This window comes from Ochotona curzoniae, unplaced genomic scaffold, assembly GCF_017591425.1.
Source record: "Ochotona curzoniae isolate NIBS_2020 unplaced genomic scaffold, NIBS_Ocur_1.0 contig_3498, whole genome shotgun sequence".
In the NCBI taxonomy this organism is placed as follows: Eukaryota; Metazoa; Chordata; class Mammalia; order Lagomorpha; family Ochotonidae; genus Ochotona; species Ochotona curzoniae.
The window spans coordinates 40,035,650-40,107,370 of NW_024465885.1; the positions used below are offsets into that span (position 1 = coordinate 40,035,650).

At 42.5% G+C, this 71,721-nt stretch overlaps 1 protein-coding gene across 5 annotated transcripts; it reads left to right on the plus strand.

The window, feature by feature from the left end:
* The first annotated feature begins 7,469 nt into the window (after positions 1-7,469).
* On the plus strand, positions 7,470-57,688 carry BACH1 (BTB domain and CNC homolog 1). 5 transcript variants are annotated; one of them, XM_040980705.1, is made up of 5 exons: positions 7,470-7,544; positions 28,492-28,785; positions 32,374-33,714; positions 36,769-36,975; positions 46,604-49,932. In XM_040980705.1, exons 2-5 carry the CDS (start codon positions 28,552-28,554, stop codon positions 47,042-47,044), a joined length of 2,223 nt encoding a protein of 740 aa, XP_040836639.1. In that variant the 5' UTR covers positions 7,470-7,544; positions 28,492-28,551; the 3' UTR covers positions 47,045-49,932. The 5 variants fall into 5 exon arrangements, with proteins under 5 accessions (XP_040836639.1, XP_040836640.1, XP_040836637.1 ...); XM_040980706.1 differs by lacking the exon at positions 7,470-7,544 and adding an exon at positions 16,364-16,382; XM_040980703.1 differs by lacking the exon at positions 7,470-7,544 and adding an exon at positions 21,035-22,715 and having other exon boundaries at positions 28,490-28,785.
* Positions 57,689-71,721: the final 14,033 nt, after the last annotated feature.

Here is a 71,721-nt window from a genome sequence, read left to right on the forward strand (position 1 = left end):
AGATCCATCCCACCCATTGATTCATTTCCCAAATGGCAGCAACAGTTGGCTGGAGTTGAGCTGATTTGATGCTGGGAGCCAGGAGCTTCTTCCAGTTCTTCCATGTCAGTGCTGCGACCCAAGGCTCTTTTTCTTTCCAAGATCAGGGAAAAGCAGGGAGTTGGATCAGAAATGGAGCAGCTGGGACATAAACCAGAGCCTATATGAGATGCCAATGTTGCAGGCAGAGGATTAGCCTGCTATGCCCAATGCCAGCCCCTCTCTGGGTTTTCTTTATAAGGCATTAATTATACATGAGGGTTCTATCCTCATGATCTAATCAATCATTTCCCAAAGACCCACCTCCTGACACCGTCATATTGATAGCAATGATGTCAGTATATGACCTTTGGGAAGATACAAGCATTCAACCTTTTGCACTGAGGATTTTCGTTACACTTTACTTCCACATCACCCAGGACACATGGCCTCAGTGTTCTCAACACATTTTTTTTTTTAACAGAATGAATGATATGAGAGACTTGAGAGTAAAGCTGGAGTTTAAAAAGTCATCGCAGTTGACATTGGCTTTGTCTTCAATGTAAGACGCTCAACTTTGGCAGCTTAACTGAACAGGGTTTCCTAAGAGTGAATCCTGCAACTAGGGTTGGTTGGTTGCTTAAGGAAGTCAGCAAGAATTGGGCTACTGCTTAACTTCCAACTCCACTATTGCTATCCTGTTGGTTGAAAATAAAAGAGTTTATTTTCTTTGGTCATCTGAGGGGCAAAGAGCAGGGAGCAAAAGTGCACACCAGGTGATCTGGTATTTTGTAGGAGCTTTCTGGCAAGTTCTGCTCAGTGTGGATTTGCTTGTTTGTATTTGATCTGAAGCAGCTCATATGGCTTAAGGGGTCTCAGAAGTGTTTTATGTGGGAACTTATTGCATATTTATTGCATTTTCCAAAAGAATAACTAATAACAGATCTGTTTTTTTAACTGATAGATTACTTGAATTGAAGAGGCAACATCTATATAAAGTGCCTAAAACAAATAAATGTATATTGAATTTGTGTCTATGGATGCAAAGTACAGTAAGGATACATTTCGAATCTCATTTAGTTATCAGTACTATGCCAAAAAGAAAGGGAAATGTATATTGTGTATATAACCAGCGGCACCTGTCACAGAAGAGTTTAAGGAAAGGGAAATAAAAGGCATTCCTGTCCCAAACTTCAGTTTTGAAGCCACTAATAAGGAACACACAGGGTATTTTTGTGATGTAGTGACTGCGTGGACCAGTGGACTGAGGTATTTACTTTGTCAAATTCACCAAAGGACTGAACTTGCTGATGTAGAAATTTGAGCTATAGCTATATTAGAGGTGATCTAGCTTTGGATGCATACTTACTAAACTTCAGAGACAAGAATAATAGAAATGTAATTAAACTTACAATGAGAAGGTAAATTTATCGAACGTGAGTGCTCAGTAACCAAACTATGTCTCTCTAGGTAAATCTACATTCCAAGTCATTAGAAAGACATTAGAGAACGATGTTAATGGAATGGCTTTGATACTTATGGTCTACTAGAACCAGTTGTAGTGTATGTTCCCATCTTCCTCATATTCTGTTGGCAACTGCAGATAAGGTAAAATACTATGCCCTTGACTATGTACCCTGCTATACTTTGAAATTAATATCAAAATCTCATGTAGGTAATGAAGTCCCAAAGTTATGCATTGCTAGCACTAAGATGGGGAACGCTTGGTCCAATTGTGGCATTTAGAAGCCGGTGTATCGGTCAGTGGGTGATGGTTCTTGTAAGATGGCTCTCATGAGTGTGTTGGTTATAAAGCTTGGGTCCAGTTCAGTTACTGTGCCTCCTGGCTCATCATGTGGCCCTTCCATCAGCTTCATTCTTTTAGTATCATACGCTGGCTTCACCGAATGGCAGAACCAGTAAAGCCCACATGATCTTGGATTGTATACCTCCAAAATTATGAGTTCAACTAAATGCTCTTCCTTTATTAGAGTTCTATGTAAGGTATTTCACAGTAGTCACAAAAAAATCTGACTAACATACATCGTTTTCATAGGCAGTGCAAGGAATGTGTTGCTCCTGTTGGTATCACTGGTTCTTCCTCTTCTTGCCTTCCGTCACCATTTTAAAATAATATTTATTTACCTATCTATCTATCTATCTATCTATCTATCTATCTATCTAAATTGGAAAGTCAGATACACAGAGAGGAAGAGAAAGATCTTCTGTCCGCTGGTTCATTCCCCAAGTGGCAGCAATGGCCGGAGCTGAGCTAATCCGAGCCAGGAGCCAGGAGCCTCTTCTGGGTCTCCCATGCGGGTCCAAGCAAAAAACTGGTTTGGAATCTGGGCAGCCAGGATTAGAATTAGCACCCATATGGGATCCTGGTATGTGCAAGGTGAGGACTTGAGCCACTAGATTAGTGCACCATGCCCTATCAGCTGCTTTATCTCTCCATGTTTTAAAGATAACAGTATCTTTTTTTCTCTGACCTACTAGATCTTACGACTTACTTTTTAACTCTGGGAGGTCATCTTCTTCCATTTCCAAATCACTTCACACTTAGGGTGCTTTAATTAACAGGCAGTGGGTCACAGCTTATACCTACGGTCTCCCTTCTCCAGGAGATCAAGGCTTCTTCCTAAAAAAGTGACCAGTCCAGTTTAACTCCAGTTCACTCTTGGTTGATTTGTCATTATCTTTTTCACTATCAGAAAGGTCCATTGCTGTTTTTTGTTTTTTGCCCAAATATGTATGCTTTGTCATGTGCATTTTTAAATCTCTTTTTCTGGCTCCATTTTCTTCCCTTTGCAGTTACTCCTTTCTTGATTTGCCTCATCTTTTCATTTACACACATACTTCTAATACTGCAGCATGAGTATGTGTCGACTTCTAATACTGCAGTATGGATAGGAGTATGTTTCTCAGCTCTCACACTGTTGACACTTAGTGCCACGTAATTATTTATTGTGAATGTGGAACAAGATGTTCTCATTAGTGAAATATTTTATCAGCAGGTACTGTCCATGGATTGTAGGATGTTTAGCAACATCTCTGGCTTCTATCCACCAGATGTAATTACCTCTCCCATATGCAAATACCGTCACTTAGTCCCAGTATCTCTTGGGGCCAGACAGGCCCCATTGAAGATGATTGACATAGATGAATAGAGGGGTTTATGCTTGTGTAAAGGAAAACTGAGTTTGAATCTCTATTGTGTCAGTTTTATTAAAAGTATTATTTGAGAAGATTTTATCAAAACAAATATGTGCTTTTGTAAGTTTTAGGCATAAAAGACCAAGATCTGCAGACCTCAATTCTTGGTGTAAACATTTACAAATTCATGTAATGGAAATATCAGGTTGGGTTTAAGATTTTTAAAATTTTTTTTCAGAAAGTCAGATATAGAGAGAGGAGAAGAGACAGAGAGAAAGATCTTCTGTCCGTTGATTTACTCCCCAAGCAGCCACAAAGGCTGGAAATGCACCGATCAGAAGCCAGGATGCTGGAGCCTCTCCCAGGTCTCCCACATGGGTGCAAGGTTCCAAGCCTTTGGGTCATCCTCCACTGCTTTCCCGGCCACAAGCAGGGAGCTGAACGGGAAGTGGGGCCACTGGGACACGAATCAGCACCTATATTGGATCCTGGTGCGTTCAAGGTGAGGCCCTTAGCTATAAGCTACTGCATCAGGCCCTCAGGCTGAGTTTTTCAGTCCTTTACAGATGCATGACAGAAGCTGAAAGTTCTGTGCATGCAGTCTCTGATTCTGCACGAAGCACAAACATACTGGCTTCACAAAGCTACTCACAACAAACTTGTTAAAGGACATTTCGGAAAGCTTGGGGGAATGCTTCCATCCAGCTTTTGTCATCTTTCAGGCTCCAGCTCTAGTCCTTCCCTTATCCTTCTGACTGGGCACACAGCAGTGAAACTACACCTAAGATCCCTCAGGATCTCACTTCCTACTTCTAAGCATTTATCACTTTCCATATAACAATATACAGCCCTGGCTTACGAGAGAAAGGCAAATTCTCTACTTCGTTGCTTTCTTAGTCCATTTTGTGTTGCTATAACCAAATACCTGGCATTGGATGATAAATGTAGAAGGTGTTTACCCAATGATTCTTGTTACTGGAAAGCCCAAGCAACATGGTACTGGCATCTTGCCAAGACCCGCTGGCTGTATCACAATATGGTGGACAAATGGAAGGGGAAGTGGGTCTATGTAAAACAGGCCCAGCAGCTGGGACAATGGGATGCTCTTGCTTTACAACAACCCACTCTTGTAGTACCTAACCTGTTCCCTCAAAACTTAACTCAGTCCTGTCAGAGGGACAGTCACGCCTTTAGTGGGGACAGTCACGCCTTTAGTGGTGTTGCCTCGTTAGCCTTAGTCACTTCCCACTAAGTCCCATATCTTAAAGATTCTAAAATTGTTCACCACAAATAGACTGAGGAATGAAGTCTCCACATGAATTTTGTGTGGACAAGCTGCAATTAAAGACAGCAATCATTTACGTAATTGAGTGTGAAAATTTAGAATCTCATTAGAAATGTAATTGAGTAAAATTCCAAGATTCATGTCAAATAAGGAGCTTGACACTGGCCATGAAATGAAAGGTTCTGTGCTCCAGGTCTTAATCAGGAGGGTTGAAGCTCCGCTGAGAAATTTGTTTGCATTTTGATGCTGTATTGCTCTATCATATTTTCTTTAAATTTCATTTTATCCAATGTCAGATAAAGCACCACATTGACACTTGACAGTTTATAACAGTAATTATAGATCTATGAGTCAACAGGGCTCAGTTGGAAGGCTCTGTTGTACAAACCCGACTAGGCCAGAGAACATCCAAGGTAGCTGGCTCACGTGCCTGGCATATGACGCTGCTGACTGCCAGCCAGGACTCTTGTGTGGGATGACTGCCTATGCCCATGTTGACTTCTCACAGCATGATGGCTTGTTCTAAGAGGGATTGTCCCAAGAGAACTAATTTCAAGAAAGAGGAAGTGGAAGTTGCCAGTCTCTTAGAAGACTAGACACAGCATTTCTTGTGCAGCGACAGGCCCAGATTCAGAAAGAAGGAAAGAAACAAACTTCCAACCTTGATGGAGAATGGATCTGGAGCCTTGCAGCTAAGAGACTGCATCCATCAGAGTGTGTGGGTTTGAGACAGCACTGCTGAGCTCAGCCTCCTGCTAATGGGGGGGGATGCTGGGGTCCGTGCGGTAGGTATGGATGGCACGAAGGTGTGAAGAGAACAGCTCCCCTGCTTGGCAGGGCCTGGGGCAGCTTCCAGCTGTTTGGCAGGGCCCGGTATATTTCTCTCTGACCACCCTGATGCTGTTTCACCCTCTGGCTGCATGGACACTCAAGCACCCCACTAAGAATTCTGTATTCTTTTGAGGCACGTCTGTGTCTGTGTCTGTGTCTTTCTTTATTGCCGACTCCACGCACCCTTCCCGAGCTCCGAACTCAGCTGCAGCTGGACTCCGGTTGGGGGGCACAGGATGGCTCCAGTGGCTGCATTTCCCGTGACACATGTGGAAGGCTGGTCCTGGTTCCTGGCTTCAGCGTGGTGCAGGCTTGGATGTTGTGGTCATTTGGGAAGCGAACTGGCAGGTGGGAGATTTGTTTTTCTCTGTCCTTCATATAAAGAAGCAAACAAACGAAGTGAATGCCAGTAAGGTACAGGTCTTTGGGTACCACCCGAGATCTGTGATACCCAAGACTTGAAGGCAGGGCCCCAGGACCTGTGTTTTAATGAGCACCTCAAATATTCTTCAGCATACAGAGGTTTCAGCGTTACTGCTAGTGGGTTTGATAGTCTCAAAACCTTGGCATACATCTGTGTAACTGCTGTCTAATGAAGTGAGAGTCTTCCAAAGAGGAGGGTGTGCTCCTTGCCTAGGAAAGGCTACCTAGGTGTGACAGGCTGAGTGGAATTCCACCGGCTCCAACTGGAAGGAAAGGGAAGTCCCAGAACATCTTACATGACTTATAAGAACTAAAATCCTCATCTCATGGTCTGCTTCCAAGAGTCCTTTCCTTGTGTCTTGTTGGATATCTCCACAACTGCCATGAGTTCCACTAGCTCAGGATGCCAGCTGCCTCCTGCTGCTGAGCGCTCCCTGGACAGCAGAGTCTGAGAGAGTCCAATTAAGATTTGTTGTTATTTCTTTGAAAGGCAATTACACACACACACAGAGAGAGAGAGAGAGAGAGAGAGAGAGAGAGAGAGAGAGAGAGAGAGAGAGGCTTCTATCTATTGGTTCACTTCCTAAATGGCTGGGCCAGGCCAGGGGCCCAAGCAGTAAGACTGTTATTTCCACTGGCTCCCCAGGAGCATTAGCAGGGAGCTGGATCGGAAGTGGAGCGGCTGGGACAGGCAGGGGCTTAACCTGCTTCAGCAGAGCACAGGCCTCAGCACAGCTGTTACTTCCTTGGGAACTCCTTCTCTGGTACCCACGTCACAGCACACTCCCGTTCCATTTCACTCATGCCATCTTCTCATGTATATATCAAATATAATGCTCTCTGAATTCCAGAAAGAAGTCCACACTCCGGAGCTGCTGCCGACAATCCAACGGCAAAATCCCTTCAGAGCAGTTATTTGCAGGCTGCTGGTCTCAAGGCGGATGCCACCCTCTCAGGAACTCTAATGGAGCTGGTTCCGCCTAGTTCCCTGTCTCCCCGAGCAGAGGAGCTTTGCCATGTGCTTTCTGCAGGGACCACACTTTCAACTCCAGAGGTGTTAAGTTTTAAAGGTGATAATTGGAGAACCACCACAAGAAGCAGTGAGGGATGAAAGTGCAACCAAGGGTTTGTGAGGGGCGAGGTGGCAGCTGGCTCCAAGTTTCCTGGCAGCCGCAGAGCAATGCCAACACCCGTGAGCCGGCAACCTTGCTCTCGTCCACACCGAAGCAGCCTTGTTGGAGGCCTTCCACAACAACCCGGACGCCCTGGCCACCCTGAGCGCCCGCCACCTCTAGCCACACAGCCCACGGGGCTTCCAGAACGTGAGCCCCGCGCCCCGCAGGTCCTGCTCCTGGGGCTGCATCAGGGGTCCTGGCCAGGGGACAAGGCGCCCCCTCTCCCTTCCCGTGGAACACTCAGGTAACGCCCACGGAGGTGGGGACAACCCCTGTCGTCCCCTCTCCCTGGGCCCACGGACATCCGCTCTCCTCACAGGAGCCCCCCACCCGCGTGGGCTTCCCTCCGCGGCTTTCGGGGTGAGCGCTGCCCCGGAGCCAAAGGGCGGGCCCGCAGCGTGGCCGGGCAGGGGCGTGGCCCGGCGGCCGAGGGGCGGGGCCTCGCGCGGCCCGGGGCGGGGCTTACGCGGCGGAGCCCGGCGCCCGAGGGGCGGGGCCCGGCTGGCGGGGCGTGGCCGGCGGCCGAGGGGGCGGGGAGGAGACGGGCCGGGAGGAGACGGGGCCGGCGGCCGCGCGGAGAGAGTGAGTCACCTGACCGCTGCCCGCGCTCGCTCGCTGCCGTCAGACGGGCCGCGCCGCGCCGCGCCCGGGCTCCGGTGAGTGAGCGGCTGCCGGCCCGGGAGGGTCGGGGGTCCGGCGATGGGGGGGTGGCCTCCGGCGGCGGTCCGGCTCGGTGGGTGCCCTCGCGGGGAGCGGCTGCGGCCCCGCGCCTGGAAGTGGCCGCGGCCGCCGGAAGGGGCGTCCGTGGGCGCCCGGGGCGGCTGTTGTTTACCGGCGCGCGGCTCCCCGAAGCCCCGTACCCCCGGGCTCCCCGGGCCCCGGGCTCGGACGCCCCCGGAGCCGCCCTCGCGGCCTGCCCAGCCGGCCGGGGTGGGAGTCGCTCGGGGAGGCGCGTCAGGAAGGCCGAGTCGTGTCCGGAGCGATCCTCAGCCCGGCTCCCCGGCCTAGCTGGCCCCGGAGAGGAGGTTCCCAGGGCTCCCTTTGTTGGCGTTTTGCCCACGCGTTGTAGTCGGGGCTCTGACAGCGTGTTGAGAGCGGGATGTGGATTGTAGGAGGCACCGGCTTTGTGCTGGGGTGATGCAACGCGGGTGAATGCGGGGGCTTTCTCATTCCGACCGGCTTGGCTCGTGTCGTTGGACACAATTGTGCAGAATGCGTTCCCGGCAGTGAGTCTGAGGCGTTCACCTCCAAGGTAAAGTGTACTAGTAATTGTGAAAGAACCTGTGTCGGGAAAAGCAAGCTAACCGTGTCGTCTTTGGGGGGAGGGTGGGACAAAGACTTTTATGGGGTAGTGATCATTTTGGGGGAGTTCTGCCGGGTGTTGGAAGTATAACCCATGGGAGATGCCACTGCTGGGTTCGTTGTTCATCTGTTGAACGTCTCTTACGTTCCACGGGCTGTGAGTTGGAGGCGATTTGGAAAAACAAAGGTCGGGATTCCAGCGGAGCGTTTGAGAGCTTCCCCGTGGCCAAGCAAAGACATGGGAAGAGCTGTCAGTTCGCTGCTTCCTGATGTTGCCACGATAGTGCAAAGGCTGGGCTGGGCTGGGCTGGGTTTGAAGGCACCTGTCACTTGTGCCTTTGGACATCTTAAAGGGAAACCTTTGGAAGCAAGGCCCCAGTGAGTCAGCGTGGGGTAGGGTGGCCTGGGGGTGGGTCGTGACAGCCTCGTGTTTGCTTGTTCAGTGTGTGGTTCTGTCAGTTGGTTTACCTTTGTTCAGCGGTCGGTTGGGTGACGGATGACTCTTTAAAAAAAAAAAGTCGTGTTGCTGAGTCATTCTCCCGAGCTTGGGAGGTAATTAGGAACAGCTGGCGCAGATGGGCGCATCACATGCCTCCACTCTGCTGGCCGCCCGGGGCTCGTTCTGAGGCAGGTGAGGGGAGGTGTGGGTGCGTGGGAACCCCGAGGAAGTGGCCAGGTCGCACTGAGGGGTTTACACACGGAACAGCCTCAAGATATCAGAGGAAATTTGCCCTGGAGTGTGCTAAAGTTGAGGGAGAAATTTGCAAGCAGTGGTAAACAAATACATGTGTGAACAGTGTGATAGAAATAAGCCCAGCTCCTACTGTACTTAGTAGTATTTTATCTCCCTTTTTCCGTTTTGTGGTCCTTACATTTCAAACATGAACTGAATTGGTGCTTCTGGAAAGTTTCTCAGTGCAAACCCAGAAGGGAGTCTTCTTCTTGTTCTCCCATGCCCTTGGGCTTTTCATGAGCCCAGCTGTAGGTTTTGGTGTTGGAGGGGAGAGTAAGTTGAGTTAGCAGGTCTGGTAGGGTCAAGGTTCGCAAGGTGGCTCATGGAAGCTCGCACTTGCATGGCTCATTCTCAGAGTAGATGCTGCTCGTGTCTGTTGTGTCCTTGCTTCTTGCTTAAAACTGACCACAGAACCCAAGCGTCCCTCTCCTCGCTGCAGACAGAGTTTAGCAATGGGAGGCCTCAGGTGAGGATCTCGCTCTTAGCCTCCTGCCATGGACCGGGAGGTTTTATTGTTGATCATTCATTTAAAGCAATTTGTATTAGGAGAAATGGTTAATTTTGTTTATGTTTCTGACTAGAGAAGATTAGAAATACAGTTTTTAGGTCTCTAGTGAAGAGTGCAGGATGATAAACTTAAGAAGCTATTAAGACTTCGTGTTTTAAAGCTTGTCTGTTACGTAAAATGAGGAAGCCGTTCCAGGTACAGATGAGCAATAGTGCTTGGGTGTTACATAGTGCGCGTACCTCATCTTCACTCTTTCCCGTTTCAGGAATGTAATAGAATTTGTTACCAGTTGCCAATAACGCTTTCTGAGCATTAGGCCATTTTTTGATAACTTCTTGATTTCTTCTTAAGCGCCACAATTTTTTGAAAATGTTCTTCATACTCCGTCTAGTTTTTACTTAAGATGTATATTGTGTTTTAAAATTAGAAGCTTGAGAGTAAATTTCTTATTACGTTGTTAAAGTTAGAGGTGGAACTAGAAGTATGAGCCAGTTGGAGTTGGTAAAATGGAATTGGAAACAAGCTTAGTGATTACTCTGTGAGATCTGAAGTGTAATAATAGCATATGAAAAGGTCAACGAGAACACTTGAAGATAATGTATACACTGGAGTGCAGTATTGGGAGGTGGCACTCTTCAACCTCTGTGTGCAGACTGGCTGAGGTTAGGATTTGGCATTCAGTTGATCTCAGATGCTGTATGGTTGCTATACACCTGTGCTGGGAGAAGGGCTGTGCGCAGTAACAGGTGCAACACCCTCTCAGTGGCTGGTTGTCACCTGTGCTGGGAGAAAGGCCGCATGGTAACAGGTGCCACACCCTCTCATTGGCCGATTGTCACTTGTTGGGAGAGGGCTGTGCGCGGTAACAGGTGCACCACCCTCTCAATGGCTGGTTGTCACCTGTGCTGGGAGAGGGCTGTGTGCGGTAACAGGTGCAACACCCTCTTAATGGCTGGTTGTCACCTGTGCTGGGAGAGGGCTGTGTGCAGTAACAGGTGCCACACCCTCTCAATGGCCAGTTGTCAGAGGTTGTCTTCATAGTGCTGCTGGTTACTTGGAGACCTGTGTTTTTGGAACTGCCTCCTGCCTCCAATTTTCTGACTGATGTTATTAGGAGAGTTACTTTATCCCTGAAAATTACATCTCTTGAGGATCACTTTTGAGATTATTTTGATTTTAAAAATTTATCAAATGAGATAACCAACTGATGTTCAGGTTATGGGTAATTTGAATGCTATGTGCCAGAACCTAAAGCACTCAGAAGGAGCAGACATTTTAGGAGTGTCGATAAAATATTGACGTACGCCGCTGTGAAACTTTGGCTTTCGGCATCCTCAGTGGAGAGCATTACTGGAGCTGTAGTCGTGCTGTGATCACAGTGTTGCTGACAAGAACAGCAGGAAGCAAAGTGTTGAGAATGGGAGCCACAGAGCCAGACTGCTTAAGTTCTGACTGTGACGTCCCCTCTGAAGCCTTGGGTAAGCTCTTCCCCCTGGTAGCTAGCTGTCTCCCATGCAATGCAGGAAATGGATCTAAGTCACAGAGCTCTTTGGGAGAATTAAATGTGTTAATACAGTTCAGGCTGTTTGCTGAGCATCAGCATTAGGTGTTGTCATCTATTGTCCAGAGTTTGGGAAGTGCTGTTACGTAGCCCTGTTTTGTAGCTGCTAAGAACTGAATTACAACCACTGATAGCAGGTGGGACTGCGCGTGAGACCGGTCATTCATTGCTATTGGGAAAATAGCTCCCTGAACACACACCATCAGTAACACCATCTTTCACACGCCCAACTCGGAGGGCAAGTGACGTGGGATAGCGCTGTTATTTAAAGGAATCTAAGAGGTCTCAGCAGAGCGCTTTAATGGCAGTCCCCGCCAGTTACTGAGATTGGTTTTTGAAGAATCAGAAACACTTGTCATTTTTCGTCTAGTCTTTCCAACGTTGTAGTTGAGATACCATGGCCTGGCAGGTTTAGTAACCTGTCTACTCCCTGCCTGCCTGCCTGCCTGCCTGCTTACTAATACCAGGATAGAACTTGTTCTCGGTTCTTACTGCTCTGCCCCATCCAGTTTGTTGGGAATATTTGGATGCATGTTTTTCCTGAAAGTTGGTTTTTTTTTTCTTTTAAATACTTAAATACTTTTTAAATGACATGCTATGAAGAAAATAAAAGACCAAAGAAGTAGTGACTGCCAGGGTCTTGGTTGTTTAATGCCTGCTGTGTGATTGCAGCAGACATGCAGTGAAGTTGGCTAGCTGCTGGTTTCTTTCTAAGTACTAGCAAAGTTTAGGCATTACTACCGTATGCACCTGAAGGTATGTGCAAATCATGTTTTTTATTTAAAATAAATTGGAATCATTTTTTTTTTCTTAGGAACTCATTGCTTGAAAGAGCATTTTTGTGATAAAAGTGATTCCGAGTTTCTGTTTGATAAAAATTATTACTATTATTACTAATTTGAAAGGCAGAATTACAGCGAGAGAAAGAACAGAGAGAGGAGATATTTTGCATCTACTGGTTCATTCCCCAAACAGCTACGACAGCTGAAGATGGGTGCACCTCAGTCTCCCACAGGATGCCAGAGGCCCAAGTACTTGGGCCATCCTCCAGCTGTTTTCCCAGGCCCTTAGTAGGGAGCAGGGTTGGAAGTAGAGCAACTGGGTCTTGAACTGGGGCCCATATAGGCAGTTGGCCCATAGGTGGATGCTTAACATGTTGCACTCCAGCATTGGCCCTGGTAAAGTTATGCTTACTTTGAGATTTGTTTGTTGTTTTGAAAGAGTGGCAGTGAGGATAAACAGGAAGAAGGGAGGGAGAGAGAGAGAATATGAATGAATAAATGAATGAATGGATGAATGAGAATATCTTTCCTGGGGAGATTCTGTTTGCATAAGGTCACATTGACTTGGGCTAGTCTAGGCCGAAGCCAGGAAATAGATCTTTTTGGGTCTCTTGCGTGTATGGCAGGAGCATGTGCAATTGCTTCATTCTTCACTTCTTTCCTAGGCATATTGGAGGGAGCTGGTGTCACAGCCAGGGTCATAGGTGGACACTTAATCTGCTGTGTGACAAATCTGGTCCTATTTTCACTTGTTTTTTTTTTTTTTTTTTGATTAGTATGAAGTTGATACAGAAGGTGAGAGAATCACAGGAGCACTGGTAGGGATAGAGTGAGCAGAGAAGGGAAGGCTGGGAGAGAGTGTGCCCCTCTCTGTTGCCTGGCTTCTCGTGAGCCTGAGAAACACAGTGGTGACATGTTGCCCTCCATGCCCAGGTGAGAGGGAGTACAAGGAAGAGGTCATTTGATTGACAGGTAGACAGACTGTATCATATAGGGCAGGGAAGGTATGGCTTCCGGTTTGTGAGTCTGAACTTTGTAATTGCCTGTCCCGTTTCCTTCCCTCCTGACATTTTGCACCCCTATTCTCAAGGGTTCCTGAAGGATGTAGTTTCATCCTCTGTAGCTACTTCCTGCTGATTAGGAATGCAGGCCTTACATGTCCTCAGTTTGGAAAGCTCGCTGTTTAATGGGTCCATCTCAGGAGCCATAGAAAGTGTAGCTGGTGCCAGTGGGTGTGTCCCCCGTAGTCGTGGCCAGCTCCTCTTCGTGTACACCTAGACGTGATCCTGCCCCCTGCAAGGATTCATTGTAGGAGGTGCCATAAAACACACTGAGTTTTGATGCCAGCATATGCAAGTGGGTATCTGATACCCGAGACCAGAGATCCTGTTGTTTCTGGGACTGACAAGACATGAAAGTCCAGGATTCTTAGCAGTGCCCGAGGTCATCAGTATGCTTTCTCCCCAGGACCCGGCCTCAGGCCCCTGGCCAAGCATGATTGCAACTGCCTAGAACCTTTCCCAGGCCAGCGCAGTGTCACACGGCCTCTCCAGATCCCCTCAAGTTCCTGGCCAAGCTCAGTGGTCCACTGCAGGAACAGCTTGAGTAGGGCTTCAGTGGCAGCCCCTGGTCTGCCCCTCCCAGACTGTCATTCTAGTATGTCGTGGGCGTGGCCTGCCTAGGACCCCCCAGGACTCCTGGCTTGCCCTTTTGGCTGGCCACAGGCTAGGCCTTTCTAGGATCTCAGCATCAGGCCCTGCCTGCCTCTCGCTGCATCATAAATGCTTTTACTAAGACCTGTTGGTTGTCTAGGACTATTTTAGTTGGAGTGTCTACACACTTAGGGACTTGCTGTCTAAGTTGGTCTGAAGTGTAAAACTGCCTGAATAGTCCAGTTTTTTTAAGATTAGGGTCATGTGATATGCCGAAATCCAATAGCAGCTTCCAGAGAGAATCTAAGAGAAGAGATAGGTTAAGCGTGTCTGCCTTAAAGTGACACAGCTTTAATACAGAGAAAGCAAAGGCTGTACTTAGCCTTCTAAAGACGTATTTAAGACTTTTGACTCCTTTGCTAGAGTAGACAGGCTTATCTCATGAGGCACAGCCCCAGCCCCAGGCCTGCTCTAAAGGGCTGGGCATCCAAGCTGGCCTGTGTGGCTCTGGCCTTGGGCTCCTTTAGGGACCACAGCCTGTGTGTTGGTGCTCCGGCTCCCTTGTTGTGTGTCTCCCAGGAGAGGAGAGGATCGGGCCCATTTTTTTTTTTTTCAGTTTCTTTAGATAAAATCGTCAACCCTTCAGCTAGAATGACATTAAAAGTGTTTAGCAAGGTCGTGTCATTTCATCCTGTATTGACTGCATATTAGCAATAGTTTGACACCAAGGCTGTAGATTAAAAAGTGTTTGATGAAGAAAAGGTTCTTTTTCCTAATCCCTGCCCCGTTTTTTCCTCTGTTATCTGTTTACAGATTGTCTCCCTTTGGGATGTCAGGTCTGAGGGTGCTTTAAATAGAAAAACAACAACAACAAAACCCATCTATTTGTTGCCTTCAGAAAACATATCTCACCAACAAAGATCAGCAGAAACTATATCTCGTGGATTTTTTTTTGTTAGTTTCATCTCTTCAAAACACTTAATTCTGATTAAATTCTTCAGTGGCTCATAGATCATAGAGTAGCAGCATTTTCTTCAAGAAGCTTCTTGATTTTCATTTCTTCAGTGACACATTAGTCATTCGGTAGCATATTAGTTAACTTCATGGCATTGTTCATTTCTTTTTTCTTCCTGTTGTTGATTTTGTTTTGTGACTTTTCATTTAAAGGGATGTACCGTAACTGTGTAATGGAGACCGTCATATCCAGATGTGAGGATACAGTGCAGTATGCATCTATAATACCAGACTAAAGATGGACTCCCAATGAAACTGTTTACTCTGTCTTGACAATAGGATGCTGGACTCTTTCATTGTCCATGTCTGCAGTGATGGACATATGACTGTATGAAGAACTGTACAATAATAATGATGTAGGGGAGCTCAGTGATGGGAGAGGGAATTGAGGAAGTGGTAAGGGAAATCCTAGGGCCTATGGGACTGTATTATAAAATGATAATAATAATAAGTAAAATTGAAAAAAAAAAAGGTAGACTGTGGGCCTAGCACAATAGCCTAGTGGCTAAATCCTTGCCTTGCATATGCCAGGATCCCATATGGGCACTAGTTCATGTCCCAGCTGCTCCACTTCCCTTGTAGCTCCCTGCTTTTGGCCTGGGAAAGCAGTGGAGGATGGCCCCGAGCCTTGGGATCCTACCACCCACATTGGGGACCCAAGGAAGCCTCCTGGCTCCTGTCTTTGGATTGTCTCAGTTCTGGCTGTTTTGGCTACTATGAGAGTGAGCCAGGGGATAGAAGATCTTTCTGTATCTCTTTCTCTGTGTATTTCAATAAAAATAAGGAAGAAGGTAAACTGTTCAGCGGTTTATTTAAGAACATGCAGTTTCCTTGCTTACTTGCATCTTCGTGTACTTAATGTTGGGTCCTTCTCCAAAATGTGCCATCATATTTCAGGAATCGGCTAGATTAGTATAGGGTTACTCAGCCGTAAGGTATGCTATACAATATGTTTAAAATACGTACCGAGTTAATACATCTGTCAGGCTGTGGTTCTCATGTCAGTGCTTTCGGAAAGATCAGCAGTTCAGTGTGTATGTTGTGTATAAACACTGCGTTTGGAACCATGACGTGGTCGTCAGGCTTGTGCGTTTGCACAGCGTCTGGGCTTCTCCAGCTCCTGTGGTCTTTCAAGGAGGGTGCTGGGCATGCACGTCGCTGGTGAAGTTCAAGAAGTAGGGCAGAAAGTGTCAGGCTTTTATGTTTTTTTTTTTTTTCATTTTATTTGCTTTTCCCATTTTAATTTTAGTTAAAATTTCACAATTAGATGCAATTCTAGGAACAATGGCATTCTCTCCTGCTTCTCCCTGTCTCTCTTTTAACTTTTGAGATAGCATGTTTTAGATTTACACCTCAGCAAAAGACTTGCACTGAATAAAAAGTTTAATAAATAAAATTCAGAAAGACCTTAGTTTGCGGACAAAAGCAGTAAACAATAATTGATAGAAAAATGGCCATGTTATCTATATATAGCAAATTTTAAAGTAATCACAGAATATAAAAACTATAAAGTATGTCATATACTGTTCTTTTAAAAAATTTTGTGTATTTGGAACACAGAATTACAGAGACTGAGAGGGAGAAATGAGAGCATCTTCCATCTGCTGACCCATTCTCCAAATGGCCTCAAAGGACAGAGCTGGGCTGATCCAAAGCTGGGAACCTGGAGCCTCTTCCGAGTCTCCCATGTGGGTGCAGAGGCCCAAGTACTTGGACCGTCTTCCACTGCTTACCCAGGCACGTTAGCTGGGAAATGGTACACATGTGGGATGCTGCTGCCACAGCTGGTCCCAGTATAATATTCTTAACCGTTGGTTTGCCAAAGGTACAGAACACTGTTTAAAGTAGAGAAGCATTTTTCTGGGTCTAAATGGAGTTCTTTGCTAACATGCTTTTGTTCCCAGGGTATCATCTGGGGAAATCAGAGGAAACGCCACTTAAGGTAAGTCTTGGCGAGTAACTGTTTTTCCCTTGAAATCGTCTCATTGTGATACGGGACTATTGCCAAGTACCAGTCAAACTTTAGTAGTATTTCTTTGGATGTTCTGTTTTGCCGTGAGGGTGTCACACCCCTTTGTCATTAGCCCAGTGTGTCTGTTCTAGAAGATTCTTCCCTGGAGCAGGTTGGTAACAGGGCTGATCAGTAGCAGAGGGGGGTCCGAGTGTTTCTCAGATGCTCTCCCTTTAGTTGAGTTTGCTTGGGACACAGGAAGACAGTAATCGCACTTCTACATGTTAAGAATCTTCGTTTTCTTTCTGTTTGTGCAGCTCGTATCTCAAAAGTCACATGTTGAGCTTAATCAACTACATTTGTATGTAACTTATCAGACTGAAATTGGTGTCATGTGTTCTACTTATTGGCAGTATGGAAGTTTTCCGAAGTTGTGATCTAATGTACAAGCACACCATCACTCTAGCGTGTGTGCTGTAAGGGATTCGGCCGACTTTGCGGCACGTGTTCTGGAGAATCCTGAAAGCATCAGTTATGATAGTGATGAATGCATGAGGAGTGGAGGAAACAACTTGTGTTAATAACTCTTTTGAGAACTTTAGTTGTGAGCATGGTAGAGAGAACTGGAAGTTAGTGGGAAGAAAAGGGTACATGTGTGCTGATTTATACGTCTTGTCAAAGGGGTAGGGATGTGACACAGCGCTTAAGATGCTTCCATTTCATGTTCGAATTCATGTGTCGAGCTCCTGGTTGACCTGACCTAGTTCTGGCTTTGCAGGCATTTGGGGAATGGACCAGTGGACAAAAGATGTCTCCTTCCCCCCTTCTCTCCCCTTGCCTTTCAGAGAACAATAGTGATAACAATAACAGATCCCATCAGTGGATTCTTTTAAAAAAAGATTTATTTTTTAATTTTTAAATTTATTTATTTTTATTGGCAAGGCAGACCAGATTTACAGAGAGAAAGAAAGTTGAAGAGAAAAATCTTCCACCTGCTGATTCACTGCCCAAGTGGCCTTCAGTAGCCAGAGCTGAGCCAACCTGAAGCCAGGAGCCAGGAGCCAGGAGCTTCTTCCAGTTCTCCCAGGCAGGTGCATGGTCCCAAAGCTTTGGGCCATCCTCGACAGCTTTCCCAGGCCACAAGCAGGGAGCTGGATGGGAAGTGGAGCAGCTGGGACATGAACCTGTGTCCGTATGATCCCAGGGCTTGCAAGGTGAGGATTTAGCTATTGAACAGTGGTGCTGTGCCTGAGATTGATTTATTTTTAACGGCATATTTACAGAGATTGGAGAGATGAAGAGAGGTCTTCCATCTATTGATCTCACTCCTCAGATGGTCATGATGGCCAGAGCTGAGCTGAACAAAAGCTGCAAGTCAGGAGCTTCTCCCCTGTCTCCCACTTGGGTGCAGGGTCCCCAGAACTTGAGTCGTTCTCTACTTTTCCCAGGCTTCAGAAAGTTGGATCAAGAGTCAAGCAGCCAGGATGTAAACCAGTGCCCCTTTGGGATGCTGGCTCTGGCAGGTGCCGGATGAGCATTCTGTCCACCATACTAGGCCTGATTGTTTTTGTTTTGACCTTGACTAGTTTCTCTTAACAGTTGACTGCAAGATGGATGCCAGGAATTCAGGGGTCTCAATTAAATCTATGTTTGTGGAAGAAAAAATACTCACTGTTTTTTTTTTCTGCATGTGTTAACAGAACAGTTTCTGCAGAAACCTCATAGTAGAAGCCACCTTTTCCCTCTTCTGTTAGTCAACATTACAGATAAACCTATACCACAATCCATCATACCAAGTGAAGTGTGACCTCCCCCCACCCATAATGATTGGCTTAAATAAATCATGAGTTATTTTGCTTTGGACTGGGGATCTGCTGTAGCAGAAGTGTGTAGTTGGAGTGCTGTCAGGAATTGCATAGAAAGTGAGGGGGTGAATTGTGCTGAGTGGTTCACAGCATCGTCTTTGCCCGTGACTACACAGGCACACATTTCTGAGTTTAAAAAAAAATGTGGTGGTTGTTTTAAAAATAGAAAATGCCTTTTCTGCCCAAAAACTATTCCTAGAAGAAATGTATTTCTTTCAGTACTCGTAGGAGTTCTGAACTCTTTCAGGGAAAGAGAACTGCAAAGAGAACTCCGCTTTACCTGAAGGGCATAACCCCTGTGATAGCCACCACTCACACGGAGTGTTGGGGCTAGCCTGGCTCTCATAGAAACTGGCTCACTCTCTGAGTGCATGGACTTGGAACCCAGAGTCCTAGAATGCAAACAGAAGCTCCGCCTCTCTGCATAGTCATTCCTGGACCATAAGTAGGGAGTTGGATGAGAAGCGAAGCAGCCATCACATGAGCCGGTGTCCGTATATGCTGCAGGTGCCAGAGGTGGAGGCTTGGTGCACTAAGCCGTGGTGCTGGGCAGCCCCTCTAGCCAGGTCTCTTTTCTTTAAGTTTTTTTTTTTAAACACATAAAATGTGTGTATTTTATGGTATGTCATGAGACTTTTGATAAATAGATACATTGTATAATGTTTAACAGGGTAATACATCTGTCTCTAAACATTTAATAGTTGGTTGTGGTCAAAACATTCGAAATCCTATTATCTGAGTATTTTGATAGTGAGAATTACTTTTTGAATATAAATTTTTGTCTGATATAAAATGTAATATATGAACCTTATTTTTCTACTCAGTTGTTCCTAGGTACATTTCAGTTGTATTTGTGGGTCCCAAATTATTGCTTTTTTGCACTGAATTTTGTGATTATCGTAAGTTATAAATGTAGTTATTGAGAACTCTAATGAAAAATTGTGGCTTGAAAATTCCTATTTTAGAAATGATTATTTGGACTCACAGATTGATAAAGGAGACAGTTCTTAGTTTTAACAGTGTATGTTGAGACACTGTAGGCCTATGGTAGCTGACCAGGGATAAATGAACCCATTATTATTATTATAGTATTATTTTAAAATACAGTATTTAAATTTAATACTCTATTTGAATTAAAAACCTTCACTTCATTGATTGACATGATGTATTAATTGCTTTGCTGTATTGCTGCCTAAGATTGTTACCAAAGATCCTTTTTACTCTTAATCTAATCTTTTAAAATTATGAGTTGGTGTGTAAGGAGTGGTTGAGAATTTGAATGGCACTTTATTTTTTGTTTGGCCTTTTTTCCTACCCCTCCCCCCCCCCGCCACTCCCCCCAGTTACTTTTGATTCTGTGTGTGTCAGCTCTTGGACCTACTAAGAGTTATTCTGACTTGGAACAAATTTTAAGCCTTCTCACTTACCTGTACATCTAACATGCACCTCAAGTGTGACAAGTCCAGAAATACGGGTTGTTAGCACCCCCCCCACACACACCTTAGCAGAATCCCTATCAAACTGTTAAAAACAATTATATTCAGATAATTTTTATTTTTGGTTTCTCATTCAAATCCTTAACCATCAACATATTACTTTATAGTAAGATGCTACTTGCCTTCATTAAGGTCAAAGTTCACATTTTAATTTTCTCGAAGCCTCCCAAAGAATGTAGGTAGGTGCTGCTTTCTCTGCCTTTATAATGAGTATTTCCCCAAAACATCCATTTTGATATTAAATAGAAAATTCATAGACAACTCTGAGACACAACAGTCTCCAATGCTATCTTCAACATAATTATTAAAAAACAAATGTTTCAAGAAACTAAGAATGGTGACATTGTAAAGAAAAAAACAGGCACTAATACAGGAAAGTACTAAGACCCAGCGCATCGGACGTGCAAATGCACTTCTCTGAAGCCAAGGTTGACACGAAGCATCCACAGGTGGCTTTGCCCAACTTGTCTCACAAAGCCTCAGAAAGGTATTAGGTGCTAAGCACACCGAATTATTAAAGCCAAAAGGAAATGGAGTTTCAGTTGACTTGAATACTTCCAGAGGCTAGAGATATAACTGAGGCAAGTCACACGAATCACCACTGGAGGACCAGGAGAACCACACCCATCTCGTCAGGACCAAATGCTTTAGTTCACTTAACAGCACAATGGATAATACAGCAGGCAAATCATATTTTATCATTATTGCCCTGATGATGTACAGATTGAAAGGAAAACCAACTGTTTATTTTACAACTGAAGAGTTTCAAGGACCAGTGCATGTACAAGTGGCTGCAACAGCTGGAGCTGAGCCAATCCGAAGCCAGGAACCAGGAGCTTGTTCCTGGCCTCCCACATAGGTGCAGCATCCCAAAGCTTTGGGTTGTCCTGGACTGCTTTCCCAAGCCACACACAGGGAAGGGGGGCCACCAGGATTAGAACCAGCACCCAAATGGGATCCTGAAGCGTTCAAGGCGAGGACTTTAGCCGCTATGCTATCACGCTGGGCCCCCATGGCAAGTAAAAAAAAAATTGTCTGACATATGAGTAGTGAGTCTTTAAACAGCTTATGCGGACTTTTCTGTTAGTTTCTATTAATTGGATCCAGTAAGTATAAATACGATTTTTAATATTAGGAAAACTAATTGGAAACGTCTAATTTACCCTGTATAAGACCTTGCATAGGTCTGTAATAATTGTGAACTTTAAAAATTGCTTTGATTTCTTAAAAAAATTTAGAAATTCTATTCTTAAGTTATATATAATTTTAACAGATTGAGATAATTTTCCCACTTAAAATCCTTAAAAAGTTGTGATTTTGCTGTTTCTATAAGTATCTCTGCTACTTACATCCATGCACTATTTCTTGTTTTACATTTTCATTCAGTTTTTAAAAATATTCCCATTTACATATCCTATTCCATCATGATTAAAATTTTTATTAAGGCTGAGAGGAAATGATTTTAGGAAATGAGGTGATCAGAGATGGATGGGGCAGTGGTGGTATACAGGGCATACTGGGAGAAGGGGTGTGGAAGAGGAGGTGGGAGTGCCCAGTCCCCTAGAACCGAGGGGGCAGCGCCTTTGCAGAACCCCAGGTGACGGATACTGCTGCTGTTCAAGGCTGCACAGTTGCCCGTATTTACTATTGCTAACTTAGGTCCGCCAGTCACCACTTAATGCCCTTCCTGCACACATGAACCCTAATGACTATTTTGTGAAACATATTTCTCATTAACTGAATATTATGGTTAAATGAAAATGGGCCAAAAAGTAGTTTTTATTGAAGACTTCATGATGAATACCTTTCAGAAGGTCTGCGTTCCTGTGTAAATTGATGTTGAAGATTATTCTTGTCTATTTCTTCTCTCTGAGGCATCATTTTCATTCCAGACGTACCTAGTTATGTTCTGAGTGTATGTAACTTGTAGAAAAGAATGTCTGGCATTGAGTCATGTTCATTGAAGCTGACAAGTGATGGCAGCCGTTTTGTTTTAAATGAATACTTGGTATTAGATGACTCGTTATACCTTTCCTATTAAGAATTAAAATACAACATAGTCTTTTGAGACTCGGGCTGAATGACATTTTATCTGCTTCACGTGTGTGAAACTTTATCCTCATACAAAGTTACCTTCTGAATTTTTGTCTTATAAAGATTATACGGATGACTGTGATCAAATATTCTTGAGATTTACAAGGCTTTCTTTAACAGGCAGATAATGGCGAAGCATTTTGTTTCCTTTTCTGTCTTTTGAAAGCAGATGCGTCACATTTTAGCTATGTTAGCACTACAGGTTGTGTATATTGGATGGAGAGCAGAAGTTATTTCTAAGTTGGGGTTCAGGAAGCTTAGGAAATGCCTATTCATACTTTATCAGCACTTGCGTGTGAGTCAGCAGTTTGCTAAGGCCTGCAAACATTTATTTGGAACTGTCTAGTTAGTATGTATTGCAAAAAGTGGGAGAAATTCTGGTGTAACAAAATTCTAAATTTGGTGCTCAAATTCATGATGGCTTTAGGCTGCATTGTTAATGCAAGGGAATTTCGCAGTCTTTATGGAAAGATAGAATTAAAAATCAAGTTTACTTTGGTACATTATTTTGAAAGCCACAGAAAATTTTTGTGATACTTTTCATAATCTGTTCAAGACAATTTGTATACTGTTTTTTTTTCATGTTGGAGAACTGTTGAAAGATATTTGATAGATATTGGAATAATGTGTTATTATCTGGTGTAATCATTACATAGTTATCAAGTGAAAATGGATTTGTTGACCACTGAGTTTTCAAGAATTAGAAAATTTGATTTTTATAACACTGTTCTGTATTGCCTATACTAATTAGAGTCAGGCTGTGTGTGTCTAAAGATACCAACTTGATCTTCCTTGGCCAGTTGTCTTTCAGGTATTTTTCTAGCTCCCAGTGGTAGGAGTGGGACCCTCTTCCCTTACAGCTCTGGAGAAGCTAAGAACTTGACTCAGAGTGCTTAGGTCAATGGTCGTGTTTCCATGTGCATTGTAATAGCCAACGGCTGTACTTGAAAGCAGATTTAAATCTGGGTTTGGAGCTTGTATTATAAATACCAAGTCATTCAGCATTGAATATCTGTTTTGGCTTATTATTGCATGCTTGAATTATGGCAGAAAACCAGTCAGGAAAAGTTGACATGTAAGTTGAGACCTAAGAGATGAGAAATCAGTATGCTAAACATTGGAAGCGCAGGCAGCAAACATAGCAGGTATGCAGGCCAAAGCAGTGAGAGCCGCGTGGTCCAGGGCGCAGGAAGGCACACTAAGGCTGGAGAGCAGCAAAGGGCGAGGCTGAGACGGACAAAACCTGAGCACAGTCGTCTTGAGGAAGTAGTTTGGGAGACATCATGGGATTTACATGGGAGGGGAGAGATCACTTAGTCTTTTGTTAATGTTTTCATTACCACTGGTTACTGCTTGTCCCAGTGAGATAGCAAGTGAATTAAGACAAAAAGCAGCTTGGCCTAGGTGGTGTGTAGCTACTGAGTGGCAGAGCTGGCATTGAACCCAAACAGTGTAAGATTCTAAATGCTGAGTGTTAGCAACTGCACTTGTATAGGATGAGGGTTCATTAGTAGGTCTTGGAATTGAATGGATTATAGCTCGTATTTATTTTAATAGAATAATTACAGTGCTGTGGATGTAATAAATATTTGTGAAATTTAGTTTTTCTTTTTGAAATACATTTGTATGATTTTTTAAAAAAGTTTATGGAAAATGAAATTTAAAGATATTTATTCTTTGTGCAAAAGAGTTTTGAAATCCATGCATAGTATTTTTTTAAAAGATTTATTTTTTTATTATGTTTTTATTGGAAAGGCGGATATACAGAGAGGAAGATCTTCCATCCCATGATTCACTCCCCAAGTGAGCGCAACGGCCGATGCTATGCCGATCCAAAGCCAGGAGCCTCTTCCGGGTCTCCCACACGGGTGCAGGGTCCCAAAGCTTTGGGCCGTCCTTGACTGCTTTCCCGGGCCACAGGCAGGGAGCTGGAAGGGAAGCGGGGCTGCTGGGATAGAACCGGCGCCCATTTGGGATCCTGGGCGTGCAAGGTGAGGACTTAACCACTTGTGCCGCCGCGCTGGGCCCCATGCATAGTATTTTTATAATACATATTTTCATACGGTTTTTGAAGACCCCTTGTATTCATGGATTCCAAATTTTTTTTTTAACTATTTATTTTCATTTCCTTGGAAGGCATAGTGACAGTGGAAGGGATGGAGGGAGGCAGAGAGGGAGAGAAGGATGGAGAGAGAGCGAGAGACAGTGGCAGGCAAGCAGTCAGACATGTAAAGATAGATTTGCTTTATTACCCAGATGCTCACAGCAGCCAGATCTGGGCGGGCTGAAGCTAGGAACCAAGGATTTCACGTAGGCCCTTCCTGTTGATGCAGGCTTAAACACTTGAGCATCTGTTATTTTCCTGGATGTGCATTAGTGGGAAGCTAGTTGGGGGATGGAGTAGCTGGTTTCAAACTAGCCATAGATAAGGAATGAGTGTGTTCTAAGTGGCGTCTTAACCCACTGCAATACAGAGCCTATCCCTAGATTGCAAGAAAAGAATTTTTTGCACCCTAATGACCATCATTTAATTTCACTTTTCCATGAACTTTTTTGAAATACCTCTCTGTTTTGTGTATTTATGAGCTTGAGATCCATTCCTAAAGGCTATACAGCATTTCTGTAGGCAGGAGCTGTAAATGGCCGGGGTTATGATTGTGGCAGTGCAGATGGGGAGAAGTGGACCTCAGTGTTAAAAGACAGAGGCGGCAGCCTCAGTAAAAAGTTACAGGGGTGCCCTAGTGAAGGAGCTATGAAGAATAAGTTCCAGCTTCCTGGAATGAGCAGCCCCAGTCATGCTCACTCCGTGCTGTACCTTCAAGGAGATTGACATTCTTAGAGGGGCCCGTTTGGGCGACTGCCATGCTGTGTTATTCTCCAGCTTCTCTAGGCTGCAGCCGACAGGAGTTGGGGTTGGCCTCTTTCCCAAGGACAGCAAATCCGTAAATTGGTCATGAACCCATGAGGTGATCTGTTACTGAACAGATGTGGCGAGCCAAGACTAATTCTCCCTGGATTTTGACGTGCATTGTGAGCCAACTGGTGGCAGGGTTGAGAAGCAGTTGCCACAGTTGCGCAAAGGTGAGACAGCAGCCTGCTGGAGTGAAGCGGTGGAGCTTCTGCTGTGTCTGTGTATTTTGAAGTATTGCACTGTCAATTGAAAACACTTTAAAAAAATGTTTTATTTATTTTTATTGCAAAATCAGATACACAGAGAGGAGGAGAGACTGAGAGGGAGATCTTCTGTCCGATGATTCACTCCCCAAGTAGTCAGCAATGGCTGGAGCTAAACTAATCTGAAGCCAACCTGAAGCCAGGAGCCAGGAGCCTCTTCTGGGTCTCCCACATGGGTGCAGGACAGGCTTTGGCCTGTCCTTGACTGCTTTCCCAGGCTGCAAGCAGGGAGCTTGCGTGGGAAGTGGAGCCGCCGTGATTAGAACTGGTGCCATATGGGATCCTGGTACATGCAAGGTGAAGATTTTAGCAACTAGGCCATTGCACCTGGTTCTAAAAAAACACTTTTAAAAGGTATTTTAGTGCCCAAATTTTGAAACTCATGTGGAGATTTTTTTTGTGTGTGTAATATGTGTTTTCATGAGCTTTTTGGGGGGGGGGTGGTTTGAAGATTTATTTATCTTAATTGGAAAGGCAGGTCAGATTTATGGAAAGAAAGCAAGATAGAAAGATCTTCCGTCTTCTGGTTCACTCCCCAAATGGCTGCAGTGTTAGAAACTGAATTGTTCTGAAGCCAGGAGTTTCTTCTGGGTCTCCCACGTGCTTGCAGGGTCCCAAGCCTTGGACACATCCTCCACTGCCCTTCCAGGTCATTGGCAGGGCGCTGAGTGGGAAGTGGAGCAGCTGGAACACAAACTGGTGCTCATGTGGGATTGCAGCATTCTGAAGGGGAGGGTTTAGCCAGTTGAGCTATTGGGGCGAAACCCTCTGTGAACTTTGTTGGAATATCGTTCATATTTGAGAAAGGATGCTGAGAGAATTATATCCTAGAGAAGCAGGATGGAATAGAATCAAGAGAATACATAATGGAGGAATTGTGTGTGTGTGTGTGTGTGTGTGTGTGTGTGTGTGTGTGTGTGTGTGTGTGTGTGTGAAATTGGATCCTAGTTATGGTGGTCTGTTGAGACACTGAGGACAAAGGTGGAGAGCTGTTACAGAGAGCAGGAGATAGAGTGTGCAGAGACTTGGCAAGCTGTGTTGAGATCCAGAGATTGCACACGTTTGCAATTTTCTTAGCTGTTCTATGTTCAAAAAAATTGATGAGATAAAAAGCAATGGTGTTTGCAAGCCAGACGTCAGGAAGAAAAGGGAGGCTGGGCTTGAATGGAGGGACACAGTGGAGCATGTGATTTGTTAGTGAGCCCTGCTTGGCTGAGGAAACTCCAGTGCTCCAGGGAGGGTGTGTGGCTTTGTAGGAGGAAGAAGGTGGTGGTGGTGGGGGCAGTGTTACACACAAAGGATACATAGTTTGTTTAAAAGATGGTTCCTTCCTACTTTTTCCAACACCTAAAGTATTAAGTCCACTTGCTGAAAGGTGGACTACTACTCTTTTATTTGAGTGTGCTCAAAAGTTGAGGTGCTTCTAGTATTGATTTTGAAATTACCAATGATTTCCTGTGGTGTGCTGGGTCTGTAGAGGATACCTGGTGGTCCTTAGCCTTAGGTGAAGTTTAACCATGGCTTGAGATTTTCATTGACTGCTTCTGAGGACCGTAACATTTCAGCTATTCTGAGGACTTTTAAGTCTAAGTAGAAGAGAACTTTTAGAGGGATTTCATGTGTGTACATCAAAGATACAAAGATGGTTGTGTTTGAGGCGGTGTTCGCACATGATCTGGGCGGGAAGTAGGTGAGCTTCAGAAATCCTTATTTTTCCTTTCAAAATTTAGTTTTCAAACTAAATCTGTAAATTAGATGTGTAGCTAATCTAAAACAGTAGCATGTATTCATTCACTATGAACTTGATGTGTTTTGGGAAGTGAGTAACCCGTAAGAAGAACAGAAGCAAGTGATGCTGGAATGATCCCATGATGGAAACCGTAGGATACGCACACCTGGCTGTGTTCATCACAGGGGATGAGGGCTGGAGGGAACTATTAGACCCATGTCTAGCCTCTTAATTTCAGCTTCTATTTGTTTTAGAACATATATATCAAAATAGTTTTGCATGCCTGAATATGTGTGCATTGGGAGTGACCATCCTACCCCTTTTTCCTTTATGTACAGTGGCATGTAAATGTGTGAGGGCTACTACATGCTATGATGTATTTTCTTAAAAATTGTGTTTTGGGACCCAGGATAATAGCTTGATTGGCTAATCCTCCATCTTGCACTTGCCGGGATTCCATGTGGGCATTGGCTCGTATCCCGGCTGCTCCACTGCGCATCCAGGTTCCTGCTTGTTCTCTGGGAAGGCAGTCAAGGATAGGACCCTGTACCTAGAGGGGAGACCTGGAAGAGGCTCCTGGCTGCCAACTTCGGATTGGCTCAGCTCTGGCCATTGCGGCCAGTTGGGGAGTAAACCAGCAGATGGAAGAGCTTTCTTTATCTCGTTCTCTTTCTGAAATCTGCCTTTCCAATAAAAATAAATAAATCTTTAAAAAAAAATGATTTGACAACTTTTTTATATTTTAACATTTTGAAGAAACCAAGAATTTCTCTATATGACAAAACATGCTTGTAACCATGAAATGGTTTTATTTGTTGTCTGCTATTTATAATGACTTCCTATATTTGAAACTCATTATTGCAATTTGAGTTGTCACATTCAAATCATTTTCTCTTTTTGGTTAGGTGTAACTTTGCCTTTTATAAAATAGTGTCTCATTTGAGCACACTAAATTCTCCTACCCTCTCTGATGTGGGGAAATGATGCGTGGAAATATTTGTCTCATCCCGTAGTGTGACCTGACTTCATACGTGTGCACACATGCACTCACTCACACAATAGCATGGTGATAGCTCCTCGACATTCCCTGGCCCCGTCGTTGGCTTGCGGTCGGTGTTTCCCTGCTGTGACATGCCGCACTTTCAGAGAGCAGCCCTGACAGCCTTGCTTCAAAAAAGTTCTACTTTCCCTCAGCTCAAAAACATTTTCAGATTAAAACGAAACAAAAACAAACAACAGAAACCAATACTAGGGACATATTTTAAAGGACGTTTGTTCCAGAAACATTTCTAGGTTGTTCCTATGAAGGCTTTTAATTTCATTTTTGTTTCAGTGAGGAATATGTATTTTAATTAAACACGGATGGGGGAGAGAGACACAGACACGTGCCCACACACACACACACACACACACACACACACACGCACGCACACTCACTCACTCACTCTGCTCCGTATCTGTTGCTTCACTCTCCACATGCACACGGTAACCAGGGCCAGACCATTCTGAAGTGAGGCACCCGGAACTCATTTCTCATCTCTGGTGGGTGGCCGAGATCCAGGTAGCTGAGCTCATCTTTTCCTGCCAGGGTACAGGGTACACAAGCAGGACTGGGAGCTGGGGACCCTGATGTTGGGCGCAGGTGTCACAAGCGGGGACTTAAGCGCTGCTCCAAATGCCTGCTCCAAACTCTTACAAAGAATACAATTTATTTAGCTAAACTCTTCCATGTGTCTTTGCAGGTTGATGCCAGTTAGAAGAATGCGCTCCACTGAACTTTCAGGCACCGTTTGTTACGCAGGATGTCTCTGAGTGAGAACACAGTTTTTGCTTATGAATCTTCGGTGCACAGCACCAATGTCTTGCTGAGCCTCAACGACCAGCGCAAGAAGGATGTGCTGTGCGACATCAGCGTGTTCGTGGAGGGGCAGCGGTTCCGCGCCCACCGGTCGGTGCTGGCGGCGTGGAGCAGTTACTTTCACACACGCATCATAGGCCAGGCTGAGCCGGAGCTGAGCATTACCCTTCCGGAAGAGGTGAGTGCTTCATAGCCCTGGGGATTGTAACTTAGTAAGTTTCTTATGCTTGATAAGGCTAAAAATAGAGCCATTTTTCTTGTCAGGTGGCTGAGGTGTATTTCCTAACTTCTGCGAAGTTTTTGTGTCTTGAGATTGTTGACCTTGTAGGAAAGAAACGGTTTTGCATTATTTATTTATTTATTTTTAAAATTTGTATCTGACAGCGACTAAGCTCACTCCTGCTGATTCACTTCCCAGATGCCCGCACTGGCAGGGGCTGTGTTGGGATGTCACTCACGAGGCAGGAATGCAGGCAGGTCTGCCGCCTTGATGGCTGCAGCAGCTGCCTGGCAGAGGCCGCGTTAGGGCAGGCTAACGGATGCAGGTACTGGAGTCAGTGTGGTCTGAGGCTCTTCATCTGAGTCTTAACTCTGTGTGAGATATCCGGCTCTGTTTGCATTGTATAATTTGTTTTAGCATCTGTCCTTTGCCTCGCCTGTTGTGGATTCCAGATTAATGAGTATTTGGATCTTTGTTCCCAAATTACTTAATGTCCCACCTCCAAAAGAACTTTCTTTTGGGTAAAGAATGCTGGTTACACTTATTTTAGTTAGTAACTGCTGCTTGCAAGGCATCAAACCTTTGGCATTAGTACACTATTAGAAATGCTAAGAGGAATGTATAGAAAATGTGTAAAGCTCTTTGCGATGACAGATATGTGTGGCTCCTGTGGGTCGGATAGCTGGATGAACTATGAGCTAAGTGTGGGTTAGCTGCTGCTGGCCAAGGCATATGTCATCAGGCTGTGGCTACAGCTTTGGAAGGATGCCTTATTTCTTTGGCAGAAGTCAGAGTAAGTGGTACAATACCAAGAGAATAACAAAAAAGATCAACTGTAGGCTTGGAGCTCTTTTTACAAAGGGTCAACACAAATTAATCCCGACTGGCTTACTGTAGTTCTTATTTTCAGATTATACAGTGAGACTTTCAGAATGACAAAGTTTGATTGATTCATGGGTTTGGATGTAAAGGAGTGTGTATGTGTTACATATTCATTGTAATTTGAGGTGCAGATAATAAGCTTCAATATTTTCAAGTGCTTAATCGAAGCGATGGCTTGAAAATATTGTATATGTACAGTATTGTATAACTAAAGGCCTTTTTACTTTAGCTCATTTTAAAATTTTTAATTGGGAAATTTTGAATATTGTAAAAGTCGTACAACTCCACGATGAATTAGTGCAGACTTTGATTTTTCACTCTCCCAGTGTTGAGCATTGTTAATGTGTCACGGGAGGATCGTACGTTATAAGTGGAATATAGATGTTGGTGAAAATTACCCATCAGATTCAGATTGCCTGTTTTTACACTAACTTCTGCAGTTGTGTATGTGTATTAAGTTCTCTGTACTTTTATTTGAATATTTAGGTTTTAACCAGCACGGCTAGTACTCTGAACAACATCTGTTCTTTTTTTTAAATGTTTATTTTTGATGATGCTGACATGGTTGATCAGGGTGGGAAGGGTCGAGGATCAGGGAAAAGTGGATGTGATCGTTGTTTCTTTGTTTTCCGTTTCTTTTTCCTGTATCTGGGGGGAGGAGGGCGACAGGGGAGAGAAGCCCCACACCCAGCCTCCCAGCTGGCCCCAGTACCCTGGCATGAGAAACGGCTACCCAGTGTCCACCCAGGGTTCTGGTGTGGCATACACGCCGAGGGTTCTGCCCGGGTGCTTTTGATGGTTCTGAAAGGTTGTCAATCTCACTGATCCAAGGGTAGGGGACACTCGCAGTGTCCATTGGCTGACATTGCTGACCTTACAAGAGTCTCCTTTCGCCCAGGTATTTGCTGTCATTGTTGGGCTGGGCTGGTTGTCCAGTTTGTTCTGCTCTCCAACACCTGTTCTGTGTCCTTCAGAACCACTCCACTTTGCCACTGTCATCCCTTTCTCTTCACTCCCTTATCTTTTTTCATCTTTACCTACTTAGAGCCACTAATATGTGCTCTTTTTCTAAAGTTTTCTATTTTCAAAGAATGCTACATTAGTGAAACCATAACACATTATCTTTTGGGATTGAATGTTTTCTAATGTTTTCTAATTAGCACAGTTCCCTTACTGTTACTCAGATTATATATTTTAATATTACTGAGTAGTACTTCATAGGGATGGATACAGCCAGTTAGATTTATTTATTTTTTAAGTTTATTCAAGCTTCTCTTTTACTGAAGGAATTTAGGCTAATTCCAGATTTTCAATATTAAAAAATAGCAGAAATTCTGAAAAATTGCAGAAATTTGTGTGACTTTTAACTTTTAATTTCTCTGAGATGCATGATCTGAAATATAATTGCTGGGTCACATGATAGTTGCATGTTAAATCCTCTAAGAAACTGAAACTTTTTAAAAAGTGGCTTTACCATTTCACAGTGCCCTAATAGTGTTTTGAATGATCTGGTTTCTGAGTTCTTGTCAATATTTGGCGGTGTTACTATTTTCTGTTTCAACTGTTTAAAAGTTCAGTTCTCACAGGTTAGTATGTTTTCAAGAAGATTCCATGTATTAGCTAGGTTTTTATATTTTGTAGGAACACACTGTGTTCAAGTTGGTTGTGTATTTTCAGCCAAGGGCGAGGCTTTGTGCTCTCAGGCAGCTTGTACTTGGCAGAGGCCGGGCCCGTCAGTGTACATATTTCTGCCTAAAGGCTGTGTTTCCTAAAGTTTGTGAATCTGTCCAAATACTTATAGGGCATGGTTGCTAGGGCTTGTCTCACTTTAAAATCGGATCTTTAAAAATGTTTTTTTAGTAAAAGTGTATAGTATTTAATTATTATATCATGTAGGACAGGGTTTTGCAAGAGTTTGTTTTTATCCTTAAAAATTCTACTTTTGAGAGCCGGTGCTATGGCTTGGTGTCATGACCATATTGTTCAAGTCTTGGCTGCTCCAATTTTGATTGATCCCGCTGAGAAAGTGGCCGAGAATGGCCCAAGGCCTTAGATCCCTGCACCCATGTGGGAGACCCAAAAGAACCTCCAGGCTCCCCACTTTGGGCTAACCCGAGACCATTGCGGGCATTTGGGGAGTGAACCAGTGGGTGGAAGATCTTCTTCCCTGTCTCTCCTTCTCTGAGTAAATCTACCTTTCAAATAAAAATAAATAATTTTAAAAAATTGCGCCCTTGTAGTTACTAGCACTTCGAGTAGTTTAGAATATACTGGCTGGGGGGAGGGGGTGGCGGGGCTGGCAGCTGTCCCTGTCACTTGACTCTGTGCAATGCAAGTGTTGCGTAGGCTGCTTTGTTTCATAGGTTGTTCATTTCCACTGTCTCAGGGTAGAGGGCATTGTTACGTTCTTCTGTCTTTACCGTAAGTGAGTGAACCACAATTCTGTCCTTGAAAGTAGAATCTATAAAGTGAAAGACTTGATCCCTGTGAAAAGGATGTGATATACATACATCTAGCCTGCTTTAAGTTTGTATTTTCTAGAATTAAAATCTCTTTTATTATTATCGCAAGTAAATGAAACCTCTCTGTTCCCCTTATACTTTGCTTGCCTTTATCTACTAGACATGTTTTAAGTTTTTTATTTTATTAATTTCATGTTAACAGGTGACAGTTAAAGGATTTGAACCTTTAATTCAGTTTGCTTACACTGCTAAACTGATTTTAAATAAAGACAATGTGGATGAAGTGTGCAAGTGTGTCGAGTTTTTAAATATACACAATATTGAAGAGTCCTGCTTCCAGTTTCTGAAATTCAAGTTTTTGAACTCAACTACAGACCAACAAGAATGCCAAAGAAAAAAATGCTTTCCATCATACTGTCAGAAAAAAGACCTTAAATTTTCACTTGTGGACCAGAGGGATCTAGACGTTGATGAAGTGAAAGAATTTGTGGAAAACAAAACTGCTCCTCAGTCTAAACTCCGCCGGTATCAAGACGATGCCAAAGTGGCACCTCCCCTCCAAGATAGTGCCAGTCAGACGTATGAGTCCATGTGCCTAGACAAGGATGCTAGTCTGGCTCTGCCGTCTCTGTGTCCCAAGTACAGAAAGTTCCAGAAGGCTTTTGGAACCGACAGAGTTCGTACAGTGGAATCCAGTGTGAAGGATGCTCGTGCTGCTTCTGTTCAGCCTAATGAGACATCGGAAAATGAATGTCTGGGAGGAGTCCAGGACTGTGCAGACTTACAGGTGATTTTAAAATGTGAAGAAAGTAAATTGTCATCAGAACGCGAAGAAACAAAGGTGAAAGATCCTGCCTCTCAGTGCTCAGCCGGAAAAGCAGATGTGACTCCTTTGGCCCACAATTCCTCTACGGATCCCCATGGACTCTACTCTCTGTCTCTTTTACACACGTATGACCAGTATGAGGACTTGACTTTTCCTGGTGTGCAAAACAGTGCAGTGTTAGCAGAGAAGCCTTTGTCAAGTACAGATGTTCGAGAAGAAAAAACATTTGGGGAAAGCCAGGATTTACATCAGAAACCCGAGCCAGGCCCCAGAGAAGACGGTGGCCATGCATCTAGCGATCGGAGCAGTGTGGAACGAGAAGTGGCAGAACACTTAGCCAAAGGTTTCTGGAGTGACATTTGCAACACAGACTCTCCTTGCCAGATGCAGCTGTCACCTGCCGTGGCCAAAGACAGCTCAGAACAGATCTATTCGCAGAAACGCTCGGAGTGTCCCTGGTTGGGTATTAGGATCAGCGAGAGTCCAGAGCCGGCTCAAAGGACTTTCACAACATTGAGTTCTGTGAACTGCCCTTTTATAAGTACTTTGAACAATGAAGGCTGTTCAAGCAGTTTGGAAATTGGAAGTGATGATTATGTGTCAGAAGCCCAGCAGGAACCCTGTCCTTACGCTTGCGTTATCAGCTTGGGAGATGACTCCGAGACAGACACAGAAGGAGACAGTGAATCCTGCTCAGCCAGAGAACAAGAGTGTGAGGTGAGCAGGATTATATATATATATATTTTATTATTGTTTTATGACACAGTTTAACAGGCGCTGGGGTCTCCCTTCCCCCTCCCCACTGTCCTCTCCTCCAGTCTCACAATAGGTGTCTTTCATGAACTTTCACAAATCCATCGTGCTGCCACTGAGGTGTCTCCCAACAGTGTAGCAGATGATCAGCCGTTCTGCTGGGCCTCCATCCTTGTACTGCCTGCATGGGGACAAGCTTCTGTTTCCACCTGGGAACTTTTTAGATTCATCCTTTGAAAACCATTCTTTGAGATTTACTCTGGGCCAACTTTTGTTAACTATGGTTATGAGCAGGTTCAGGAAGATGAAAAAATTTAGCTACAGTTATAAAAATTATGACAAGGTAATAAATACTATTAAAAGTGAAATAAAATTTGACTTAATATTTCAAGCGGATAAATTCAGTTATAGATTCGTAATTGACTGTTTAGCTGTATGAGTCAAATGTCATGTCCTGAAAGGAACACCATGAATAATTCTGTGATTATACACAATAACGTACAGAAAATGCAGCTTATGGGAAGGGTTCTTCATAGCCGTGAGCATCGTTAGACCTGGGACCTGTCCCTTAAGTAATGGATTTCACAGTGACTAATTGTAGGAATGTGGCTTCAATGTAAAGTTTTCTTGGTCCGAGTTTTTCAAGGTCATTGATCTCTCTTACTTTGTTTGAGCTATTAGGTTAAAGAATGTCTTACTGCTGCATTAGCATGAGTAATCTGCAGATTAACCATCTGCAAGCTTGAACTATGTATATCTGAACACAAGTTATTTGATAGCTGCATTTAATAAAATAGTAGTATGAAAATCAATGTATTCAATATTTAGGTTTCTCTATTTATGATTTTTGTCTAGTTTTCCGAAGTTGAAGTTTTTGTTTATAGTTGAGATTTTCGCCTTCTACAAATGAGTTTTGTGTTTCACCCATTGCACTTTTCTATTCTTTGAACTTTAGTTTTTTGTGTGGTGAGGTCACGTACACAGAGGCTATCCGCGGGACAGGTTTGTACTGCACAGCGGGACTTACCCATCAATGAAAGGAAACGGAAGCTTTCTCCTTCTGGAACCACCATTTCACTGTTTCTAAACATTTGACTCTTTTAGATACCTACGTATGCTGTGTGATCCAGCAAGGTGGCTCTGCTGTGTCTGGAATATTTCATGTCACAGTTTTCTCCCCAGCTCTTCCATATTAAAGCAAGATGGCCACATTTCTTTCTTTTTATTAGGCTAAATAGCACTCTGTTGTATATACATGCACCATGGTATCTGTGCTTAGTCCTCTGTTGGACATTTAGGTTGTTTCCTGTCTTGGCTCTTGTCAGCAGTTCTGTTTTGAACGTAGAAATGCAGATACTGCTTTGTGAACTTGATTTCAATATTTTTTTGGACAAATTCCAGGACATAAAATTGCTGGATCATATATGCTTGTTGCATTTTTTTTTAATCTCCTGAGGGTTCTACAAGCTGCCTTTCATACAGTTATACCATTTTATTCCCACTTTGTCCACATTCCATTGTTAAGTATTTTGTTTTGGAGCTGTTGGGTGACAGGTCTGAAAGTGGCTTTGGAGAAAAGAACAGTGGTTTAGTTGAAGGAGCGGAATATGGACATGGGCTGTAGCTGTAGCTTTGTGTGACATTTATGAATGTAGCATTGGAACCACTGTGAAGAGTGTTAGAACATTTTGTATAAGTAATTTCTGTAAGCTTACACAGCAAGCTAAATAGACTGCTAGACTAACCAACATTACATTCATACTTTGATTAATAAAAAGTTGTACAAGTTCGCTTTTTTTTTTAAGTTATTTTTTCCTTTTTCTAAATTTGGATGTGTTGAAAATGATTTTAAAACATGAACTTGATAAGATTTTCCTTTTTTACACTGGCAAGTGAAATGTATGGACTTTATTTTTTTCTCTTACATTTTTAGACATTTATTTGAGATAAAGAAAGAGACTGATTTTTCTGTCTGCTAATTTTGCTCCTTAAATTCCCACAACAGCCCAGGGCAGACTGAAGGCAGTAGCGTGGATCTCACTCCAGGCCTTCCATGTGGGTGCGTGGCAGACATGCAGACACCTGTAGCTATCACCTGCTGCCTCCCAGAGAGTCCCAGTCAGTAGGAGGTCAGGTTCAGGAGCAGAACTGAGGCTAAGCCACACACCCTAACATGGGATGCAAGCATCGTGGCCTGGGTTGAAAGCTGTCGTGTGGAATACCTACCTCCCTGAAGCTTCAGTTTTCTTGATATATTATCTGAATTGCCTTAGAAATTGGTGATAGGCCTGCCGTGATGGCCTAGTGGCTAAATCTTCCCAGCAGATGGAAGATCTTCATCTCTATTTCTTCTCTCTATATATCTGCCTTTCCAATAAAATAATAATAATAATAATAAAAATTACTGGCATGTTTATTCCAGTATTAAGTATCGTGCATAGGGTGAAGAGCTTTTATTTTGAGATTGAGTAGAATCATATTAAAAACACTTTTTAAAAGATAGTTTCTAGCTGCTGGTTATCTCCCCCAAGTGCCCCAACACAGGGCTTGGCTGAAGCCAGGCATCAGGATTCTGTCCAGGTCTCACTGGTGCCAGGACCCAAGCACTTGGGTTATCATCTGTTATCCTGCAGGAACATTAGCAGGGAATTGCATCGGAAACTGAGTTGCTGGGACCCAAAACAGTACTTGCAATGATCGGTGGCTTAATTGCTGTTCAACTTTACTGGACCTAAAGTAACCTTAAGAAGAAGCTTAATGTTTGTGTTTTTCACATGTATTAAAGTAACATGACTCTGATTTTCCATTTCAAGTATGTTATTGTAAATGTCAGCATACTCGATTTGCTGAAAAAGAACTTCTCTGTTACTTTTGGAACTAATTATCAGATAATGATTTGCAGAAATTGGAAATAGGGCCTGTTTTAAAAAGCCAGATGAAATTCTCAGAGAAATTTATTTCCCGAGTTAAGTATTATAAAATACAGCACTAATTGTTAGTGCTTATTTCACATTCTAGGTTAAACTACCATTTAATGCACAGCGAATAATTTCGCTCTCTCGGAATGATTTCCAATCCTTGTTGAAAATGCACAAGCTGACTCCAGAACAGCTGGACTGTATCCATGATATCCGAAGAAGAAGTAAAAACAGAATTGCTGCACAGCGCTGTCGCAAGAGAAAGCTTGACTGTATACAGAACCTGGAATCAGAAATCGAGAAACTGGTAAGTGTGTCACTTTAGTATTGTTTAATCTCCAGCTCTTTCTTTATAGAGGAAATAGCTGTTTAAATTCTTAAGTCACATGCAATACATTAAAAAATGTATTGGATACCATTTTATAAAAATTACGTGTCATTTTCAGGATTTCAAAAGTAAAATCGTGAGACTTTATAGAGTATTTTACTTATGTAGGTATTGTACATTTTTAGTGTGATGTCCTTTGATGTGTAAGTTGGAAACTGTTTCTAGGTTTTTGTAAAAATGGCTTTCCAATAAATGGTAGTTTTATTGCTAACCTAATTCTTAGTGGTTGAGTAAAGATCGACGAAATTATAAGATACATTATCTGTCTGTAACATGTTCGGTTCAGTGTCTATAAAAGTTATTGTTTTAGGGCCCGGCGCGGTGGCGCAGTGGTTAAGGTCCTCGCCTAGCACCCCCGGGATCTCGTATGGGCGCCGGTTCTAATCCCGGCAGCCCCACTTCCCTTCCAGCTCCCTGCCTGTGGCCCGGGAAAGCAGTTGAGGACGGCCCAAAGCTTTGGGACCCTGCACCCATGTGGGAGACCCGGAAGAGGCTCCTGGCTTCAGATCGGCATAGCATCGGCCGTTGCGCTCACTTGGGGAGTGAATCATCAAACGGAAGATCTTGCTCTCTGTCTCTCCTCTCTGTATATCCGCCTTTCCAATAAAAAATAATAAAAGTAAATCTTTAAAAAAAGTTATTGTTTTAGTTTAAATGTGCTGTGGAGCCAAATTAATGTGCTAATTTATACTAAAAATATAATAGACTAATGAGGATTTTTCATCTAAGGATCTTCCTTGAATATCGATATCATAGAGTGTTAAGATCCTTCAAATTCTATCTTGCTTGTTTATTGAATGGTATTTGATATTCTCCCATCAAGACGTAAATTAACTGAGAATTGGGTGGTGGAGGGATGCTACATGAAAAAAGAATGCTAAGGATTGTACAGGCCAGCTAAGGGTAAAACTCTGAATAAAGATGACATGGAAATAGCCTAGAATAGTAAAGAATTGTCTTTGAATATGTGTTTTTGTATTTAAAGTTGTAATTGTCCAAGTCTTCAAAGCTGAACATTTTAGGAATGTTAGTTAAATAGCATTGGTTTGGAAGGAATCGTGTCTTATATGTCATCAAGAAGAGTGGAAGAAAAGTTTGTTATATGTGTGTATATATAGTGTATATGCTTTATGCAAAAGTTGAAGTATAACTTTAAAAAATGAAGTGTAGCTATATAAAAACCCCAATATTTTACAAATAAATCATGACATGAGTTACTAAAAATGCTGATGATATTGCTGTGTAATTTAAGTTGTTAGGTTCAGAGAAGAAAAGTTAAAAATTCTAATATTTAATACTTTCGGAGTATGTTTTTATCATACCTTTGAGCACTACCATTGTTTTTCATATTCCTGCTTTGAATTAAACACTCCACCTGTCCTTAAAGCCTTTTCACTTTGGTTATTTTTCTGTGCTATAATACATCTAACTATTGTTAGATGATGTGAATATATTAAGTCCTGTGGGAATCCATATCAGATTGAGCTACTGCAGTGTTTAGTCTTTTAGTTCTTTTGTCAGTTGTGATTTAGAGTTGTCGGTGGCACTGATTCTCTCTGTGTTGGTCAGTCTATTTTGTACATGGTTGCTAAGCTGGTGTGGTTTCCGAGTAGATGTTACTCTTTGGGACTACTCCATTTCCTGGCTAGGTTTTGTTTGTTTTGTTTGAAGTTAGACACTGGACTGCCGGATAATTGTACAACATTGTTTCAAGGGCCTTTCTTGGAGCTGTGCCTGCTCTCCTTACTGCAGCAGAGGAGTGGGTACACATACAGTGGCGATCACTGCAGTGTTTATATTACATTACTTGTTTTGTAATTGCGCATCCATTTTCCTGTAGCCAGTCACTGATGGTATCAACGAATCAATCACATTTATTTCCGTAGTCTGATAACATACAGGCAGAGGGCCCTACATTGTAGTGAGCTACTACTGGCTTTTGGCTGTTTTACTACTGTGAAATCTAGTAACTTTTCCCAGGTGATCCTGAGCATCATAAAAGCATAGAATGCATTAGTCTACAAAACACATAAAATAAATGTTTGGAGAATAGTTACTCTAATGTGAGTCAATCGAATAGTTATTACAAAGGATAGTTTTACAGTCTCACTGTATTAGGGAATCAAAGAATAATGTTTGCTCACATTGTTACATTTCTTAATCAACTTTATCATTTATTTTGAACCTTATATGATGTGGGTGAGGCATTGCTTTTACTATCAAATTTAATGTTCGTAATACACAAATCAATAGCTGATCTTAGGATAAAATTGAAGAATCAGTTCTACTTCTGTTAGTATGTTTGAAGCACTTGTCTGTGGATTTCTATGCAAGAATTAAGGTTATTCTTTTCTAGAAGATTAATTCAGAAGGTGGAAAGTGTGGGTATGTCTGATAATCTGAAAGGAAGAAAACCACACTTTTTAAAGAAAAACAAAGTTAATGTGTTTCTGTTAGAAGTATCAAATGTTGCTTGATACCAGCTTACAAGTGACCAGAAATTAGAATGATCCCAAGTCTTTTCAGCAAAATGTTGAGGTGTTCAAATATCATTTTGTTTCTTGAACCCTGTCCAATGTGATGGGACGGGAATAAAACGGCCTCAAGTGTCTTTACTGTTTAATATTTTGAATCAGAGGTTGTATTTTATTAAAAAGCAGCCTGTATGTTCACACTAGTCATTTTGCACCAAACGCACCTCGTTAATCATTTGGAGCCTGTTGTGTGCCATTCTGTGGTGCCAGGGATCATTGCTTCAATGGGTGTGATCTATGTCCCGTTGGCTTGGGAGTCATTTGGGGATGGTCCTAAGATGAGTATTCTTTATTGCTACCCAAGACCTCATGGAAGGTCCGGGAATGTGTATTGTATGTATGTTTTTGTGCTAACTGTTGTATACTTTAATCCTTGAGCGCTCACTAAGCTGGAGGACAGACACAAGCTGGGGGCTTTAGCATAAAATGATTGGAAGGCGCTTGTGATCTGGGTCACATAACCTCCCACATTCCCTCCAAGTAATGTGTGGGTAGGAATGCTAACTACCTCAGGGTTGCTGCGAGTTTCAAATGAGACCAGAGATGGAAAGCTTTTTGTACTGTTCAGCACAGGTTCAGGTTTCAATGAATGTTAGTTATATTTTAAGTAAAAGTGGTTTTGTATTTTTCAATTTGTATTGGCTTACACGTATGTGTTAACTACACAACTAGATACTAGGAAATCAAAGGTAAAGAAAGTATCACCCACAACCTTATAGGAGGCAGGTTATTCGGTTTGTTTTTTTTCTTGTACCTCTTCTCCCCATTGCTTGTTCTAAAAATCTGAAACTTTGGGAGAAGTGAAATGAATAGTATAATAAGCAACCATGTATTTCCCATGTAAATTCAGTCACTAAATTTTGGCATGTTTGTTTTCTTTCTCTCTCTGTCTTGTTCTCTTTCTGCCCTTCTGGGTCTCCTTGCCTGCCTGGGGCCTCCACACCTCTTGCTTCATCGGTCTTTGTCTTTCCATCTCTGGTGGTCTGTCTTTTCCAGCCTTGTCTGATGGTTATTGGTCCACTGTCTGTTGGCCTCATGCTCATTTCTTTCCTGCTTTCTTGGCTGGCTGTCTACTCTGTGCCTCTTCTTTTTTGAACCTTTTGAAAGATATCACATGATGGTTCTTCATCCTGACATTCTAGAGAAGGCATCATTATCTGTATATTTATTATGCCTGAGAACATAACAAATCTTCAGTATTTTATCTAGTACTTACTTACATTATCCCATGTCTTTCCTAGATGCTTTTTTTCCTCCTAAAACTAGGATCCAGTCATTGTGTGTATGTGTGTGTGTATGTAGGTATGTGTGAAGCCTTTTCACTCTTACTCTGGAATAAATTTTTTTCATTTTTTAAAAAAGTTATTTGTTTCAAAGAGTTCCATAGAGGGAGGGAGAGCAGGATAGTGAGATCTTCTGATTATTGGTGCACTCCCCAAGGCTGGGCCCTGTCAAAGCCTGCAGTTTCATTTGGGTCTCCCCTGTAATGGCAGGGGGCCAAACAGCTGGATTGTAACTGCTGCTTAAGCCATTAACAAACAGCTGGATGCGAAGTGGAGCAGTTGGAACAGGAAGCAACAGCCATATGGGACGGCAGCGTTGCAGGTGGCACCTCTGAGCTGCTACATACAGCATGATGCTTACACTACTTCCTGTGGCTGCAACAGTAGAGATTGGGCCAGGCTGAAGCCAGGAATCGCAAACTATCCAGTTTTCCCACATGGGTGGCAGTAGGCTGTCTTCCCCTTGCTTCCCAGGTGCATTAACAAGGAGCTGGATTTGAAGTGGAGCAGTGAAAAACTGTGCACATTTGATCTTAGCCAAAAGGCCGAGAAGCGATTAAAAAAAAAATAACAACTCTGCACTGAGAGTGGCTTTAACCCACTGTGCTCAAAGTGAGCCTCAAGTCTTCACCTTGTTTTAAAAAATATTTTTGTAAAATGCCAAGGCAAAGTTTCTTATAAAATGTCCCACATTTAATATTTGTTAGATTGGGTCCCCAAGGTTTTATTTAACTCTTCCCTCCGTCCCTTTTTTTCACATATATTGGAAAATGTTTTGAGTTATTTAGTCTGAGATTAAACATTCACTAAGTTTTGTATATTTCATCAGCTAGGGAGGCGCACCGTATCAGCGTGTCCCACTTAGGTCTGTGGTAATTGCCAGATTTCTTCATTTGGAAAGTTGTGTTTTTGTCCTTGTAGTGGTTCTGTGATCCGTGAGGCCCTTGTAGGTCAGTGATCTGTGAAGATACTTTGTGACTGTCCTGTTCCTCTGCCTTCCTACTTGGTTCGGTTTTTAGCTTGTGTCGGTGAGTTTCACATTTGAGACAAGTGAGTTTTCCCATTTTCTCATCACACTTTTACATTTCGTGGTTGACATTCCTGTTTCAGAAGGGTTTTCGTTCTCTCTTTTGCTGTTGTCCTCTGACCCTGTAGTGTTATTAGGTACCTGCCAGTTGGTTTTTTTAATTCACTTTGTTAGACTCAATCATAGCAATTTGATCTCAGAAAAGAATTTGTTGTCCTTTTTTTTTCCCTGATGATGAGGATTGCTATCTGGTAATGTCTTTTATACTCCCTCATATTATAAAAATGGAATATTTTTGCTTGTTGTTACAAGTTTCCCTGGACTGTCCAGAGGTTTTCTGTTGCCTGTGTTTGTGCTGTATGGGATGTTTTCCAGTAGTGAATACACTTTATCTCAAAATAAATTGTCACCGTTCTCTGCATCTTTGGAGGTCACATTCGTTTGAGCTTATTAAGTGAGTTATGTCTAGAATCATTTTTAAAAATGAATCTTTTGCCAGGTCCTATGCCTGCCAGAACACGCAGGGATCTGGACTGGGATTACATCAAAATTTCTTTGAGGATCTCCCTAGTCGAGACACCGGACTCAGAGTCCTAACCAAGAAAAGACAGAACAAGTCAATCAAAACCTCAGCTATCTGTTGGCAGCAAAATACTGGGCAAATGGAGACTCTAGAAGGGACTGTGTCAGTCAATGGATTCTTCAACGACCACATCGTGCTTGGAGTGGCGAGACTGGTAGCAATCCATAAATGGTGAACTATTGGAACCACTTGATCCAGTATCTCAGAGCATGCCCCACATCCAGGACTTAGGGTGGGTGGGAAACTGGGTGCGGCTTCTTCCTCTATATCCCCCTTTACGTCAGATACATGAAGGAAGCGGTATGGAAGTGATGGTCTTGCCCACTTCCCTGTAGCCCTTGAACCTTTTTTACCCTAATTAAATATGTAAGGATTGTCGAAACATAATAAAACATATATGTATTAAAATTTTTTTTCATTTTGCTGTTTCCTGAATCCAAGTTCAAACACCATGAGAATATTCAATGAATATTTATAATCAATAAAAAAAACAAGTAAAAAAAAGAAAACGAATCTTTGAACATTGTATACTAACATCAAAATATCGATTTAGCTGTAAAGTTGCTTTATCAGCATACACTGTAGAATGGCAACAGGTTGCCAAGTTTATTTTTGAATAGATCTGTGATTAAAGGCAAAGAACTTCCAAAGGAAATTAAAGCATGTTATGAAAATACGTAATAGAACATTGATAGTATGTATGTTTGAAAGATGGCTTTACTGGTTATATTAGGATGTGATTAAGTTGAATTTACTTAACCATTAGATTGTAAAATGGACTGCTGTCACCGCAAATTTTTGGGTTTTTTTTAAAGATTTATTTTCATTTTCATTACAAAATCAGATATACAGAGAGAAAGAGAGACAGATGATTCCATCCGACGATGCACTCCCCAAGTGAGCACCAACGGCCGGTGCTGCGCTGATCCGAAGCCAGGAGCCTGGAGCTCTTCCAGGTCTCATGCGTGCAGGATCCCAAGGCTTTGGGCCGCCCTAGACTACTTTCCCAGGCCACAAACATGGAGCTGAATGGGAAGTGTTGTTGCTGGGAATAGAACCGGTGCCCATATGGGATCCTGGCACGTTCAAGGCGAAGACTTTAGCCACTAGGCCATGGCCCTGGGCCTCCGCAAATTTTTATTTTAAAGTTGGAGTGATATAAAAACATCAACCAATTTAACCATGTGGGAGTTAGAGTGCACAGCAGCTGAGGGCCGGCATTGTGGCATAGTGTAGTGAGTTAAACCACCCCTGCCTGTGACACTGCATCTCACATGGGCCCCGGTTCAAGTCCCGGCTGCTCCACTTTCCAGCCTGCTCTCCGCTAATGTTCCCGCAAGAGCAGCAGAAGGTGGCCCAAGGTCTTGGGTCCTGCACCCACGGGGTGACCAGATGAAGCTCCTGGCTTCAGGGCTGACCAATCTTGACCATTGCAACCTTCTGGGGAATAAACCTTAACTGATAGAAGGTCTCTCCCTATCTTTCTGTAACTCTGCTTCACAAATAAATACATCTTTTTTTGAAGTGCATCAGAACCGACAGGAACGTTTAATTTGTAGAGACCATCATGATGGTATTCGAGGGTTGCGCTTGTTTTAGCTGAAATGAGGAAGCGAGCCCAGTACGGGACGTGCTTTAAAAATGATGTCGCCCCTTGTAGGTTAAATCAAATGCGTGTTTATATAATGAACAGGAGTTATAAAATATTTGCAGCTTCAGTGGTATGTGAAGTAGTGATTTTAATTTCTGGCAGGAAGCTTAATATTTTGCATATTTGTATGTGATTTAAAACATCAATTAACAGTTGAAAAAAAATTTTTTTAAAGATTTATTTATTTTTATTACAAAGTCAGATACACAGAGAGGAGGAGAGACAGAGAGGAAGATCTTCCGTCCGAAGATTCACTCCCCCAAGTGACCGCAACGGCCAGTGCTGCGCAGATCCGAAACTGGGAACCAGGAACCTCTTCTGGGTCTCCCACATGGGTGCAGGGTCCCAAAGCTTTGGGCCGTCCTCGACTGCTTTCCCAGGCCACAAGCAGGGAGCTGGATGGGAAGTGGAGCTGCCGGGATTAGAACCGACGCCCATATGGGATCCTGGCACATTCAAGGCAAGGACTTTAGCTGCTAGGCCACGCTGCTGGGCCCAGCAGTTGAAATTTTGTCTGTTACTATTTAGAAGATTCATCTTAACTTTGTCAGAGCAGTCCATGCCTGAATATTGCTGTGACTCAAGAAAGTTCTCTCTCATTTTTGTTGTTATTATTTTTGAAATTTCATTTCCATCCAGAGTGCTATTGGTCTGTGAAAGGCCTTAGGCCACGTTCTGATTGCATTAAATGTTTTTTTCCCCCTGGGATGCGTTATACTAGGAACGTTCTTCCCCTCTTTGTGACCACAGATTCATTTTTTAAAAATATATTTTTATTGCAAAGTCAGATACAGAGAGGAAGAGAGACAGAGAGGAAAATCTTCCATTGACTGACTCCGCAAGAGGCTGCAGTGGCTGGAACTGCACCAGTCTGAAGCCAGGATCCCGGAACCTGGAGCCTCTTCCAGGTCTCCCATGCGGGGTGCAGGGTCCTAAAACTTTGGGTTGTCTTCCATTGCTTTCCCAGGACACAAGCAGGAAGCTGGATGGAAATTGGGGGCTACAGGGATATGAACAAGCGCCCACATGTGATCCTGGCAAATGCAAGGCAAGGGCTTTAGCTGCTAGGCTACTGCACCAGGCCCCACAGATTCATTTTATCAAAAGATTATACCAAAAAAAAAAAAAATAAGCCACCCACATGCTTATCCAGTGCTCGTTCTTGACCTATCCACATTTCTTTTGGAAACAAAATATATAAACACCTGAACAAATCTATACAACTTATTTTTTTTTGCCTTTAAAATATTTTTTCACTACCAGTAAGTAGTGAAAAATTCATACATAATTGTGTAAGAATATTTTATATGCAATCATTATGAGTGTTTTGAAAATATATAATGAGCGTTCCTTTTAGCTGTTCTACTGTCAGAAAAGACTGAAGGATGCCAGTTAGGCTTTACAGTGTGAAGTACCCCATCTCTGTAGAAGCTGGTGATCTCAGCTCCTTAGAACCTGCTATCCTGCCGAGAAAGCAAAACAGGCCCTTTGATTTGCCGAGAGAATTGTTGCAAATTGCACAAGAGAAACCTTCGATCTTTCTATCAGTGATTTATATACTTTTATCTTAAAATAACTTGATCATTTGGTAAACAGAATAGGAAGGATGAGATTGGGTAATAATTGATAAGTTGTGGTGTCAGCAGCCGTGAGTGAGTCAGACAGAAAGGAAATTCTATAGTAGGCTTTCTCTTAGGTAATATTTTAAAATTATAGTAAGAAATATAATAGTTAACTCACACTGAATAACCCCTCTTTTGTCCCCCCCTATTTTTACATTTTACTGATTCTTTTTCTGGACATGTTGAGTTTTAGTTGAACTTATTAATGTGATATTGACAGAATCTTCATGTGGGTTATACACTGAGAGAGCGTATTTGCAAACATTGACTACAGTGTCTAGTGCAAAGGAGCTGCTCGGCAGTTGTTGGTCATTAGTAGAATCTTTCCAGGATCTGAATCTCAGTAATTGAGTTCACTGAAATTATGCTTTTATAATTTCCTTTGTCCAAAATGTCAAGTTCATACTCATTTATCAGCAGTCTGAAAATTGGAATACTCTGAAAACTTCGAAAGTTTATCACAAGTTCTTTTGGCCAAAAGTCGTATCCAATTGATTGTGTGTTGTCTTTATCCCACTCTGTGCACTATTTGATATTCTGTTGTTTTACGTAGTAATGTACAGATGTCTAATGGAGAGCTGCCTCAGATTGCTAGTGGGATCTTGTTTGTAATCCATACTATCTAACTCAGACCTGAAAAGTTCTGAATTCCAAGTTCAGTCTGGCCCCGCAGTTTTGGGGAAGGGATCGTTAGACCTTTGCTCTCAGTGGATACTTGGCTTGACTTGGAAATTTCTTGTGTTCTAGTGAGGGCACGTTGATTGTGATATTGAATGTTTGATCGTCTCGGAAGTGTTCATTGAGCTAATAAACATGGCCTTTATGTTCTCTTCGTTCCATTTCACAGCAAAATGAAAAGGAGAGCTTGTTGAAGGAAAGGGATCACATTTTGTCCACTCTGGGCGAGACGAAGCAGAACCTCACTGGACTCTGCCAGCAAGTCTGCAAAGAAGCCGCTCTCAGTCAGGAGCAGATACAGATCCTGGCCAAGTACTCCGCCTCGGACTGCCCGCTTTCATTCTTGATTTCTGACAAAGAAAAGAGTACTTCTGATGGTGAACTTGCACTCCCATCCATTTTTATCTTGTCTGATGGGCGCCTAGGTGTGTTGCCTCCCAGCGGGAGAGGAACGGGCGAGCCTGGTGGTGTGCCTGGGCAGGAGGTGCAGCCTGCTCCCGCGGCTGGCCCCGAGCAGGCCCGGCCCGTGCCCGAGGAGCAGTGTCGGCAGAGTGGTGGCATCTCCGATTTCTGCCAGCAGATGACTGACAAGTGTACAACGGACGAGTAAATTTGCATTCGTTTCCTTCAGACCATCCAGTTTTCTATGGACGTTTTGGTGTTGCTTTGAAACCTAGTGTGGCCATCTATCACTTACCAACGTTGGTTTCCACCCTGGGAATTTGTCATAAAGAGATTTCTCTTGCGCCTGAATTCTTCTAGATTTCCATGGGAATGGAGACACAGAAACGATTTGTCTCTTGAGTACTGACAAATCACATGTGAAAATGTACGCTTTTTGAAAACTCTATTTTAAAAACAAGTAACTATTATTAACAGCTCCTCCCAGTATTTTTTTAAAAAGTCAGCAATATAAAAGCTGGAAACTTCTTCCGATTCTGTCAAAGAAGTGGCTCATAGAGGTTTAAAAACTTGACCTGTTCACAGTATGCTGATTTAACAGAAAGTTTCGTCCTGAGCCATGCGGATAGAGTTCTGTTGTATTAGGAAATGTCGGTCAGCTTGGTGGATGGACGTGTTTGCACAGAGCTGCAGTTTTGTTTTAATCCTTGAGCTTTGCTCTTCAGCTCTACAGGGAGAGCTTTCCTAGACTTCTTTGTGATCCTGGAAGGTGTCAGAAGCAGAGCTGGCCTGGAGGCAGGGCTTCTGCTCCTTCTCCATTTCAGCTGTCCAGTTACTGGCTGCGAAATGATACATAAGTGTCACGCCCCCACCAACCTTTTTTTTTTTTCCTTTGTATAGTCTCTGCTGTATTTAAACCCATGATGGAATTTCCTTTCCTGTTAGTGGAGACTCCGGTTGGAGTTGCTTGTGTGGACATGCTGGTAGCCCTCTGTGGCCTTGCTGGCATTTGGGGGTGCTTTCCAGTGGACAGGTCTGTTTCCATTCCCAACATAGATTTCCAGTGCCAGAAAAACTGGGCATCCAAAAGAGAGAAATTAAAGACATTTACTAGGAATTCCTTTAGTTTTTCATCCTGCTTTTTAAATCCTGTGGTTTACTTTTGAAAAACATTTGTAGTTAAAATTGTGTCTGTAATAGCTCTGCCGGTTTGTGAGAAATTGATAAATTCAATCTTCTTGCACTATGAATTTGCATTTAGAATCCAGGTTCAGTCCTTACTCTTTTTTCAAGTTTGATGTGGCAAAGAGATGCAAAATCAGCTTTTCTGTCTTATCTAGTCTTGTTATGAAATATATTCTGATCACCCAGCTTGTAACAGTCTGCAGTAATTGATAGCTATTGTGGAAACACAGACTTCCTCAAGAGTCAGGTGATAACGATGGATCTTCTCAGCAATTAAAAATAAACTTCTTGTATGAGTTGAGTTTCTCTAACCTGAGAAATCTTTGAAATGTTCCAAAATTCAAAACTGAGTGTTGACATGAGACCCCAAGCAGAATGCTCGCAGTTGACCTCGTTGTGATGGGTTGCTGGCAAACTGCAGGTGCACAAGAAACATTGTCTAAAGGCCATGTGGACAGTATCTGTAACATAAATGGACTCCCTCCTCAAGATAGCATATATGATATATTTGCAAATTTTGCAAACCCTAAGACACTTTTTGGTTCCGGCCGTTTCAGAAAGGGCTACTCAGCCTGTATTCACACTTAATAGAGGCGTTCGCAGAATCTAGTTTTAAAGTGTACAGGAGAGTCCACCTCTGTGCTCTTGGCCAGAAAGCACTGGATTTCTCCAAGACCATGCACCTGAGACAGAGAGATCACTATAGACTACATGCTGTGTCTAGTGAGAGCCTGGGTGGCTAACCTGGAGACCACCAACTACCTTATATGAATGAGCTAGAAGCAAGTTGATCTTCGCTGTGAGAATGCATGGGGACCACTCTTGGTATTTGAGAATAATTTGTCAATTGTTACCCTTTTTCATCAAAGTGTAGGTGTGAAAGATACTGCTTGTATCTTCAGTGGTTTGTATATTATCTCTTACGGACTTGGTCGTAACAGAAGATTCATTGGGATTGTCTCCTGGAGCATGTCAAAAGTACCCTCAGTTTTTCAGGGAGAATATTTCTGTGATAATGTATCCCGTTCTCCAAAACAATGATAAATATCTGTATCCAGAACTAGGTCTAGATATCCTCATTAACTGTTTCTTCTATGATAGTTTGAAATTTCAAGCATAATATAAGAGAACATGGAACTTTCCTGGTTTACATAATGTAAAATCTTGTTCCAAGCCAGTGGAACCCTTGATTTCCTACCTCAGCTGTCTGTCATATCAGTTTATGTATTTGAAAATGTCAGATCACCTTTTCCTAATTTTTAATCGCTACTGTAAATATTTGCTTTGAAACATGGTTACCTAGTATGTCATGATAAAACAGCTGTCTCTGGAGTTTAAATTTAATTTTTATGACACTTGGTTTCCATTTCTCTATACTATAAACAGTTTAGCATTAAGGGTTTATTTTAATGTTGTCTAATTAGTGGCCATGTGTAATATTTCTTAACATTTAGCATTACTTTTAATAGCCAGCATGTAATACAAGTACCTACACTACCTCATACTTAAATGATTTTCAAGGTGTAATATAGATGGACAGATAAAAAATATTTTATCTTTGTCTTTTGGCCACAAAGTGGGGAAGTTTTCTATATATTGCATAGCATTACACATTCATGCCTATTTTAACATTAACTTCTACAGAAGTTTTTTTCTAAGAAAATTTAACTCAAGGCACTATTATTTCTTCTTTCTTTTTTTTTTTTTTTGAGGCTGCCGAAGACAAATGACAGGATTATGTGTATACAGCGTATGCCTTTTTCCTTCATGCAGAATCTTAGAAGTATTGTTTTCAGTTTGTTCGTTGTGTATTTACATGATCATTGTTCCTTTATGAACCGAGTCCTCTTCTCAGTGCTTGCAGATTTTTAAAAAGCTGTTGTCTGACTCAATAAAAACAGTATCTTAAAATTGCTTCCCTTATTTGAATTCTATAGCTATGGCAAATGATTTGTTAAATTATTATATTGAAAACAAATGTGGATGCAATCTTGGTTCTCTGTCTATAAGTTTCATAACAAGTTACTGCAGCTTAATGCTTATCCAGTTTTAAATAAGGAATGATATTTGATCCTGCAGATGACACAGGCTTGCATGTGGACACAGCCACGTTAGCAACTTGGGAAAAAAACCCAACAACATGGCAATGTTAAAATGAATTCTCAGGTGAAATGTTTTTCATTAATGAAACATCTATTTTGACTTTGTAAATATTTTAAATGTTTTGTTAAGGCATGTAATAAACTATTCTTGAAACCTATTAGGTAGAATGAAAATTTAAAGCCATGATGGTAAAAGTAAAAAAAAAAAATGGCATAGTGATTGTAAAATAAATAAATAATGACATTGATTTTTTTGTATCTTTCCTAATTATCTTTCCTAATACAGTTTTCTAACAATGCAATAAAACCACTAAACTTGTGTATTAAAATCCTAGTAAGACCCTGTTTCATTAAAAATATACTTTCATAGTATTTAATTTATACTTTCTTCGTAATTCGCGTACCCAAATGTTTCAGAACTGTTAGATGTTGGTGATAAATTGACAGCCAAATAAAATTCTTCTAAAATTAGTACTAATTAAATGGAGTTGAATATTCCATGTCCATATTCTCACAACCCACACCGATTTGCTGACTTTGGTCTTTGGATCAGTACTGAGTCTGTAGCTCTGCTAGGAGAAAATCTTTCATTGGCTGTTAATCCTGCCTGGCCAAAAAAAAAAATATTCACAGTGCTTCAGTTTTCTTTTCGCTGGCATAGAGTTCCTTTAGTCATGCTTGTGGTGTGACTTCCTCTCAGTCTTTGCATAAAGATATGTGGGATAGTAGAGGATTATCTGTCAGTCATTTTCTTTCTTCTTTTTTTTTTTTTAAGATTTATTTATTTTTATTGGAAAGTCAGATTTATGGAGAGAAGGAGGGAAAGAAAGATCTTCTATCTCCTGGTTCATTCTTCAAGTGTCCTCAACAGCCAGAGCTGAGCCCATCTGAAACCAGGAGCCAGGAGCCTCTTCTGGGTCTCAAATGCGAATGCAAGGTCCCAAGGCAGGCCATAAGCAAGGAGCAGGAAGAGAAATGGAGCTTCCAGGAGACTTACTGCATCCATATGGCGTCCTGGCACGTGCAAGGCGAGGCCTTTAGCCACTTGGCTACTGTGCTGGGCCCAGTCATTAATTTTTAAAGATTGATCTGTATTCATTTTCTCAGGCCCTTGTAATCAGGCTTGGCACAGCAGTCCAGCCCTGCACTGACAGTCTTCCAGGGCAGAGCATCTGGTCTAGTGGTAGAGATTCTTCGCTGAGGACAATTCTCCCTGATTGACATCTGGCAATTCCCAGATGCCCCATAAGTAGCAAGGGTGAGATGAAGGACATGGCATCCATTGTCAGACCAGGGATGCTACCGAACAGCCTACAGCACACAGCACGGCCCTAACAAAGATCAGCTCACCTGAGGTGTCGGTCATGCCTGCAGATCAGTGGTGGCATCGAGGTGAAATGTGAGATGTCATATCTGAATTCGGAGGAGGTGAGGCAAAGAAATAGCAAAGATTGTCACCCTAGCTGGGAGAAGGCTCCTGTCTGGGAAGAAATGAGCTTGCATGAAGAAGCTTGCCTTGGTGTGGAGGGGCCTGAGCTGTGTGAGGGAGGGCCGTCCTCAGTGCCCTTCTGTGTGTCCCAGGATGTTGCACACTGGCCTGCAGGTATAATTATTAGGTTATTTCAAAGCATTTTGAGAAAAATGGAATCAAAGGTGTTTATTTTGGCTCAGACTCTTGAAATTAATGCCTAGTTTTTTCGTAATATGCATTTGGAAGACCCCTTGTTAACATGAATTTTGTTTTCTTCGAAGTAAACTAGTCTTTCAATTCTGCTTTCCACGAACTTATGAAGTACCTTACCTTTTTTTTTTTTTTTTTTTTTTTTGCTGTCTCAGGGTTTCTGAAGCTTTTTATAAATCCTGGATATTAGTCCCCTGTCACTTTCGTCGTATGCAAAGGTTTTCTCCCATTCTGTTGGTTCACTTTGTTGATTGTTTCCTTTGCTGTGCAGAAGCTTCTTATTTTGATGTAGTCCCATTTACTCGTTTTGGCTTTGACTGCCTGTGCTTTGGCTGTTCTTTTCTAAGAAGTCTTTCCCTGTTCCTATATCTTGGAGTGTGCTTCCTATGTTTTCCTCTTATAGTTTGATGGTTTCTGGGTGTAGACTTAGGTCCTTAATCCATTTAGAGGTGATTTTCGTATAATGTGACAGGTGCAGGTCTTAGCTCTTAATTCTGCACACTGCTATCCAGTTGGCCAACAGCATTTGTTGAATAGACCAGGATTTTCGCCTGGGTTGTTCGCAGTTTTCTTGTCAAAGATTAGCTGACTTTACATGTGTTGGCTCCCTTCTGGCGTTTCTATTCTGTTCCATTGATCTTCTCTGTTTCTGTACCAGTATGTAATATGCAGTTAGAAGTACTGCTCTGTAGCATGTAGTTAGAAGTACTTAACATTGGTGACCAAAGGCCAGGCAAACAGATTCAAGGACAGACTTGTTCATTAGTATTTATTCAGGTTTCCTGGAGAGGCTAATAGCAACACCCTTCCCTGAATAGAGTTTTTGAGATGAAAAGCCAGAGGATATAGTTCCCTTTGCTGATGCAGGCCAGGTGAAAACCATGGCCTTCTTGCAAGAGAAGGAGTGAAGTTGACCTACCCTCACCCAAGCAGCACAGCCTGTTGAAGAGGAGGAAGCTACACTGGGAATAGCTGAGTTACGTGCAAATGTATTCATCAGGGTAGAAGCCACCCCTCCCCACCGAGCTCCCGAGGCACGGTGGGACACAGAGGCCAGGAGGATGTCCAGGGAAAATCCTGTTCTTGCAGACATTACTGGCCGAGCCCTGACTGCTCACTTGGGAGAGAAGGTAGCAGTTTCCAAAGGCAGATCTGTGCTCGCCTGTGTGCGATTACTTCCTGCGATCCAACCCCCCGGGTCTGTAATCTGTGGGCTCATCAGTTTATTATTATTATTATTATTTTCCTTTTGGAAAGGCAGATACATATAGAGGAGGAGAGACAGGAAGATCTTCTGTCCAATGATTCACTCCCCAAGTGACCACAATGGCTAGAGCTCAGCCAGTCTGAAGCCAGGAGCCCAGATCTTCTTCCAGGTTTCCCACGTGGGTACAGGGTCCCAGGCTTTGGCTGTCCTCTACTGCTGCTATAGGCAGGGAGCTGAATGGGAAGCGGGGCTCGTATGGAATCCCGTCATGTGCAAGGTGTGGACTTTGGCTACTAGGATAACACACCGGGCCGCCTCTCAGCAGTTTTAATAATGGATCTGGGCCTGGCGTGGTAACCTAGTGGCTAAAGTCCTCATCTTGCATCCTCTGGGATCCCATATGGGCACTGGGTTGTATTATGACTATTCTACTTCCCTTCCAGTTACCTGCTTATGGCCTGGGAAAGCAGTTGAGCATGGCCCAAAGCCTTGGGACCCTGCACCCGTGTGGGAGACCTGGAAGAAGCTCCTGGCTCCTGGCTTCGGAATGGATCAACACCGACTGTTGCAGCTACTTGTGGTGTGAAACAGCAGATGGAAGATCTTTCTCTCTGTCTCTCCTTCTCTCTGTAAATCTTTCAAATAAAAATAAATCTTAAATATATATATATATATATTTTAAAATGGATCCAACATGGGTTCTCAATGATAGTCAAGCAGCTGAAAATCGGTGCCTTGCATGTACCTGGATCCCATGTAGGCGCTGGTTCATGTCCCGCTTGTTTCACTTCCCATCCAGCTTCCTGCTGATGGCCTGGGAAAGCAGTTAACAGCCCAAAGCCTTGCAGCTCTGCACCCACATGGGAGACCTGGAAGAAGCTCCTGGCTGTGGATGAGCTCAGCTGTGACCATTGCAGCCCCTTGGGGAGTGAACCAGTGGAAAGAGTTTTCTGTATCTCCTCTCTGTAAATCTTCCTGTCTGAGAAAAGTAAATAAAATCTTAAAAAAAAAAATCCAGCAATGTACCAGCTGGTAAATGCAAAGGCTACTCTGTACCAGACAGAATTAATTTTAAATTTTAGATGGAATTAATTCCTTACTGTATTTTCCATCTTGAATCCCCCTCCTGTCTTTTTTTTTTTTTTTTTTTACTGCAAAATGACAGAGGTACTGTCTTCAGGTTAAATTGTAACACAGGAAATTCCTGTAAGATAATGCATGAAGAGCAGCCTAGCTGTAAAATGCACATATCCAGTGATACACATAGTTTAACTAGAAATCCTCCCCTACTCAACTTTTAGGAAAAAAAGCTCAAATTGAAATTAAGCATCTAATTCAACAGGGACTAACAAAATTAAATTATCGTGCACAAATATAGCATGAAAAGTGGATCCCAAGTTTGCCAAGTTTCTCAATCAGATCAACTTTGATCAGAGAACTTCTATTTTCTGGAGTGGGGTTGAAGTTATTTATTTTTAAAAATGAATTGATAACTGACTTTTTAACATTTTATTTTATTTTTGTTGGAAAGTCAGATACACAAAGAGGAGAGACAGGGAAGAACATCTTCTGTACACCCGTTTATTCCCCAAGTGTCCGTTTCAGCTAGAGCTGTGCTGATCTAGAGCCAGAAGCCTCTTCCAGGTCCCCACGCACGTGTAAGGTCCCAAGGCTTTGGACCATTCTGGACTGCTTTCCCAGGCCACAGCAGGGAGCTGGGTGGGAAGCTGGGCCCATATGGGATCCTGGTGCATGCAAGGTAAGGACTTAAGTCACTAGGCTATTGCACTGGGCCGCTGTCTTTCTTTTTTTTTTTTTTATTTTAAAAAAGATTGATGTGTGGAGCGGGGTGCTAAAGTCGCTCCTGGGATTGAGAAGCGCCATTGTAAGATGGCGGCTGGCCCAGGGCCAGGGGGCGGAGTTGGTCTCGCCAGCAGGTAAACAGGAAGACGCAGGGATAGGCTAATGCCCTTGGTACGATTATGTCATCGCTACTGGCCTATCATGTAGCGCCAAGTGGACCCACGGGGAGAAGTGATTGGTGGAGGATGATGTAAGCGCAGCCAAAAGCTCCGATGATGACGGAGAGACTACAACAGAGAAAGACTGGACGGGGAGAAGGACAGACGGGAAGAAGGGTGGCGGAGAGAGGGCTGGAAAAGCTGTAGAGAAGTAGTAAGACCTAAGTTCGGGGACGAGAACGGAGAAATGCAGTAGAAAACGGGGATAAGAACGAAGAAGGTGGCGGAGAGAGGGCTGGAGACGCGGCAGAGGAAAGGTAAGGCCAATGGGGAAAGAGGGCAGCGGAGAAAAGGGTTTAAACGCGGCTGTTTTGGGCAGTGAGGGTCCCGTTGCGGTTCCGGCTTTTCCCAGACCCTCAAGAGCATGCCTCGTCTTTTGAGTGTCGCTGCTGGGCGGCAACAGATTGATTTATTTTTATTGGAAAGTCAGATATATAAAGAGGAGGAAAGACAGAGAAGAAGACCTTCCATCTGCTGATTCACTCTCCCAAGTGGCTGCAGTGGCCCGAGTTGGGTAAGCCAGAACCCAGGAGCCAGGATTCTTTTCTGGGTCAGCCACACGGGTGCAGGGTCCCAAGGCTCTGGGGTGTCCTCAACTGCTTTCCCAGGCCACAAGCAGGGGGTTGGATGGGAAGTGGATCAGCTGGGATACAAACTAATGCCCAAATGGGATCCTGGCATACCAAAGGCAAGGACTTTAAGTCACTAGGCTACCATGCTGGGCCCTGAAGCTCCTTCCTCTCTCCCTTCCTCCCTTCCTTTCCTTCCTTCTTTCCTTTTTTGAAATTGTATGATATAATTCCATACTCCATGGGATTTCCCTGCCCCCTCCCAAATTCCCACTTCTGGCGGAGTTTCCCCTGTATTGTTACAGTATAGTCCTTCATAAGCAGTCGTAAGTCCATCATTCTGTTATTTAAATGTGTCCTGACATTGCTAGCACAGATAACGGCAGACAGTCCTGCATCCTGTTGTCAAGATCCGTCCAACAGTTTAATTGGAAGTCCATTTTTGAGGTAGAGTTGCACAGCGCATCGTGTCTGCACATCTGCTCTGCTACGTCATCACTCCCTTAAGTGAGAAGCCATGAAACAAAGTCAACAACAGGAATAAAGGTAAAATAGTGCCATGGGGTTAAGTAACATGTTGCTGAATAACCAATGTTTTGATGAAAAATGACAAAGAAAACCCAAAAGCTTCTTGGGTAAAATGATGCTAGAATTTGGTAAGAGAAAAACTATTCGGAAGAAGTGAAATTAAAAACAAAAATGTCAAAACCCATGGTTTGCAGTAAAAACAGTATGGAAAGGGTTATTGACCTTGGAATTTGCATGAAGGTTGCCATACATCAGAGAGAATATGTGATATTTGTCCTTTTGGGACTGACTTATTTCACTGAGTGTAATGGTCTCTAGTTGCAACTACCTGGTGGCAAATGGTTCAATTTCATTCTTTTTCATGGCCGAGTAGTATTCCAGAGTAAATGTTCCACAACTTATTTAACCACTCCTCTTTGGATGGGTGTCTGTGTTGTTGCCACGTCTTTGCTATTGCAAATGGTGGTGCTGTAAATGTAGGATTACAGATCTCTTTCACATATGCAGTTTTCATTCCCTCTGGATTTATTCCTGGGAGCAGGATAGCTGGGTCATAAGGCAGGTTTATTTGGAGTTCTCTTAGCACTCTCCATGCTGATTCCCACAGTGGTTGTGCTAGCCTGTGCTCCCACCAGCAGTGAAGGCGGCAACCGTCTCCCCACATCACGCCAGCAGGTGTTATAAGCAGAGTTCTGAATGTAGGCCAGTCTCACTGGAGTTAGGTGGAACCGTAATGTGGTTTTTATTTGTATTTTCCTGGTAGCTAGGGAGCCTGAGCATCTTTTCATATGTCTGTTAAGCCATTTAAATTTGATCTTGTGTAAAATGTGTAAAAGGTATCCTTTGCCCATTTCTTCACAGGGTTTTGGTTGTTTGTTTGTATGTTTGTTTTACTATTCCTGGGCTTCTGACGCTCTTTATAAATCCTGGGTATTAATCCCGTATCAGTTGTATAATGTGTAAAGGTTTTCTCCCATCCCGTTGGCTACTTTTTCACTTTATTGATTGTTTCCTTTGCTGTGCAGAAGCTGCTTATTTTGACGTGGTCCCGTTTGCTCGTTTTGGCTTTGACTGCCTGTGCTTTGGGTGTCTTTTCCAGGAAGTCTTTCCCCATTCCTGTACGTTGGAGAGTGCTTCCTGTGTTTCCCTCTAATAATTTGATGATTTCTAGGTGCAGATTGAGACCCCGGTCCATTTAGAGGTGATTTTCGTATAATGTGACGGGTGCGGGTCTTGCGTCCTGCCCCTTCAGGCTGCCATCTGCTTGTCCCAAGTTCTTTGCTTACTTGTAGCCAGCGTTGTCTGTCACAGGCAATGAGAGTGACAGTTGTGCAGGCCTCCACAGGAACTAAGTCCAAGATCTAATCATCGAATGTGAGGTGGGAGTCACGAAAATTATTAGAGCTGTGACCCCACATTGCTTGTTTCAGCATCAACTGATTCCCAGGTGTTACATTTATTCCAGACAAAGCTGTGCTGTGAACTCAGTAGCTAACGCTATCAAAGCCTACAGCAGAAGTTCTCTGCTCTCTGCACAAGCTCTTGGTTTCAGCTTGCCACGGTGCCAGCGTGCAAACAGCCCACGATCTGGGTGAGTCTTGCTTTGGCCTTGTGTGTTGCTTCTCTCTAGGGGCGACTTCCGCTTGGATGGATGGTTTCACTTCTTTCCAGCGTATTTCTGACAGCGTAATTCTGGACTGGTTGAGTAAGGGCTCCCTCTAGGGGCTTCCAGTTCACATTCCGGTGCATGCATCTTCCCCGCTTAGCCCGCAGTCATTCTGCTCCACGTCTAGGGAAGTTCTCTCCTAGCAATGGTTTCTCACTCTGTGGGTTTAAGCATTACAGAGTCAGCTGCAGAAGGGCCGCGTGGTTCCAAGGCGGTGTCTCCGCTGTTTCCTCCTCAGGCTAGAATGGCGTTTTGGGCAAGCCACATGGCCTGGGTTATACCATCCTAGCACTGCCCAATAAGAACCAGATTCATGCAAACACTGTCGCACATTGGGTTCATTATTCTTTCTTGGTGGCACTGAAACAGCATGTGAAGAAGTGTCTTTTTCATTTTTAAAACGTTTTTTGTTTTTATTTGAAAGGCAGATTTACAGAGAGAAGAGAGACAAAGAGAGCTTCTGTCCACTGGTTCACTCCCCAGTTCGCCACAATGGTCGGAGCTAACCTGAACCAAAGACCGAAGCCAGGAACTTCCTCTGTGTCTCTCATGTGAGTGCAGGGCCCCAAGGCTTTGGGTCATCCTCCACTGGTTTCCCATGGCCATAAAGGGTGATGTATGGAAAGTGGAGCAGCTGGGACACAAACCAGCACTCATGGGATGCTGGCAGCATAAATGGAGGATTAGCATACTGTGCCACAGCGCAGGCCTCTGAAATGTCTTTTTCGCTTGTGAGCCACACAGGGCCACCTCGAGCTGCCTGCCCTGCTCAGGGTTTTTGGCCACTGGGCCTTTTCTTGTAAGACTGCTGGCCTGCTGGCTTGGAGAAGACACCTATGGCTATTTCATGCCTTGACCGCTGTAAGTGCCTGGCAGTGCACAGGTGTGCTAGTTAATTTCAGAAAGTGAATGTTTTTTAATTGATTGGGATGATACTTCGCCGGCTTTACCTTCAGACTAGAGATGGTCTCACCAAGAAATTGTTGAAGTCAGTAGGATAATAGCTGGACTTTATGCTTGGTAAATACTTCCAATGAAAGAACCTCAACTGAATTTGAACTGTGGTAATGCAACAAGGTGGAGAAATCCACCATGGGAAGAGGGTTCGGGGAGGGGTGGGGGGAATCCCAGTCCCCATAACACTGTGTCACATAATGCAATGCAATTAATTTAAAAAAAAAAAAAAAGAAAGTGAATGTTGCCTGGTAAATAGCAGGGGGAAGCTGATCCAAGAATATTCGATTTACTTGTTTCAGCTAACACTAAGTCTTCCATGGCCAGTGGGTGCTTTAAATGCTTTGGGATTGTGGTTTCTTCTAGGAGAACCGCTCTAATGACTGAAGATCTACTTTGTTTCCAAATACGTGGCATAGATGCTGTGATAATCTTGTGTTGTGTCTCATTCTTAGTAGGACCTTAGACTCTTGCCATTGTCCTAATTCAACTTAGGAGTCCTCCACGGGCATTGCTTTATTCCTGTGAGAGGCAGCCTGCACCTTTGTGCTAAGGCCACAGTGTCTTTGTGCTTAAACGAATGCACTGAACCTTTACAAAGGCCCAAGGAGGGCATTTGGGGCTCCCCAGGGATTCACTCCCAGTGGGTGGGGCACCAGAAGCCAGAGTGGCTTAACTCCTCTCACCTAGATTAGCATCATTGCTGTATGAACAAACCTGGCCTACCAGGCTCCATTCACCTGGAGTTAATTAGCCTTATGCAGGAATTTCTTGGAGGGAAGATTTTTTTGTTGTTTGTGTTTTAACTTGTAATAATCACACTTGATTTTAGCCAAAAGGCGGAGAGAAGTGATTACTCGTGATAATTACAGGAGGCGATGGAAGGGTCCAGTCTCCTCAAGAAACTGCTTCCCTGAGAAGGGTTTGGGGATGCTTTTATAGCCACCGTTGTATTTGTAAATTTTAGCTCCCATACATAGTAGAGAACATGCCCTATTTGTCTTTCTGGATCTGACTTATTTTTTACTCAATCTGATGTCCTCCATCAAATGCTAGAATTCTGTTCTTTGTTATAGCTCAATAATGTTCCATTGTGCGTACACACCGTGTGTTCTTCATCCACTCATCCTGGTGGATTCCAAGTGTTGGCCCCTTGAAGAACACTGCTGGATACATAGTGGTGCAGGTGTCTGACCCACTGCGTTTGAATCTTTGTGGCATATTCAGTAGTGGGATTGCTGGATTGTATGGCGTGTGTACTCCTTTGAAAGGAATCTGCTTTTGACAGTGGCTTCACTAACTTACATTCCCCTTCGCAGCGTGTACATGTTCCCCTTTGGTCACATCTCCAGCAGCGTTTGCTGCTCCCTGTGTTTTGGACTTCGGCCATGCTGAGGGATGAGGGGACACTCCATTGATTTGCATTCCCTGGATGACTTGCCACGTTGACCATTGTTTCCCAGGATTGTTGGCCATTTGCATTTCTTTTGAGAACTTCTTTTCACTTCCTTTGCCTGCTTCCCATCCGGAATGGTTGTTTCGTTATTGTTGTTGTTGATTTTTAAAGTTGCTGATCTATTAAAAATATTGATTCTTTGTTGGAGAGGTAGTTTATCCCACTTTGTCAGATGTCTCTTCACTCTATTGATGTTTCTTTGTGCAAAAGCTTCTGAGCTTGATGTAATCCCAATTGTTTAATTTTGCTTCTGGTCACTGTCTTTTGGGGGTCTTATCCAAGAAGACATCCCTATACCAATGTCTTCAAGTGTTTCCCCTACATTTAGGTCTTTGATCTAACATTGTCCAATCTGATGATCAGCCTCATGCCATCCCCTGGCTTCACTCTACTCCCTCCTGCTCTGTGACAGAGCCTACACATCCCTCTCTGTGTTCTCTGCAAAAGCTATGAAGTTGGCTTTCAATCTTCTTCATTTATAAATCCTCAGAAGGGATTCAGCAGAACAAGGAGCAGGAGCTGCCTGATCTAGGCAGTATCTCGACTCCTTCTCTGAGTTTATGTTCCAATTGAGGTAAATGGAAAATAAGTCCCAGAAAATGTATGGTATATTCGGATAGTGAAAAGTAAGATAAGAAAAAATAAGCCTGAGGTGGACAACTTCGCCTCCAATTCCAGATCTCTGCCAATGTGTGTATGTGGAGGTAGCAGGTGATGGATTCTGCCACTCAGTGCGGGAGGCCAGAGTGTAGTCCCTGCTCATGGATGTGGCCTGGCCTACCCAGGAAATTGTGACTGGAGACAGAGAGAATCAGCATATGGAGGATTTCTCCTACTTTCTCTCTGCCTTTCTGCTTTAAAATAAAAAGTGACATTTTTTTCACATTTTATTATTATTGCTATCATTTTATGATACAGTTCCATATTTCCTTATCCCCTTCTCCCCACCCCCAGTTCCTTTATATCATTACTAACATAGTTCTTCATACTCAGTCATATGTCCATCATTGTGGGAATGGACAATGGCAGAAAGTCCAGAATCCTATTGTCAAAATATAATATAAACAGTTTCACTGTAAGTCCATCTTTGTCTGGAAACAGAAATGTATACCACACTGCATTCTCACATCTGGTTGTTAGTCTCCATTACATAACTACTGTACATTCCCTTAAATGAAAAGTCATGATACAAAATCAACAATAGAAAGAAAAATAGAAATTTACAATGCCATGAAGTTAAATGACATGTTACTAGATATGACAGTCTCCATTACACAACTACTATACCTTCCCTTAAATGAAGAGCCACAAAACAAAATCAACATCTGAGAGAAAAAAGAAATTAACAACATCAAGAAGTTAAACATGCTATTAAATGTCTAACGTGTAGCTGAAAAAGTGAAAATCAAGAACCTTCTTGAAGAAAATGATGCCACTGCATGATCTACGAGTCATTGAATGATTTAATCAGAAGAAAGTGTTTTGAAGAGATGAAACCAACAGAAAACAACAAAACCCATGTGATATAGTTTCTGCTGATCTTTGTTGGAGTGTGTCTCCTCCAGACAATATGCAAGAGTTCAAAGAATTTAAAGAAGCAGTAAAGCAAATCAAGGCTGGTATATCAGAAATTAAGAACACAGTAGAGCAAATTACAAGTACAGTGGAGAGTCTCCAAAATAGAATGAAGCAAGCAGAAGAAAAAAATCTCAGAATTGGCAGATGTCTCCTGTCACCAGGGGGAAGCAAACAAAAAGCTGGAAGCAGAGCTGGATCAGGCCAAAAAAAGTATTCAAGAATTGAAAGACACTATTAAGAGGCCAAATATAGGAGTTATGGGAGTCCTGGAAGGTGCAGAAAGAGAAGCTGAGTTTGCAAATGTATTTAATGAAATAATAAAGGAAAATTTCCCTAATCTAGAGAAAGAATTGGGAAACAAGATCCAGGAGGGACACAGAACTCCCAACAGGCTTGATCAAAAGCGATCTTCCCCAAGATATATGATTATCAAACTCTCTTCAATTGAACATAAGGAAAAGATCCTTAAATGTGCACGTGAAAAACATCAATTGACATATAAAGGAATGCCAGTTAAGCTCACAGGAGATTTCTCACAGGAAACTCTACAGGCAAGAAGAGAATGGAGTGACATATTCCAGATTCTGAAAGAAAAAAATTGTTGTCCTGGGATAACATACCCAGCAAAGCTTTCTTTCATCTTTGAAAATGAAATAAAATTCTTCCAGAGTAAAGAAAAGCTAAAAGAATTTGCCTCTTCCAAACCTGCCCTACAAAAGATTCTTCAAGATGTTCTCTTGACAGAGAAGAGGAATAGCACCTAGCAAAACCAAAGGCAAACGGGAAGAACATCCCAGTAAAATGACAATAGAAGACTAAATCAATGAACAACCCATTCCTAAAATGACAGGACCAAAGTACCACCTATGTATATTTAACTCTGAATGTAAATTGCTTAAGCTCAATCAAACATCATCGATTAGTAGACTGGATTTAAAAAAAGTGACATTTTTTAAAAAAGAAAAGCAAAAGAAGAGAGAGAGATTGCAATTTCAAGTGGAATAGAAGAGCTTGCTGATAAGGTGACTTTTAAAGAACTAGAGAGGAGGTAGTGTAGTTTTAGCTGGTGATGTCTCACAAATTTTTTTTTTTTTTACCTAAATTATAAGTCAAAGCAGGTCTTACATGGTTGTACTAAAAATTAACTGATATGCTAGAGAAATTCTTTTCAGAAGGTTTAGTTAAATCTTATTATATAGGATGATACCTTCCAAATACAGTATCCATTATCCACTTTGCTATTTTGTTTTCCATGAATGAAAATTAAATACTATTAAACATGTAATTTATCAGTCTCACTGGTTCCATTTCAGGTGCTCAGGTGCTCTGTGCATGTTGTACAGCTTAGACCTTCAGTATTTCATCACTACAGAAAGCTCTACTGGACAAAACTGAATAGAATGTATAATACTGATAAATGGAGGAACTTTTTAATATGTAATTGGGCTGCCCTTAGGGCTTTGTGGTCTTAGGATTTTAGCCTGTGCTTCCAAGTTAAGGATATGTTTAAGACTCACATCAACAAAGGTATACCCAAGACTTAAGGCAGGGGTCAATTTGAACTTTTGGCTAGACCGTCTTTACTCTCTAGAGTATGTAAGAGAAAACCCTTGGTGCACTGAGAAACTATATTCTTTCAGGTGAATTTAGGCAGGAGTAGAAGTTCTATGGGAGAGGAGCTTCTGTTCACACACATCAAGTGAAGGACCTCCAAGCGAAGCCCTCAGAGTGATGCCCATCCTGCTGTGTGAATTACATCTCACCTGCTTGGTCTCAGGGCTTTGGGACCAACCCCAGGGAACAGGCAAGTGAGAATCATGTGGGGCGAGGGGGAACTCCCACCTCGTTGCTGGCTGGATCTGTCTGAGCTGTAGAGACTTGTATGCTCCCTTCTGTGGTTTTGGGGGGGCAAGTACGAAACAATGTTGGGGTGAAGATAATATCCATTTCCAAGAATTTGGGAGCAGGGTCTGTGTGGAGCGAGAAGTGTTGTTTCCTCCTAAAAAATCCAAAGGTAGGAATCCTGGCTGAGCTGCCCTTAACAACAGGCTGAGGAGGGAGAGTGGCGGGGAAACAGGCTGCCCTGTTACTTGGGACCACTCAGATGAGTCCACATTGATGCCAATTGCAGGCCATGGAGAGTGGGAAGTTTAAAGCTGTGTGTGCTCCTCCCTTCTTCACTGGGAACAAAATCTGTATCTTACACAGTGAACGGCAAGAGTCTGGGTGGAATGACCCAGAGATCTTGAGATCAAGCAGATGTGGTGAACACAATTCACGAAATGGGACAAGTAGGATCCCAGAAAAGGCTCACCTTGTCCAAAAGGGCAGGTGCTACTCTACTGTTGGCATTGGCTGCAGTGCAATTCCAGGGTTGACCGAGCTTCGAATGCTCTAAAGACAGGCTGCTGGATTTTATGTGAAAATATTCGGTTTTCAAAAATCGTTTTTATTTAAAACATATTGTGTTCTGTGTGTTGAATATCTATTTTCTTGTAGCTAACAACAATGACAAAATTGTGAGATCTTGCACTACTACCATCAAGTGTTTTGGGGAGGGGCATCCAAGAGAGTAAACACCAAACCGTAACTGGATCACATCATCTGAGCTTGGTCCATTGAGTACACGAAGGGCATACGTAACTAACAGGTGCAGAACTCACTTCAAGTTCGAGTGTAGAGTTAGACTGAGGCAGTTTCCTGTAGAACATGTACGTTTTCTTCCCTATGTCCATTGCCTTTTCCCCCAATCTCTTTCATGAAGCTGTTTTCTTAAATACATTTTATAATGACCCCATCCTATTTTTTTTCTTAGATCTCTACCTTCTAGCACAGAATTTAGGTGCCACTTCTCTCATTCATCGGTAGGATTGATAACCCCTCCATTTAAATCTGGATAAGCTTGTGACTAACTGAATCTGATTTGGCTGAGTATGCCATCATGGAAGAGATGCATTGTGACTTCTGAGGCCAGATCACAAAAAAAAAAAAAAAAACAGTGCCTCTTTCACCTCTCCCCACTCCCAAAATACTTTACCCTACGTATCGGAGTCATCTTGAAAAGCCCCACTACCCTGAATCGATTCTGTTCTAAGAGAGCCTGAGTCACATGGACAGGCCACGGGTAGACTCTCCCATTGTCTTTCCCAGTATCCGCATATTTCAGCTCTCCAGTCATCCCAGCTAGGTGCATGATATGTGTATTTTCTTATAAAATGGAGAAGAGACAATAGAACTCTTTCTGTTTCTGCTACATATTGAGAAGGCAACCATCCACAATCCAGGAAGAGACCCCATTAGGACCTGAATGTGCTGGCTTCCTGGTCTTAAGCCACCCAGATCCTAGAACTGAGAGAAATGAATGCTTATTTTTCAAACCACCCAAGTCTCTGGAATTGTGTTGGAGCAGCCTGAGCTAAGACATCCTGCTAATTACGTTTCCTATTACTCCGCTTGTGTCTCATTTCTTTTCAGGCGAAGTCCCCCTTTCTATTCCATCAAGTAAAAGTCCTCCTGCTTTTATGCAACACTTGAAAAGGAAATGGCCAAAAATTGATTTTGGAAACCTTAGCTGACTATCCACTTCAAGCTGACAGAGGTGATTGAAAAGAGTGCAAAAAGGGTGTTGGAGACAAGATAATTTCTTTTTTTTAAAAAAAGATTTATTTTTATTATTTTTTTTATTGGAAAGGCAGATATACAGAGAGGAGAGACAGAGAGGAAAAGCTTCCGTCCGATGATCACTTCCCAAGTGAGCGCAACGGCCGATGCTATGCCGATCCAAAGCCAGGAGCCTCTTCCAGGTCTCCTACGCGGGTGCAGGGTCCCAAAGCTTTGGGCTGTCCTCGACTGCTTTCCTGGGCCACAGGCAGGGAGCTGGATGGGAAGTGAGGCTACCGGGATTAGAACCGGCGCCCATATGGGATCCCGGGCGTGCGAGGCGAGGACCTTTAACCACTGCGCCACTGCGCTGGGCCCAATAGATAATTTCTTTTGAAAAAGCTGTGGTAGTAGCTGGGCTCTGTCACATTGTAGCAACAAAGGCTAGGAGACACCTATTAAGCAAGCATTGGCAGGAGTCATCTAGGGGCACCCTATTATAAAAACAAAACAAAACAAAACACAGTTCATTTATCAAAAGAAAAAAGAGAAATAAATAAAGGGCAAGGAAGGGGACCAGAGCTGCAACAAGGGGGGTTAGGCTGCCACCTTCACGGCCAGTGTCCTGTGTGAGTGCAGGTTCAGGTCCTGGTTCCTTGTTTTTTTTGTTTGTTTGTTTGTTTTCGGTCTGGCTCGCTGCTGGTGTACCTGGGAGAACAGGAAGGGATGGTCTGAGTGTTTGCACCTCTGTACTCTTGTGGGAGACCCCGAGAGGGCTCCTGGCTTCTACTTGTTGGGGCCATTTGGGGAGTGGAAAGAGTGTTCTGGACCTGGGCTATTGTATATGTAGAAGCAGAGAGATGGGAAAGACCATAGGTTACGTGTAGAGCTGAAGAAGGTTTATTAAAATTAAGTGCTGTATGTGTATGGTTGGTGATGATGGTAGCTCCATGTTGGAGGAGAGGGATGTGAAGAAGAGTACAGACCTTATTAGATATGTTATAGAGTTCGAAATTTATCTTAAGGACAAAGGAAAATTTTTGAAAGAGTGATATGATCAGCTTTATTTCAGAAAGTTTGCTTGGACTGCAATGAGCAGTATAGATTACAGAGTGAAAGAGTGAAATTGGGAGAATCATAGTGAATATGGCTGTAGCCAGGCAAGAACTTATGGTCAGATGACCTCAGAAAATGCTTGTGGGTAAGCAGAAACAGTGGCCTGATTCATGAGACATGTTGGAAGTGACTGATTTGGGACAGAAAAGCTGGTTATGGTGATGTCAGATTCAGTTAATTCTCTGGTTTGTTCTTTTACTCACTGTTCAGCGTCTTACTGCTTAAAGCAGGTTAGAGGAGGCAGAGGCTGAATTGGGTGTCAAGTGTGCAGCATGGGACGCAAGATGAGCCACACTTACGGGTGTATGTTTTCGGTCATTGTTGTGCAAGATTTATGCTCAGGAGGAAGGTTTGGGCGAAAGATTTCTGCGCATGCTAAGTGGTCTACTGTAGAAGAACTTGCCTAAAAAAGACTAGATATGATAACCAGTGTAGATAGCCCAGGACCGAATCCAAGCAAATAATCATGATTAGGAGAGAAAAACTCACCAAAAAGGAAAGGAACACGAAAGAGGTGAAGCCAACAGGAAAGACTCAGGTGTGCTTGTATGAGAGAATGATCCTAAATGAGGACTGAATTTCTCCACTGGTGACGAGGGGACTAAAGGAGTTGAAAAATGGGATGTGGAAGAGCAAAAATTGTGTATTAGAAACACTGAAAGTGCCATGGCCAGCAAACTTGTAGAATGCCTTCAAACACATAGCCAAGGAAACGAAAATGAAACTAAAATTTCATAGGAAAAAAAAAAACAACAGGTGAGGGAAAAAAGATACCCTAACAGTTGAGTGATCAGTTGGTGCAAATTTTGTGGTGCTGGGTTGACAACCTCTAAGCGTTGTTATTCACAGTGTTGTTCAAGACCTTATGGTCCAGTTGAAGGACTGTGATTTAATAGTAATATCATGTGAGGAGTTCAAAGGGCTTGGCTTTGTGTTCACATGAACACAACTTTGTATGTGTTGTGGAGGGTTTATTTTTTTCTTATAATGAGAAAACACGTATAACCTAAAATTCACCACTTCAGCATTTTTACATGTGCAATTCAGTGGCATTAGATATCTTTATAAAGTTATTCAATGATTACCCCTATCCACTTCTAGAACGTTTTCATCCTCCGAACTGAAGCTTTGTGTCCATTAAACAGTGTCTCCTTTTCTTCTCTCTCTAACTTCTGGTAACCGCAGTTATACCTTCAATCTGTGTAAATTTGAATGACCATGGTGCCTTATTTAAATGAGACCATACAGTGTTTGTTTTTTTGTTTCTATTCTATTTCACTTAGTCTCTTATTTTTAAGGCTCATTCATGTTGTAGCATGTACCAAAGCTTCACTCATTTTTAAAGTTGCGTAATATTTCATTGCATATATGTCACAATGTGTTTATCCTGTCATCTGCCTCAGTGGGTTTTAAAATAATTGTGGCTCTGATATTAATTACCTCAAACATATAGGATATTGTGGTAATTGTCGCCAGTGGAGAATAATCATAAATAATGTGTCTTCAATTTGGAAAGTATAAATAAAACACAAAGAATTAGATTAGATTGGATGCAGGATAAATTTAAGTAGCGTGTCGAGTGGGATACCAAAGGAGTAGATGTATTATGTCTTTAATTGACAAAAATTAAATATTTTATGGTGTACTATATGTTTTGAAATAGATATAAATTATAAAGAGGTTAAATCAAGATAAGTAAGAAATGCATTAGTTGAAATGCTTATTATTTTGTGGTGAGAACATTTCACATCTATTCTCTTTGAAATTATCATGCATACAGTATCATGACCATTAATGTGGTCATCTTATGTACAGTAGACTTGGCTGTATTTTCAAAAAAAATTTTAATGACACTTAAAAATGACACATATTTTGGGGGTACCTTGAGCTACTCTGTTGCATTTGTATGTCTTCTAATGTCCAAATCAGAGTGAAATTGTCTATATCATCAAACATTTTCCATCCCTTTAGAGTGAAAACATTAAGCATCCTTCTAGGTTTTTTTTGTTGTTGTTGTTGCTAAAAGATTTACAGCGCATTACTGTTGAAAATCACCTTATTGTGTATATATGATCTTGTTACAATGCTTCTTAGTCTTATCTAATGGAGTAACTGTTAATCAAGCTTTCCTTATTTTTCCCTCCCCTTTACTCTCCCTAATATCTCAACTTTACTAAGATCAACTTTTTTAGATGCCACATATAAGAAATCACAAGGTACTCGTCTTTGTGTGCCTGGTGTATTTCAATAAAGAGAAAAAGGAGAAATGTAATGGTCTCCAGTTATCCACGTTGTTCCAAGTACAGGGTTTCATCCTTCTTATGACTGAACCGTGTTCCATTGTGTATGCAAGCCATCCATTCTGTATCTGTTCATCAGCTGATGAACAATTAGGTTATTCCCATTTCATGGTTATTGTGGGTAGTGCTCAAGTATGTGGAGTGCAGGAGTCCCTTTGGTAGATTTATTTCATTTCTCTTTGATATATGCCCTCTACCATGGTTGCTGAATTCCATGGTGGCTCTACTTTTAGTTTTTTTGAGGAACCACTGTACTGTTTGCCGCAAGGGATATACTAAATTTGTCTTTGTGCCAACATGGTGCAAGTATTTCCTTTTGTTCACATCCTTGTCAGCACTTGTTATCTTTTGGGTTTTTTAAACAATAGCTAATTAACTGGAATGAGGTGATGTTTTATTGTGCTTTTGATTTGCATTTTTCAGATGATTAGCAATGTTGAGTGGTTTTTTTTCCCATTTTTTAGTCATTTTTTACTTCTCTTTGAAAAATAATTTAGAGCTATGGCCCATGTTATAATTTTATGCTATTGCATTGTTTGAGTTCTTCAAATATTCTGGTTAGTTGCCTTTTGCTTGATGTATGCTTGCAAATATTTTCTTCCATTCTGTAGGTTGTTTTTTCAGTTGATTGTTTCCTTTGCTGTGCAAAAGCTTGTTAGTTTGATGATATCCGGTTTATCTGTTTTTCTTCTATTCTCTGTGCGTTTGAAATCTGGTCCCCTGTGCCACCCCCCACTTGCCACCCCTCCAAAAAGGAAAAAAAAATCCACTTGCCTATTGTAAGTTCTTGAAGTGTTTCCCCCTTATTTTCGTATAGTCATTTTCTATCATTTGGGTCTCTATTTAGAGTTTACTTTTGTACAAGGTGAGAGATGGAGGGTCTCATTTCCTTCTTCTGCATACAAATCTCCAAGTTTCCCGGGACCATTGACTGAAGAAAGCTGTACTTTCAGCCCGGTATGTGCTTAGCACCTTGTTAGAGACCAGTTGGCTGTAATGTGCTGGTTTCCGTTGGGCCCTTAATCCTGCTCCGTTGGTTTGTGTATCTCTATTTATGCCAGTTGTCATGCTGTGTTTGTAGTCATTTTAAAGTCCAGGAGCATAATGCTTCCAGGCTTTTTGCTTTTTCTTCAAGATTGCTTTGTCTATTCAGGATCTCTTAGGATTTCATACAAATTTTGAAATTTCTTTCCTAGTCCTGTGAAAATGTCATTAATATTTTGAGAGGCATTACACTAAATCTGAAAATTATTTGGGAGGGCTTGGACATTTTTTTATATCAGTTCTTTGATAATTTTCTATGTCCCTGATATTATTTATTTGAATCTTTTCTTCCTCCCCCTTTCTTAGTTTAGCTGACGGTTTTGTCCCATTTTTTTAAGAAAAAAATTTTTGCACAGAACAATCTATTCATCTCATACATGTGGAACATTTTCTTGGTTTGATCATTTGTTTCCTTGTAGTAATTTTGGATTTGATTTCTTCTTGTTTTTTTGTTTCCTTGAAGTGCAGTATCAGGTGCTTTATTGTTTAAGAAAAGTCATTCTGCTTTTCTTAAAGTAAAATACATTTTCTTAAAGTAAAAGAGTCGAAAAATGACAGGGAAAGAGGGTAAAGAGCCAGCCAGGTGTGTCTTCTCTCTGCAAGCTTTGAGAAATCTCTCTTTAACTTTGGGGAAATTGATTGTGGCTTGGAGTAAACCTGCTTAAGATGATTCTGACTGATCTGCAACCTGCTCTAAGCTGGGCAAAAGTTGTGTCGTTATCTCTATAAATATGCTTTTTTTTTTTTTGCCACTTTGGTCTTCTCAAGTCCTTGCTGAGCTTTGGTAGCTCAGATACTTGTTCTCTCAGGTTGTGCTCACATTCCTATAAGCTTTCTCCATTCCTCTTGACTGTGTATTTTCAAATACCTATCCTTGAGCTCATTAATTCTTTTTTTTCCATGTGATATCTCCTTTTGCTGATGCCTTATAGCTCATTGTAAATTTTATTTGGTGTACTCTTCAGCTGAAGGATTTCTTTTAGGTTTAAAAGTACTTTAGTTTCTATTAAGTCTGTTAAATCATTGAACCATTTTTCTGTGTCCTCTTAAAGTTTCCTGAGTTTTATGTACACTTTTATTTTTAATTTTTTTATTCAAGGATTTTCTTGATTTCACCTGCTAGTTGGTTTCTAGAATTTCATATCCAAAAATGAAGTTGTGATTCCCTGAAAGTTCTGGATGATTGTGGTGTACAATGTAATCAGTGAATTGAAGGTTTATTAACTTTCCAAAACTTCGTAATCTGGCTTTATGGCTGTCTTTCCAGAAACTGTAAGCAGCTGCTTTTATTTTCTCTGAGAACACCTCTGCTATTTCAACGCTGGATGGAGCACAAAGTTGAGATTTACGAAGTCTGCTGTTGACGTGTGATCATCATTTCAGCACTAGAGGGTGCTCCAACCCCAGTTTTCTCCCTGTAGTTGGCGTATCTTTCAGCTTGAATTGGGGAAGTGTCTGGAAAAGCAGTCAGTCTTTGCAAGCTTCTACTTAGTTCCGTGGCCTCTCTTTCTACAGTCCTTGGTCACACGCAGAGTCCATAGTCTGTCAATCCAGGTACAGCACTGGGATAGAACCAAGGCCCCACACTGCTACGAGCTGTCATCCAGGACAGGCGATGTGGACTGGGAACATACGTCCGAGCGTGGGGCCATGGATCTCCACAGGTACTGGCTTGGGAAAAAGGACCCTTGGGACAATTCTGAACTCACTTTCTCAAAACTACCATCTTACAATGAAAGTCTTGCCACTTGCTGTGTGCCTCGGCTTGGAGGTGCTCCTTGGGGCCCCTAACCTAGCTGATGGTGAGCTAGGTTAGGCCTTCCCAGGCACAGGGATGCCTTAGTCTCAAGCGGGCATGCAAGGCTCACACATGGTAGG

Coding starts and splice junctions, on each gene's coding strand:
- BACH1 (XM_040980705.1), top strand. CDS start 28,552: ATGTCTCTGAGTGAGAACACAGTTTTTGCTTATGAATCTTCGGTGCAC. Junction 28,786..32,373: donor GCATTACCCTTCCGGAAGAG/GTGAGTGCTTCA, acceptor TCATGTTAACAG/GTGACAGTTAAAGGATTTGA. Junction 33,715..36,768: donor CCAGAGAACAAGAGTGTGAG/GTGAGCAGGATT, acceptor TTCACATTCTAG/GTTAAACTACCATTTAATGC.